The following is a 72089-nucleotide window of genomic DNA, read 5'->3' on the forward strand; positions in this document are numbered from 1 at the left end:
GGGAGCGAGCCGTGCAGAGAGGGCGGGGCCTTAGGTAACAGAGGGAGGTTGGGTCGGGCGGCGCTGGGACTGGGCATGCGGGGTCTCGCGAGAGGACCGGAGCCAAGAGCTGGCCCGATCCTGGCCTCCTAGAAGACCCAGCTCAACGTCCACCTGGAGTCTGCTCTACAGGACACGCTCATCTCAAGCCCAGAACTCAGGCTTTTAGGCCAGAGAGCGAGAGACAGGCTTGCTTTACAAAAAGGGAAACTGAGGTCCAAGGAATAGGATTGCCTGCTGCCCAAAGTCACGTAGTCCCATTCACTCGTTCACCTTGTCATTCAGCAAACATTTGGAAGCACGTATGGTGGGCGTTAGGAGTGAAGTAGGGCCGGGCGCGGTGGCTCGCGCCTGTAATCCCAGCACTTTGTGGGGCCAAGGCAGGTGGATCACTTGAGGCCAGGAGTTCGAAACCAGCCTGGCCAACAAGATGAAACCCCATCTCTGCTAAAAATACAAAAACTTAGCCGATCGTGGTCGCGCGTACCTGTGGTCCCAGCTACTGGGAAGGCTGAGGCAGGAGAATCGTTTGAACCCGGGAGGAGGAGGTTACAGTGAGCTGAGATGGTGCCATTGCATGCGCTCCAGCCTGGGCGACAGAGTGAGACTCTGTCTCCAAAAAAAAATTAATAGATGGGAAGTAGAAGCGAACTTAGGCCTTCCCTGAAGGAGCTCGGCCAAGGAGTACCTGAAATGTCTCTGCATCTCTTTAAGGTCTGATAAAGGAACCAGGAGCGAGCACTAATCACTTCCCTTTCCTGCCTCAGAGCTTTCATGTGTTTGCTGTTCCCCGCCTGAAATGCCAAGTACCGATGGTATTTATTTATTTACAGAAATGGGGTCTCCCTATGTTGCCCAGGCTGGTCTCAAACTCCTGGCCTCAAGCTATCCTCTTGTCTCAGCCTCCCAAAGTGTTGGGATTACAGGCATGAACCACTGTCCCCAGCCCTGATCGTCTTTAAAACCTCTTTCCTCATCTTCTTTGAGCTTCCTGCTTCATGTGCCCCCACACCCTTGGTTTCCCTGTACCTCCATAGCTGCTCCTCTGTGGGTCCCGGGGACCCACCCCCTTCTCTGCCCGACTTGTATATGTCCGGGCTCAGGCCAAATGCCCTTCCATTTGCAGTGGGCACTGCCACAGGAAATCTCATGCCCTTCCGGGCTTCACAAACCATCCACATGGTCTACTGCCTGCCAGAGACATCCATCCCAGTCAGATGCACAGCCCTCACCTTTCCCAAAGCCCCAGCTGGACACAGGGAAGCATCTCAAATTTTCCGCGGGCCAAAACAGTGCTGTATTAGTGCCCTAACCTGCTCATCCACATTCTTGTGATTCTCTGTAAACAGCCCCTTCATCCACCCAGCTGCTCAGGTGAAAGGCCGGGCGCGGTGGCTCAAGCCTGTAATCCCAGCACTTTGGGAGGCCGAGACGGGCGGATCACGAGGTCAGGAGATCGAGACCATCCTGGCTAACACGGTGAAACCCCGTCTCTACTAAAAAATACAGAAAACTAGCCGGGCGAGGTGGCGGGCGCCTGTAGTCCCAGCTACTTGGGAGGCTGAGGCAGGAGAATGGCGTAAACCCGGGAGGCGGAGCTTGCAGTGAGCCGAGATTCGGCCACTGCACTCCAGCCTGGGCGACAGAGCAAAACTCCGTCTCAAAAAAAAAAAAAAAAAGAAAAGAAAAGAAAATCTCAAATCCTCCTCCAGTCCTTCCTCCCCGAACCTCTCATGCAGCCCTCTGCCTTCCTAGGACGCTGAGCACTCCTCACTCCCAGTGCCAGATGGGGTGCTCTCTGAGTGGCTGCCACCCACTTGGCATGAAGTGTGACCTCTTGCCCGGTGTGGTGGCTTACGCCTGTAGTCACAGCACTTTGGGAGGCTGAGGCGGGCAGATCGCTTGAGGCCAGGAGACTGGGACCAGCCTGGCCAATATGGTGAAACTAAAATACAACAATTAGCCAGGCATGGTAATGCGTGCCTATCATCCCAGCTACCCTACCCAGGAGGCTGAGGCAGGAAAATTGCTTGAACCTGGGAGGCAGAGGTTGCAGTGAGCCAAGGTCACACCACTGCACTCCAGCCTGGGCAACAGAGTGAGACTCTGTCGCAAATTAAAAAAAAAAAAAAGAAGAAGGAGAAGAAGGAGAAGAAATGTGACCTCTCTAAGGCAAGGCAGTGTCCCACTCTGATTCACTTCCATGTGTAAAACAGGACCTGCACCCTGAAGGCACTCACTCAGGGAGGCTGCTGGGATGGGTGGATGCACAGTTAAGGTCTTCATGGTGGCTGGGGCTGACCCCATCCCCATCACTCTTCCCACACACACCTGCACACTCATCACTCCCATGCTCGCACCCACCACTGAAAGCCTGGCCCCTAATCTGATTTGCCTAACAAGGTCCCCGGATGAACAACACATGCTTCCCTACGTCTCCCCTGCTAGGGCCCCACCGTATTCTGGGATGTACTCAGGGATCAGGAGAACAAAACCTCAGGGAGTGAAAGGACATTCCAGGGTGCAGGCCTCTGCATCTCCCTCCATGCCCTCACCCCTGCCTGACACGCCCTCACCCCTGCCTGACACACCCTCACCCCTGTACCTGCCCAGCTCCTACCAACCCTTAAAGTCTCACCAAGTTCAGTGGTGGCAGCCACACCCTAAAGTGACTGACCCCCCAATGACCTATGCCCTTATATAGTCTTCCTGACCTTGGGTACGAGCAAAATAGGTGACTGGCTTCTAACCCATAGAGCCTGGCAAAAGCAATGGGATGTCACTGTCACAGTGCATCACCTTCGCACACTAGAGAGAAAGGTTCCGCCTGCAGGTGCTGCAGGAGGGAGATGCTGTGCTGAGAAAGGACCTTTGGAGGGACCCCGTAGGCAAGGAAGCAAAAAGCTTGGCCCTTGCCAAGCGGGTCTTAGGAAATGAATTCTGCCAATAACCTCAGCGGACCTGGAAATGGATTCTGTCCCAGTAGAACCTCAGATGAGGATGCAGCCCAGCTGCTTAGTGTGAGATCCCAAGCAGAGGACCTGCTAAAATGTGCTCAACTCCTAGCTTGCCAAAATTGGCTTAAAGGTGTGTGTTGTTTCAAGCTTCTAAGTTTTTAGTTATTGCCTATGAAAGTGTTAAAATATGAGACAATAACTTAGGTCCCCTCCCCATCATACACATTCTTCTTTCTGGCATTCATCACAATTATGCTCATTGATTTAAAATCTCCCTCTTGACTGGGTGCAGTGGCTCAGGAGTTCCAGACCAGCCTGGCCAACATGGTGAAACCCCATCTCTACTAAAATACAAAAACTAGCTAGACGTGGTGGTGCAATCCTGTAATCCCAGCTACTCGGAAGGTTGAGGCAGGAGAATTGCTTGAATCCAGGAGGCAGAGGTTGCAGTGAGCTGAGATTACACCATTGCACTCCAGCCTGAGTGACAAGAACAAAACTCTGTCTCAAAAAAAAAAAAAAAAAAAAAAAAAAAATTGTCTCTTGCCACTAGCATGAAGGTCCCATGAGAAGAAAAATGGAAACTCTTGCTCATAACAGTGCCCCAAATGCCCAGCACAGTGTAGTTCTAGGGCAGCTGGTCAATGGTGGATGCTGCTGGTTCGAGGGCCCAGCTGGCCCTCCCAACTGCCTTCTCCCTGGTCACGTTCCATTACAGAGAACAGAATAGTTTCTTGCCTTTCCAGAGTCCCTCTTAGTGGGGATTGGCCAAGTGACATTGTCCTGCCCCGGGAGACCTAAGTGGAAGTTAGCTTAAAGGTTTCTAGCCTTGGTGTGCTGCGACGATTTGAACCAGGACATGACAGCTGACCATCCATTGTTCGGGAATTCTGCAAGTTGGTTGTTCAACACCTTCAGTGCTTAAAAGTATTAAATAATATAAGCTCGCAAATTTAATAAATGCATTAGAACAGATGCAGTGGCCCACGTCTAACACATTGGAAGCCTGAGGCAGGAAGATCACTTGAGCCCAGGAGTTCAAGACCAGCTTAGGCAAAAAAGGAAGACCCTGTCTCTACAAAAAATTTTAAAATTAGCTACGCATGGCGGTGTGTGCATGCAATCCTAGTCACTCAGGAGGCTGAGATGGGAGGATCGCTTGAGCCATCTGTTTAAGGCTCCAATGAGCTATGATAGTGCCACTGCGCTCTAGCCAGGGTGACAGAGCCAGACCCTGTCTCAGAAATAAATATATTTTATATATTAATAAATTTATAATAAATGTATATATGCACATTTATGTATTATAATTATATATTTAGACATAAATATATATTTCTTGTTTTATTTATTTATTTACTTATTTTGAGATGGAGTTTAACCCTTGTCTCCCAGGATGGAGTGCAATGACACAATCTGGGCTCACTGCAACCTCCACCTCCTGGGTTCAAGTGATTTTCCTGCCTCAGTCTCCTGAGTAGCTGTGATTACAGGTATGCACCACCACGCCTGGCTAATTTTTGTATCTTTAGTAGAGATGGGGTTTCTCCATGTTGGTCAGGCTAGTCTCGAACTCCTGAGCTCAGGTGATCTGCCCACCTCGGCCTCCCAAATTGCTGGGATTACAGGTGTAAGCCACTGTGCACAGCCTATATGATGTATTTATACATTATAATTATGTATATTAATTTTATATAATTATATATGAATATAAATATAAAAAATTTCCTTGCCTTCTCTTGTTTCTACCTACAGTCAGTCCCAAGACTTCAAATACTATCTACATGTAATAATTTTAAATGTATATTATATATATATATATTTTTTTTTTGAGACATAGTCTCGCCCTGTCACCAGGCTGGAGTGCGATGGTGCAGTCTCAGCTCACTGCAACCTCTGACTCCCGGGTTCAAGCGATTCTCCTGCCTCAGCCTCCCAAGTAGCTGGGCTTATAGACGGCCACCACCACGTCCAGCTGATTTTTGTATTTTTAGTAGAGACAGGGTTTTGCCATGTTGGTTAGGTTGGTTTCGAACTCCTGACTTTAATTGATCGCCCACCTCAGCCTCCTAAAGCGCTGGGAATACAGGTGTGAGCCACCTTGGCCAAAATATTTTTCTGTTTCCAAACACTTTACTCTACTGTAAAAAAAATCTTTGTACCTCTCTTCATCTTTCCTAAGTGTACATATTACTAAAATGTCTTTAGGTTCAGCTCCCCCTTTGAAAACTTTACAGGGTGTTGTGTCCTCAGCCACCCGCTTGTCTTTTCCTAGTCCTGGCATTTTAGAACTGTCTGGGGATGACCCAGAGTACGCACTGTGGCCATGTCTATTGGAGGGTCTAGTGAGTATCAGTCCCGGGGTCATCTCATTGCCAAGGACAGCCTGAGGTAGGGGGTAGAGTCTCTCAGGGGAGCAGCTGGATGCTCTTAGCCTTAGAGGAATCTCCTGGTATAGTTTCATCTAACATGGTGACCCCTTAGGGTTATTAAAATTTTAGGACATTAAAATTAATGGACAATACAACATAATGTCATTAAAGCCAGGTCATTAAAACTGTTCCTCCAGCCGGAGTTTTCATTCCTCGGAGACACATTGACGGTCTGCCAATGGGATGCTGATATTGAGAGGAAAAGGCAGAAATGGTTTCTGTTCTCTAGATTGTCTCAGACTTGTGAAGAGAGAAAAACTGTCCCAAAGGACAAGGAAAACCCAGCCCAGAGAGGATGTGCAAGAACCTGAATATGAAAATGCACTTAAGGCCCACAGGAGGACAAAGAGCAGTGCCAGTGCCTCCTAGGTGGTCACTGAGTACTTTACTGAACAGGATGGGTGTCCCGAGGGATGGAATGGCCTGCCGTGACACTTAGAAAGGTCTGTGTTGGAGCCTGCACTGCCCCTCCCTGAGTTTGTTACCTTGAAAAGGCTTGTCTGCTTATTTGAGTTTCAGTTTTTCATTGACTGTAAGATACATTTTGTCAGTACAGCTTGAAAGATAAAAATATTATTTCCAAAGAGGCAAGGTAAAATGATATATTTTATTTGCTAAAAATTCGTATTTATTTCTTCCCCAGAGTGAGTGTAGTAAGTTTTAAAGGTCTATTCTGTTTATGGGTAATTTCAAATGGAATTGTATTACTTAGCTTTGTAAATGCTACTGGTGAAATAAAAGTGTGATAGATAAATTGATGGTTTACAAAGATTCACCAAAATGTCAGTTCCCCTCTTGTAGCATGGTGAAGAATTTATGACAGTGGACACATTTGTATCCTCTTATCTGGATATCTGAGGGGTTTTTTGTTGTTGTTTTTTTGGAGACGCTGTCTTGCTCTGTAGCCCGGCTGGAGTGCAGTGGCGCCATCTCTGCTTACTGCAACCTCTGCCTCCCGGGTTCAAGTGATTCTCCTGTGTTAGCCTCCGGAGTAACTGGGATTATAGGCACCCACCACCACACCCAGCTAATTTTTGTATTTTTAGTAAACGCAGGGTTTTAGGCCTGGCACGATGGCTCATGTCTGTAATCCCAGCACTTTGGGACGCCAAGGTGGGCGGATCACGAGGTCAGGAGTTCCAGAGCAGCCTGGACAACATGGTGAAACCCTGTCTCTACTAAAAATACAAAAAAATTAGCTGAGCGTGGTGGGAGGCACCTGTAATCCCAGCTACTCGGGAGGCTGAGGCAAGAGAATTGCTTGAACCCGGGAGGTAGAGGTTGCAGTGAGCCAAGATCTTGCCACGGCACCCAAGCCCAAGCGACAATGCGAGACTCCGTCTCAAAAAACAAACAAACAAACAACAAAAAGATGGGGTTTTGCCATGTTGGCCAGGCTGGTCTCAACCTCCTGACCTCAGGTTATCGTCTGCCTCAGCCTCCCAAGGTGCTGGGATTACAGGCATGAGCACCACACCCGCCCGCTCTATTTTCTTTTTATTCCCTAAATTTTAATATGTTTGAGTTTGTCTGTTCCTTTATCACTTTTTTCTTACATAAAAATTCTGCCTAATCCTTCATAAAAAAAAATCTTCCTGTGACTTCTGAAAATGTTCTGGTTTTACCTTTCATGGAATCCTCTCTCTAATAGTGTACTTGACATCTTCATTTGGCTGTCTGACAAGAACTTGAACTAACTTGTCTAAACCAAATTACTCATCTTTCCTTCCATCCCCAAATCTGTTTCTCCTACAGTCTTTTGTTTTGTTAATGAACACTTCAGACTTTCAGATGCTTAGACAAAAAACATAGAGTAAACATTTTCTCTCTTTCACATCTCATCTCAGCAAATTTTAGAGACTGTGTCTTCAAAAACATACATAATCTAATCCTTTGTCATCACTTCTGCCATACTCATCTAAACTTCTCCATTTCTTGCCAGGATAATTGCCATCAACTCCTAATTATTTTTTTCTAGTTCTTCACGTTCCCCTGATGTATTCTCAAGGTAGCAGCCAGAGAGAGCCTGTTAAATGCAAATTTGATCATGCCATTCTTCTGCTCAAGACTTTTCAGCGGCTTCTCAACTCATTAAGAGTAAGCCCAAATCCTTATGAAGTCCTATAATCATTTGTGTGATCTGATTTTGTCTGCCTGTCTGCCCTAAAATGCCTGGCTCATCCCATGCGAGCAACATTGGCCTTTGTGTCACTTGTTGAGTATGCCAAGCATTACCTCAGGGATTTCGTGCTTGTGTTCTTTCTCCTTGGAATGCTCTTTCTCAGATATCAACACTAAACGTTACCACTCCTCAAACATCACTAAATCACTAAGTCATTGAGGTCTCCAACACTGCCTTGTTTAAAGAGAAATCTCATTTCCCTCTGCAGTTCTTAATTTTTTTAGATTTTATTTTAGGTTCAGAGGTGTATGTGCAGGTTTGCTATATAAATAAATTTCATGGCATGGGAACTTGGTGTATAGATTATTTCATCACTCAGGTGATAAGCAGAGTACCTGATAGATAACTTTTTGATCCTCGCCCCCTCCTGCCCTCTGTCTTCATGTAGGCCCTGTTGTCTGTGGTTCCCTTCTTTGTGTCCACATGTATTTAATGTTTAGCTCCCACTTACAAGTGAACATGTGGTACTTGGTTTTCTGTTTCTGTCTCACATTCCCACCAGCAGTATAAACGCACAACCTTGACAGAGTGTGTTTTTTTGATGTTTTTCTTGTTTGTTTGTTTTGTTTTGTTTTTAGTAATAGCCATTCTGAGGGGTGTGAGAGGATATCTCATTGTGGTTTTGATTTGCATTTCTTTAATGATTAGTTCATATTGAGCATCTTTTCATATGCTTGTTGGCTGTGTGTATGTCTTCACGTGAAAATTGTCCATGTCCTTTATTCACTTTTAAATGGGGGTGTTTGTTTTTTGCTTGCAAAATCAAGTTCCTTATAGGACTTTGTCAGATGCATAGTTAGCAAAATATTTTTGCCCATTCTTCAGGTCGTCTGTTTACTCCGTTGATAATTTCTTTTCCTGTGCAGAAGCTCTTTAGTTTAATTAAGTATTCCATTTGTCATTTTCTGTTTTTGTTGCAACTGCTTTTGGCATCTATGTCATGAACTGTTTGCCAGGTCCTATGTCCAGAATGGTATTTCCTAGGTTATTTTTCAGGTGTTTTTTTTTTTTTTTTTCTTTTTACAGTTTTAGGTTTTACACTTTAGTATTTAATCCAGCTTGCTTTGATTTTTGTATATGTATAATGAAGGTGTCCAGTTTCAGTCTTCTGCATGTGACTAGCCAGTTATCTCAGCATTATTTATTGAATAGGGAGTCTCTCCCCATTGCTTGCTTTTCTTAACTTTGTTGAAGATCAGATGGCTATAGGTGGGTGGCATTATTTCTGGGCTCTCTATTCGGTTTCCTTGGTCTATGTGCCTGTTTTTGTAACAGTGCCATGCTGTTTTGGTTACTGTAGCCTTGTAGTATGGTTCAAAGTTAGGTAATGTGCCTCCAGCTTTGTTCTTTTTCCTTGGGATTGCCATGGCTATTTGGGCCCTTTTTAAAATTCCGTATGAACTTTAAAATAGTTTTTTCTACTTTGGTGAAGAGTGTTGTTGGTAGTTTATCAGAAATAGCATTGAATCTATAAATTACTTTGGGCTGTATGGGCATTTTAGCAGTATTGATTCTTTCTATCCATGAGCTCGGAATGTTTTTCCATTTATTTGTGTCGTATTTTATTTCTGTGAGCAATGTTTTGTAATACTCTTTGTAGTGATATTTCACCTCCCTAGTCAGCTGTATTCCTAGATATTGTTTTCCTTTGCAGTTATTATGAAAGGGATTGCTTTCTTTATTTGTCTCTGCCTGGATGTTGTTGATATGTAGGAATGCTACTAATTTTTGTGCATTGACTTTGTTTCCTGAGAATTTGCTGAGTTTGTTTATAAGATCAAGGAGATTTTGGGCAGAGACTGTTGGATTTCTAGGTATTGAATTATATTGTCTGCAAACAGGGATAGTTTGACTTCTTCTCTTCCTATTTAGATGACTTTTATGTCTTTCTCTTGCCTGATTGCTTTGGCCAGGACTTCCAGTACTATTGATTAAGTGTGGTGAGAGAAGATATCCCTGTCTTATTCCTATCTTCCAGGGGAATACTTCCAGTTTTGCTTATTCGATATAATGTGGCCATGTTTGTCATAGGTGGCTCTTATTATTATGAAGTATATACTTTCCATTCCTAGTTTGTTGAGAGTTTTTAATATGAAGAGATGTTGAATTTATTGAAAACCTTTTCTGTGTCTATCAAGATGATAATGTGGTTTTTGTTAATTAGTTCTGCTTATGTGATGAATCACACTTATTGATCTGCATATGCTGAAACAACCTTGTATCTTAGTGATAAAGCCTAGTTGATTATGGTGGATTAGCTTTTTGATGTGCTTCTGGATTCAGTTTGCTAGTATTTTGTTGAGTACTTTTTCATCTATGTTTGTTAAGGATATTGGTCTGAGGTTTTCTTTTTTTTGTTGTGTCTCTGCAAAGTTTTGGTATTAGGGTGCTGCTGGCTTTATAGAATGAGTTAGGGAGGAGTCTCTTTTCCTCAATTTCTTAGAATAGGTTCTGTATAAATCGTACAGTGCTTTGTTATATATTTGGTAGAATTCAGCTGTGAATCTGTCTGGTCCTGGCCTTCGTCTGGTTGGCAGGCTTCACTTGGGTAATGAGGCAGTTTGAAGGCTCAGAGCCCCATGTCTACATTATAAGCAAAATAAAAATTCATGGAACACAATGGTGTACCTGTTGTTGAGATACTGTATTTTATTTATTGGAATGGCATTTTGAGATCCAGTGCTGTTCATTGAATTTCCCTGTAAGGAGAGCTTGTGATTCTCAGGAATATTTACAAAAATGTTGGCTATTTTAATGAAATGTCAAATATTTAGACATTAAATAGACTTGAGGGTAACTGTAACAAAGGTCTAAGCATGAGAGATATGTTCGATATATTTTTATGGACTAAAAACCCTGAGAGAGAAAATAGGACTAATTTCACCAGGATGACCTCCTGGAAATTCATTTTCCATTTTGGAAATTATTTTTAAAATTCATTTCTTCTGGATAGGTGTATGTATGTGTGTGTGCCTGTCTATATGTGCATGTTTTATGAACTTGTTCACAATAATGTCATACAAAAGAACTGGTTAGCAGGAGTAAGATTTTAAAGTGTATTGGCCTTCCCATGGTTCCCAAGAAAACTATCGATGATTTTGATTAAAAAGTTTGGATTCTGTCTATTTAAATCTAGCATAAAAATTGGTCATAATGATGATCCTAGTAATGACTAATTTCCCTTTAAGATTTAGATGTTTACTGTATGAACTATGTGGTACATTTTCCATAACTAACAGGTAAAGTTGCTGAACACAAATTATGGAGATGTGAAACGAGGAAAACATTGCAAAACACTGAAAGAGAATATGTCTTATTTGCATGCCGGCAAATGAAAATTCAAGTTTCACTTCAACTTCAGTATGAATATTTCCAGTCTCTAACAAGAACAGACATTGAATAAATGAGTTAAGTTGAGCTGTTTGAAAATTAAAATGGTTTCCATAAATACATTATCGAACTCATCAATTAGCATAAACTTGTACTTTCTTGTTTGACACTGGTCACAATATTTAAAAGTAAAAAGAATGTTACTGCACATTCAGAAATCAGGTGCACATAAAATTTAAGGTCAGGATATTAAAGGAATCACAGCCAGTGTTGTTAAGCCTTCATTTTTTCTTTTTGTCTGTTCAGACAAGATAACTTTTCTACCCATATTTTCCATTCTAGTAGTGGTTACATTTGTTCTTGGAAATTTTGCTAATGGCTTCATAGCATTGGTAAATTCCATTGAATGGGTCAACAGACAAAAGATCTCCTCTGCTGACCAAATTCTCACTGCTCTGGCAGTCTCCAGAGTTGGTTTGCACTGGGTAATATTATTACTTTGGTATGCAACTGTTCTGAAACCAGATTCATACAGTTTAGCAGTAAGAATTACTAGTACTAATGCCTGGGCAGTAACCAACCATTTCAGCATCTGGGTTGCTACTAGCCTCAGCATATTTTATTTGTTCAAGATTGCCAATTTCTCTAACTTTATTTTTCTTCACCTAAAAAGGAGAATTAAGAGTGTCATTCCAGTGATACTACTCGGGTCTTTGTCATTTTTGGTTTGTCATCTTGTTGTGGTAAACATGGATGGGAGTATGTGGACAAAAGAATATCATGGCAACGTGAGTTGGGAGATCAAATTGAGTGATTCAACACACCTTTCAGATATGACTGTAACCACGCTTGCAAACTTAATACCCTTTATTCTGTCCCTGATATCTTTTCTGCTGTTATTTGTTCTTTGAATAAACATCTCAAGAAGATGCAGCTGCATGGCAAAGGATCTCCAGATCCCAACACCAGGGTCCACATAAAAGCTTTGCAAACTGTGATCTCCTTCCTCTTGTTACTTGCTGTTTACTTTCTGTCCCGAATCACATCAATTTGGAATCTTAGGAGGAGGCTGCAGAAAGAACCTGTCCTCCTGCTCTGCCAAACTCCTGCAATTATATATCCTTCATTTCATTCATTCATCCTAATTTGGGGAAGCAAGAAGCTAAAACAGACCTTTCTTTTGATTTTGTGTCAGAATAGGTGCTGAGTAAAAGACCTGAAACTCTCAAATTTCTAGATTCACAAGTGGGACATCGTGTGTCTCCAAGAGAAAACAAACTGATGCTGTCTGGAACATTTATACTTTCTACTGGTTTTTCTGTATTGTATGTTTTTGAGTAATTTCCAAAAGTATATCTAGGAAAGTCTTTTACCTAAAGTTAGTCTAAAAAGTATCTATATATGCATGTGTATGTATGTGTATATGAAACACTGAAGAGAGAGTGACAATAACATAATCTTTTTTTTTTTTTTTTTTTTTACCCATCAATTCGTCATTTATATCAGGTATAACTCCCAATGCAATCCCTCCCTGGCCCTCCCCATGATAGGCCCCAATGTGTGATGTTCCCCTTCCCGAGTCCAAGTGATCTCATTGTTTAGTTCCCACCTATGAGTGAGAACATGCGGTGTTTGGTTTTCTGTTCTTGTGACAGTTTGCCAAGAATGATGGTTTCCAGCTGCATCCATGTCCCTACAAAGGACGCAAACTCATCCTTTTTTATGGCTGCATAATATTCCATGGTGTATATGTGCCACATTTTCTTAATCCAGTCTGTCACAGATGGACATTTGGGTTGATTCCAAGTCTTTGCTATTGTGAATAGTGCCGCAATAAACATACGTGTGCATGTGTCTTTATAGCAGCATGATTTATAATCCTTTGGGTATATACCCAGTAGTGCGATGGCTGGGTCATATGGTACCAAAAGCAACGGCAGCAAAAGCCAAAATTGACAAATGGGATCTAATTAAACTAAAGAGCTTCTGCACAGCAAAAGAAACTACCATCAGAGTGAACAGGCAGCCTACAGAATGGGAGAAAAATTTTGCAATCTACTCATCTGACAAAGGGCTAATATCCAGAATCTACAAAGAACTCAAACAAATTTACAAGAAAAAAACAAACAACCCCATCAAAAAGTGGGCAAAGGATATGAACAGACATTTCTCAAAAGAAGATATTCATACAGCCAACAGACACATGAAAAAATGCTCATCATCACTGGCCATCAGAGAAATGCAAATCAAAACCACAATGAGATACCATCTCACACCAGTTAGAATGGCAATCATTAAAAAGTCAGGAAACAACAGGTGCTGGAGAGGATGTGGAGAAATAGGAACACTTTTACACTGTTGGTGGGATTGTAAACTAGTTCAACCATTATGGAAAACGGTATGGCGATTCCTCAAGGATCTAGAACTAGACAATAACATAATCTTAATCATTTTTTACAAACTGCCAAATTATAGAAAATATAAGAAATTTTTCAGAATCATGAAGCCATGTGTATTTCACATATACATTTCATATTATCATATTTCATTTGAAAAATTTATAATCTCTATTTTTAATTGTTAAGAACTTGCAGCTTATTTCACAAAATCATTTCTCTTTTCCACTGTTATTTGTACCATACATAGGTACCATAGTGTGCTTAAACACGATTATTTTAACTTCTAGTTTTTTGGATGGTATGAGCATTCTATTGTAAATCAATAATGAGGTTTTATCTTTGGGGTAGTTTTTATTTCATAATGAATTCTAATTTTATGTTCAGTTTAAAGCAAACAATTATTGTTAGAAAACTGTGCACAAAATAAAATTCAAGGATGACAAATATATTCGAAATACATTTTGTATATGTCTACCATAATCAGTACTGAGGAATATTAGATTTTATACAAGTATGTGAACAACTGAGAAAAAAGTCATATCTGTAATAGGGATGAAGAAAGAGACACAATGCTGACCTCTTAAGTGCTGTCATAAGTCTCCATATACAGTCAGAAAAGTCATTTCTTTCAGTTTTTGAGGTAAAGAAAACCTTTTCGGAAATTGAGATCTGATACCAAATATTTCAGTTTTTTTTCCTAAACCACTTCAGAGTTCCTGAATTGCCAATTATCTCCACTGTCTTCCACATTTAACATTCTTTTTAAACATCACATAAATGAACTCAAATCTTTATTACTTGAAAAAATACTTAATGTAAAAATAGTATAGAAATTAGGAAAATCATTTGAATTATACATTCTGCAAATGTTAAAATGACATCTATGAAATCTATGTATTGATGATAGGAAATGACTTAAATATATGTTTTATTATAATGTAGTTGCAAATAATGCAACTATCCTTCGTTTCATTCATTCATCCTAATTCAGGGAAGCAAGAAGCTAAAACAGACCTTTATTTTGATTTTGTGTCAGAGGAGGTGCTGAGTAAAAGACCTGAAACTCTCTCAAATTTCTAGATTCACAAGTGGGACATCGTGTGTCTCCAAGAGAACACAAAGTAAGAGAAAGTGTGTTGACATATTCAGTGATAACAAGTTCTATTATAGGAAAAAATGTATAACATCATTAAACAAGTTAATTCTATAGACTGTGTCAATTCTTGGAGTTATGAAATTTTAACACTGTTATCCAAACCTTGAGATAAATCATCTTATTTAGTTGTTTATTTGTTTATCATATATCTTTCTTGGTACAATAAAAGCACCATAAAAGCAGAGATCATGTAGATCTTGCTTGCTGTTGACTCCCAGGACCTAAAAGATCGCATAAAAAATAGGTAGCCAAAAATATTTTGATGAACAAATAAATTAGTGAATACATGAATAAATTATATATATTGGCGTGGTGAACCAATGAAAATGAAACTCATCACAAAATCTACAGTTGCTTGAATTTTCCTATTCTGGTTTCTGGTTGAGATTACAGGATTATCTAAGAAGAAGCATTTATCAGAGTAAAAGTGTGGCTATTCCATAATTGTAGGGGAAGTATCACTATAATATAACCTTGATGCAGTTATATCAGATGAAAAACATGGAGACAAGGTGGAACATCAAAATCAGATGGCACCTACTACAATACCTACAAAAAAGCATATAATATATTTGTGGATATTTTTATATATTTTCTCAATTGTGAATGATATATCTGTATTGTGATATTTCTAGCTAGTAATTATGTAAAGAAATGGCATTGAAATTTAAAAAATTGAGTTAGTTATGAATTACCTTACTAAAATGTGATTTTTATATAATATTTTAAATATCCTTTCTAAATGAACATTTTAATTGCTATATTATAAAAGTTACAGAAAAGTGAATGAATAATAAATTATACCACTAAATGAATACCTGAGCTTTAGGGGTCTAGAACTAGAGCCAATGTCTGATATTAATGTGATAACATTTCTTTGGAAAGTAAGTCCAGGGCAGCAATGGCAGGGACACATGGAAATTCAGGCAAGAGCACGTGGACATTGAGGCAAGAGCAGATGTGAAACAACGTGTTGGGATGCGTTATAACAATGTGTTGTGTGTATGTGACTGTGTTGTGTCCATTTCACTACAAGGTGAGAGAGACAGCATGGTGGTCATCAGATGCATGCACTTGGATCCCAGTACTTTTCCAGAAAGCTGCAAGAGGAAACCACAGCCGGCATTAGTCCATGGAAGTGAGAGAGGAGGGAGAATGTATCTGTTCAGCTGTCTTTTGTCTTCTATTTCCCATTGGCAAGGGTTTCCCTGAGGCAGAACTACCATCTCTGCTGTTCTGTTTTCCATCATCTGCTCCCTTGGTGGCTGTTATGAAAGACAGACCTCATGCCCACAGTGTGGTGTTCCATTCACGCCCCAATAGGAGGGATGGTAGGATGATCTAGATCAGGCAAGGTGGTGGCCTAGGGAATAAGAGACAGTTAAGGGAATCTGAGGAAACACATGTTTGCGTCCAATACTGTCTACTCCTTGTACCACTCAGATTTGCTTATGTCTTCCAATCATGGCTGGCTTTATGGGCATATGATTTCCACAGTTGCACAGAGTCTTGTGCTTAGAGGTGCTCATGCTTAGAGGGGCGATGGTTAGTCTTCATATTGCCTGCTCTATTAGCAGCATTGAACCTGGTTTATTTGGGGGATGCTGCCCTCTTCTGATTTTATCGTTGTTCACTGGGCACCTCTTCTCAATCTCCTTTGCTGGTTCTTTCGCTTGTCTCTAATCTTCTGCACCTGCTGTTTTGTTTTGGAGACAGAGGGCACTCCTCTGCTGAAGAGGGAATGGTCTTGCACTAATTCCCTCGGGCTTTTCTCTCCCCACTCCTATGGATTTTTCAGAGACTTGGACAGAGTCCTATAACGCCCACTATGCATGCCTCTAGCATGTTTGAATTCTGCTGGATCATCTGGCACAATGGGCAGAGCAGCTTGGGCCAGATCCTATATCTGCTATGGAACCCTTTTTTGTTCTGGGTTCCACTTGAGACCAGTAGCCTTTGGAAGCTCCATTAGTGAGTCACAGCAATATCCTCAAATGAGGAATATGTTGACTCCAAAATCCCAATAGGTCCAAAAAACACTGTGCCTTTTTTTTTAGTGAGAAGAATTATGTATCAGGAAACGAGCCATTTACTTTAAAAAGGATGTTTTGACACAAGGACCAGGAGCATTGGATCTCTAAAAACACCATCTATGTTATAAGTCCCTGAATCTTCTGAGGTTTATGTCTCTCTTCTTCTGGTATTTTACTTCTGTTCAAAGTAATACTATTTTACTATATTTAAGGAACTTGCTACTTCTTCCTTATGAATACCAATTAAAGTAACAGTATTAATATATTGAGTTAACGTGATGTTTTGCAAAATGCCAATTAATCTGAAAACAGAAGTGACGTAGCCCTGACATAAAACAGTGAAGCAGTGCTTTTCTTCTTACCACACCAAACAAATTGTTTTGATTTTCTCTCATAATGCGTGTAGATTAAAAAGCATTCACCAAATCAAAAACCACATACAAAGTGCCAGAAACCACGTTCTGCTCAGTGAAGGTACCACATCCTAGAGAGCGCCTGCAAGTGCGATTTAAGTTTATGCTAACGTGCATTCATCCTATAATCCATCTGATTTCAGCAGAGGCCAGATAGGCTAACTGAATAGGGATACAAAATGTACCAACCCCCTCAGTGTTCATTATCAAGAGGACTTAGACTTCCTTTCAGTCGTTTATCTCTGCTTCTGTGAATTGGCTCAGTCCTGAGAACTGGCTGAGGGTCTTTGATTTGTCACATCAGAGGCTGATCTCAGGACTCAGCTTTTTCAACTCTGCTTTCCTCTTGGTTTATAGTTATTTAGCAAAGTATGAAGCCTCTTCAACTATTGGCCTATCAGCCTATTCCAATGAGTCTGTTGCTGTCACCACTCCATTAAATCTGACATTTGTTAAGATCACCAGTGAGTGCGTGTTGCCAATGGTTAGTCTTCATGTTGCATGCTCTATTAGCAGCATTGAGCATGATTTATTGGGGGGATGCTGCCATCTTCTGATTTTGTCGTTGTTCACTGGGCACCTCTTCTCAATCTCCTTTGCTGGTTCTTTCTCTTGTCTCTAAACTGAAAATGTCACACCGCCCAAGCTCTCAATTCTTCAGGCTTTAATCAATCAGGCTTGTTTTGTTGGTGATCTCATGCCGTCTCCTTACTGATAATGTAGTCAAATGGTTCAATAGAGAGGAATAAGGCTGATTATTCATTTATATATTCATATGTATTATTTATATATAGCAATGCAGATATTGGCAGATTGATACATGGGGGATTTTAATTATATAATGATCTATATATAATCACATAATGATATCAGTGATTTTGGTTATTTATTGTCTTTTGCTAGCTTTGGCATTGGTTTACTCTTGTTTGTTTAGTTTCTCTTGTGAAGTTAGGTTATTAATTTGAGATCATTCTAACTTTTTTATGTGGGTGTTTAGTGCTACAAACTCTCCTCTTAACACTGCCTTATCCATATCCCAGAGATTCTGGTATGTTGTATCTTTGTTCTCATTATGTTCAAAGACTTTATTGATTTCTGCCTTAATTTCAATATGTACCCAAAAGTCATTCGGGGAAGGTTGTTTAATTTCTATGTAATTATATGGTTTTAAGGTATTTTCTTAGTATTTATTTACATTTTTATTGTGCTGTGGTCCAAGAATGTGATTGGTATGATTTTCTCTGTTTCATGTTTGCTAGGAATTGTTTTATGTTAGATCGTGTGGTTGATTTTAGATTATATGTCATGTGCAGATGAGAAGAATGTGTATTCTGTTGTTTTGGGGTGAACTGTTTTGTGCATGTCTATTAGGTTCATTTGGTTAAATGTCTATTTCAGGTCCTGAATACCTTTGTTAGTTTTCTGCATTGATATTCTGTCTAATGCTGTTGGTGGGGTGTTGAAATCTCTTACTAGTATTGTGTAGTTTTCTTAATTTTTTAATAGGTCTGTGAGAATTTGCTTTATGAATCTGGGTTGGGTGCATATACATTTAGAATAGTCATGTCTTCCTGCTGAATTGAGCCTTTTTCAATTATGTAATGCCCTTCTGTTTCTTTCTTGATCTTTCCTGGTTAAAGACAGTTTTGTATGAAATTAGATGATCAAGGTCAGGTGCCATGGCTCAGACTTGTAATACCAGTACTTTAGGAGCTGAGGTGGATGGATCACTTGACCCCAGGAGTTTGAGACCAGCCTGAGCAGGATGGCCAAATCCTGTCTCCATCAAGAAAAAAAATACAAAAATTAGCCAGTCATGGTGGTGCACACCTGTGGTCTCAGGTACTTGCAAGACTGAGTTGGGAGGATTTCTTGAGACCAGGAGGTAGAGGTGGCAGTAGGCTGAGATTGCACCACTGCACTACGGCCTGGGCAACAGAATGAGACCCTGACTCAAAACAAACAAACAATCAAACAAACAAAAAACAAGAAAAAAGAAGAAAAGTTAGAATAGCAACCCTGCTTCTATTTTCCATTTGCTTGGTAGATTTCTCTCAGTCTTTTAAATTTGAGCTTATGGGTATCATTGCATGTAAGTGAGTCTCTTGAAGACACCATACCATTGCATCTTGCCTCTTTATCCAACTTGCCACTCTGTGCCTTTTAATTCAGGGGTTTAACCTGTTTACATTCAAGGTTAGTATTCATATGTGGGAATTTGATCCTTTCATCATGTTGTTAGCTGCTTATCATGACGACTGGTTTCTGTGGTTACTTTATAGGATACTGGTCTATGTCCTTAAGTGTGATTTTGTTGTGGCTGATAATGGTCTTTCCTTTCTATGATTAGCAATCCATTCAGGACCTCTTGTGAGACAGATCTGGTGGTAATGAAATTCCTTAGCATTTGTTTGTCTGAAAAAGATCCTATTTCTACTTCGCTTATGAAGTTTAGATTGGCTGGACATGAAATTCTTGATTGGACATTCTTTTTCAAAACATTTCTGAATATGAGCCCCCATCTCTTCCTGATTATAGAGTTTCTGCTAACAGGTCCCCTGTTAGCTCAATGCTGTCACCTTTGTAGGTGACCTGCCCTTTCTCTCTAGCTGCCTATGGCATTTTTTCTTCCATTTTCACCTTGGAGAATCTGATGCCTAGGTGTCTTGGGTATAGTCTTCTTGTGTAGTATTTCGTAGGGGTTCTTAGCATTTCCTGAATTTGAATGCTGGCCTCTGTAGCAAGGTTGAGGAAAATTTTGTGGAAATAGGTTTTCCAAGTTGTTTGCCTTCTATTATTCCTGTATTTCATGGATGCCAGTGAGTCATGTATTTAGTCTCTTAACAAAATCTTATATTTCTTGGAGATTTGGTGTGTTCTTCTTTACTTTTTTTTATTTTTCCCTGACTAATTTCAGAGAGCTGGCCTTGAGCTCTGAGATTCTTTCCCCAGCTGTGTTGATTCTGTTAACACTTGCATTTGTATTCTGAAATTCTTGAAGTGATGTTTTCAGCTCTATCAGATCAGTTGGATTTTTTTCTTGAAATGACCATTTTGTCTTGTGTCTTCTGTATCATTTTATGGCATTCCTCAGAATCTTTGGATTGTGATTTGACTTTCTCCTGAATCTCATTATCTTTGTTCCTGTCCATGTTCTGAATAATATTTCTGCCTTTTGAGCCTGGGAGGGAACTAGTGTGGTCATTTGGAGGCTTTTTGAATTGCCGCAGTTATTGTGCTGGTTCTTTCTCATCTCTGTGGGCTGATACTCTTCAGTCTTGAAGTTGCCATTCTTTGGAATTTTTTTTTTCTTTCTGTTTTTATCTTATTTGATGCACTTTGGGCTTTCACTGTGGATTCCATCAAATGAGTTTGCTTCTGGTAGATTTTAGGAGGGCCAAAGTTTCTAACTCTAACTCTGGGGTCTAGTTTTGGACCCCGGACTTTGTTCTCTAGACCCTCAACATTGGGAATCTGCTGTGCTGGAAGGGCCATTGTGTTCCTGAATTGCTGGCCACAACATTCTGAAGGGTGGTACCAGCCAAAGCTCTTCATTGAATAGTGACAGTGTAACACAAGTTTGTTAACACATGCCAGCACCAGCAGTGTAGCAAGGTATAGGCTCTTGGACTGGGATGGGGTGCAGGCTGGCCCAAGGCTGCCAGCTTCCATGTGGGCATTGGCAGTAGCCTAAATTCATCTTTATACATGTGGGTATTTAATTTTTCTCAACTAATTAGTTGAGAAAAATGATTAATTCCTGTTGAATTGCAATGGTGTGATTTTAAAAATCAGCTGACCATGAATGTCATTACTAATTTCTGGACTCTCAATTGTGTTTCATTGTTCTTTTGTCTCTCATGACGCAATTACCACAGTGTCTTGATTTAGTCCAGTAAACTTGTAGTAAACTTTGAAATTAGAAACTAGTCCTCCAAATTTGTATTTTAAAAAAATATTTTATTGGCCTAGTCACTTGGCATTTCCAGGCGTATTTTTGGAGTAGTCTTACATTTTCTGCAGAAAAAGTTTTCTGTGATGTAAGGATTGCTTTATAAATTGCTCTTCACACATGAAGACTCTCCTTGTGCTGGATTTCAGTTCAGATGGTCCTTATTGCTTGCAAGCTCTTTGATGAATACACACATAATTTTGGCCTTTTATTTATCTTATCTGAGTTGTTGCAGAAGGACATCTTGCTGTCTTGAACCTACTATATCTATTCAAAAGTGGAAGTTTTCATAGGTAACTTCAACATATCAAGTAACATAGAATCAAATAAAAAACTAGCAATCCTTGTTTCCTGCCTGAACCAGACAGGTGAAATTGAAATTAGTTACACAAATGTGTACTAAGTCTTCATAAAGACTATCCAAAGAGGGTATTATTATCATCTGCATTTAACAGATGGCTATCCTAAGGCTGATAGTTGTTGTAAAATAGATTCTCAGATCATACCTATATGAAGCAGAGAACCTGATTTCCTGTCCTGGCAGTCTGACTCCAAGATCTTTTCTTAGAAACAATTATACTGTAAAAACTGAAAATGAATAAAACCCAACATGGGAGACTGATTTTAACATCTGTTAGTCTTAAACCATTAAATAATAAAAAATAAGTTAAAATGAAAGAAAAATATCCAAATAATCATATACAGAGAAGTCAATATTCTTCAATTGAAAACACTTTTTTTAAGTGCTCAAAGAATATTTGCAGAAGTGCTGAATATTTAATTAATTAATATTTGAATATCAAATTGACTTAAGAGAATGAATTCCTTAAAGGCCTAAGGATGAGAGATCAGTTCAATAAATATTGAAAATGGGCTGAAAATTCTGAGTGGGAAAATAGGGCCATTTCAACCTGCGTGACATCCCTAAAGTTTATTTTTCATTTTGGAAACTGTAGGACAAAAACTATTCCCATTCATGTGGGGTGTGTATATATGTGTATGGGTGTATATGTCTTCCCAAGAAAATCTTGAATGCTTTTGATAGGAAAAATTTAGATTCTGTTTACATGTATCTGGTACTGAGAAAAATAAATTAACAGCAGTCATGATACAAGTTATGATCAAGCTGCCTTCAGAAATTTAGACATCCAATATATGATCTATGTATTGGGTTTAAAAATTTCCATAGCAAGTTATGTTGCTGAACACAAATTATGGCTACACAAGGAAAATATTGCAAAACAATGAAAGAGAATATGTCTTCATTTGCATGCTGGCGAATGAAAAATCAGCTTTTACTTCAAAATTATTATGAAAAAATGTCAGCCTATTGCAAGACGAGACATTGTTTAAATAGTAGTTAATTTGAACTGTTTTGAAAATTACATGTTTTCATCCTGGCTAACACGGTGAAACCCCGTCTCTACTAAAAAAAATACAAAAAGCTAGCCGGGCGAGGTGGCGGGAGCCTGTAGTCCCAGCTACTCGGGAGGCTGAGGCAGGAGAATGGTGTAAACCTGGGAGGTGGAGCTTGCAGTGAGCTGAGATCCGGCCACTGCACTCCAGCCTGGGTGACAGAGCGAGACTCCGTCTCAAAAAAAAAAAAAAGAAAAAAAAAAAAAAAAGAAAAGAAAATTACATGTTTTCCATAAAGACAGCATTGAACTCATCCATTAGTATGCCCCAGTGCTTTCTTGTTCGGCACTGGTCCCAGAATTTAATTTAGAAGAACCAAGAATTTTACTGCACATTCGGAAATCAGGATTGCATAGAGTTTAAGATCAAGACCTTAAAAGGAATCATCACCATTGATATTAGGCCCCCCCCCCTTTTTTTTTTTTTTTGAGGCGGAGTCTCGCTCTGTCGCCCAGGCTGGAGTGCAGTGGCCGGATCTCGGCTCACTGCAAGCTCCGCCTCCCAGGTTTACGCCATTCTCCTGCCTCAGCCTCCCGAGTAGCTGGGACTACAGGTGTCCGCCTGTAGTCCCAACTACAGGCGGCTAGCCTAACCTCGGCCGGCTAGTTTTTTTTTTTTTTTTTTTTTTTTTTTAGTAGAGACGGGGTTTCAACCTGTTAGCCAGGATGGTCTTGATCTCCTGACCTCGTGATCCGCCCGTCTCGGCCTCCCAAAGTGCTGGGATTACAGGCTTGAGCCACCGCGCCCGGCCTAGGCTTGCCCTTTTTTAATGTGTGTTTGCCCAGACATGGGAAGTTAACTACCAATCATTTTTTTCCATACTAGTAATGATAGAATTTGTATTTTCCTATGATGCCCATATTAAATGTACAATCATTTTAATATTTTAACACTTTTTTCATGAGTTCTTTCAAGGGTTGTTAAACAATCTAAACAATCTAATTTTCCCTTATGATATGCTGATAACTAATCATATTTTCACAAAGTCACTTGACACAATGTTTGATTGAAGAAAATATCTCTGGTATAACTCTACTTGCTGATAACAAAAGAGAATTTGAAACTTCAAGAAAAAAGATTAGAAAAGTTAATAATGTAATAGGAATAAGTATATATAATTTATTCTTAAGAAATGTATGTGGGCCGGGCGCGGTAGCTCAAGCCTGTAATCCCAGCACTTTGGGAGGCCGAGGCGGGTGGATCACGAGGTCAGGAGATCAAGACCATCCTGGCTAACATGGTGAAACCCCGTCTCTACTAAAAATACAAAAAACTAGCCAGGCGTGGTGGCGGGCGCCTGTAGTCCCAGCTACTCGGAGGCTGAGGCGGGAGAATGGCGTGAACCCGGGAGGCGGAGCTTGCCGTGAGCCGAGATCGCGCCACTGCACTCCAGCCTGGGCGACACAGCAGGACTCCGTCTCAAAAAAAAAAAAAAAAAGAAAAGAAATGTGTGTGAAATCAGAGTCATAGAATGAAAAAAGAGTAATATGTAATTTTAAAACTAAAGTTGCATTTCAAATGTGAATAAAAAAGTATTGTAAAATGTTGTTCAATAATATTTTATATAAATATAAAAGTTCAAAAATTATTCTGGTTTTTGTTTTTAATTTTGAAAAGGACATGAAGCTCTGAAAATTTTCAGACACTTCTCCTAGGATTATCAATTGAAAGAATTCCTTTGGCTGAGCATGACATTATCTGATTATGATGGAGGATCACCTCACAAGAACCAATATTTGTACTCCTACTGGAATACATATGAAAAAAGTGCATATCACTGTGTTTTAGTAGCTAAAGTTGAAAATTCTCCCAAATGACCATCAGTGATAAAATGATAAATAAATTATGGCATACTTAAACAGTCGAGTTCTGTACGGCAATCAAAAAGCAAACCAGAGTGATATGTTTACAAAGAATTTACATAGCAAAGAAAATGAACAAATTTGAGCTAAATAGGTAATATTCACAGATGTGAGAGGAATTATTAATATCGAAAATACATTCAATTTAAGTCAATTTATATGAAGTTTTCAAAAATATATTTTTAATACATTGTAATTTATTACATTTGTGGTAAAACTCTAAAATGAAATGTATGAGTGATTATCATAACAATTGGAATAGTTGGAAGGAAGAAAACTAAAGGGAAACGATATCAACAAGAAGGTATATATGGGGAGTGTCTGGATTTTTGGCAAATTTTATTTTTTGGCCAAGGTGTGGTAAACATGGGAGATATATTTCAGCAGAATATAGCAATCTGAGGAAAGAATTTCAGAACTTGAAGACTGGTTCTGTGAAATAAGACAGTCAGACAAAAATAAAGAAAAAATAATAAAAAGGAATGAACAAAACCCCTGAGAAGTATGGGATTATGAAAAGAGGTTAAATCTATAAATCATTGGAATCCCTGAAAGGGAGAGCCAGAAAGCCAACAACTTGGAAAGTATATTTCAGAATATCATTCACGAACTATTTCCCAACCTTGCTAGAGAGGCCAACAGACATTCAGGAAATACAGAGAACTCATGCAAGATTCTACACAAGATCATCTCCAAGATACATAATCATCAGATTTTCCAAGATGGAAATAAAAGAAAGAATGTTAAAGGCAGCCAGAGAGAAAGGGCAGGTCACCTACAAAGGGATTTCCATCAGGCTAACAGCAGATCTGTCAGCTGAATTCTTACAAATCAGAAGAGATTGGAGGCCTACATTCAACACTCTTAAAGAAAAAAATCTTCAACCCAGAATTTCATATCCAACCAAATTAAGCTTTTTAAGTTGAGGAAAATGAAGATTTTTTTCAGATAAGCAAATGTTGAGGGACTTTATTACCACCAGATCTGCCTTACAAGAGATCTTGAAAGGGGCACTTAGTATAGAAAAGAAAGACCACTACCAGCTAATAAAAAAAACACCCTTAAACAAAGAGACCAGTGTCACTTTAAGGCAACCACACAAACAAGCAAACACAATAACAAGCTAACAGCACATGACAGGATCAAATCCACACCTATCAATATTAATCTTGAATGTAAATGGGCTAAATGACACAGTTAAATGGCACAGAGTGGCAAGCAGGATTCCCACGACTGGATATCTACCCAGGGGAAAAGAAGTCATTATACAAGAAAGATATTTGCACATGCATGTTTATAGCAGCATAATTCGGAATGCAAAATCATAGAACCAGCCCAAATGCCCATCAGTCAACGAGTGGATAAAGAAACTGATACAGATATAGATATAGGTAGATATAGATAGATATAGATGGATACCAAATATGTAATCCTATATATATGTATATATGTAATGGAATACTACTCAGCGAAATGAATTAACAGCATTTGCACTGACCTGGATGAGATTGGAGACTATTATTCTAAGTGAAGCAACTCAGGAATGGAAAATCAAACATTGTATATTCTCACTGATATGTGGGAGCTAAGATATGAGAATGTAAAGGCATAAGAATGATACAATGGACTTTGGCGACTTGAGGGGAAGTGTGGGAGGGGGACAAGGATGAAAGACTACAAATGGGGTGCGGTGTATACTGTTAGGGTGATGAGTGCTCTCACAAATCAGCACTAAATAACTTACTCATATAACCAAGCACCACGCGATCCCCAGTAACATTTGGAAAAAAAGTTAAAAAATAACGTACTGGTGAGGTTGTGAAGAAAAGAAAACCCTTATACACTGTTGATGGGGGTGTAAATTAGTTCAACCATTTTGGAAAGCAGTATGGCGATTTCTGAAAGAGCTCAAAGCAGAACTACTATTCGACCTAGCAATCCTATTACTGGATATATACCCAGAGAAACATGAAGCATTCTACCATAAAGCTGCACGCATTCGAATATTCATTGCAGCATTGTTCACAATAGCAAAGACATGGAATCAACCTAAATGCCCATCAATGACAGAGTGGATTAAAAAAAGTGGTATGTATACACCATTGAATATTATGCACCCCATAGGAAAGAATGAGATTGTGTCTTTTGTGGGAACATGGATGCAGCTGGAGGCTATCATCCTTATCAAATGAATGCAGAAACAGAAAATCAAATAACACATGTTCTCACTTATAACTGGGAGCTAAATGATAAGAGCTTATGAACACAAAGAAGGAAATAACAGATACTCTGGTCTACTTGATGGAGGAGGGTGGGAAGAGGGAAAGTAGCAGAAAAGATAACTATTGGGTACTGAGCTTAATACCTGTAATAACATGTACAACAAACTCCCGTGACACATGTTTATCTATGTAACAAAGCGTCGCATGTACCCCCAAACCTAAAATCAAATTTTGTATATCTATATGTTGCTAGGCACCTTTTGTTCTTATTTCCAATTTAATTATTTACAATGCACATTTTGAAGTGGCAGAAATTAGTAAATTTCCAACAAACTGTATGACCATAGATATTAAATATATAAAATAATTATCCCTAAATTTATCCCTAAGTAAAATAATTGTACTCATATTGTTACCATTCAAATATCACAATTTGTGATCAATAGGTGCACACGTGTGTTTGACAAAATATTTTTCCGCTGTACATTTCTTGGCTCTCTATTAGAGAAAAAGCAGGGAAAAGTAAATGCTTTAAGGTATAAAACTTGTTTAGTGCAATCTTTGGGTTTTTTTTTTTATTTGTCATGCTACTTTGGCTGCTATAATAAAATAATCCAGATTTAGTCATAGTAGCTGAGAATGTAAAAAAGTATTTGAAAGAATTTGGCTTGCTAATGATGCTATTGATATATGTAATAAAGTTTATGTACTGTATAAATGCAGAGTCTTTGTACATGTTCAAATGAAAATTAAAAAGAAAGAAAGAAAGAAAGAAACCAAACAGAGAGTACTATTTGTTGGAGGTCATGTGTGGCTTGATTTTTAGAATTTAGTAACAGGAAAAATGTAGCAAGTAAATCATTGGAACTTGAGTTGGTTTTAAGTTATTCTTGATGAATTACTATGTGAAGGTATTCTTCCAGTTTGAGCCCTGAGGCTGAGAATAATGTGAGAATTATAAAGCCATGAGGAACAGTGTTCTCCCATCACCCTGACTTCTAGCACATAGAATAATGGACTGAAGTCACCTTTATCAGATAGCATTCTCCCTTGTAGCCCATTATTATCTTCATCTCTATCTATATTTATTCTACTAAATAATTTATTTTTGAAATATTTACATTCATAATTTTGATAATGTTGAAGTAGTTTTTAAAATATCATTATGGGTAAGTTACATCAGTATACAGTCAAATTCAAGTCAAGCTGAATACATCTATATTTAGAAATTAAGTGTAGTCTAGTTTAAAATACATTAAGAAAATAATTGTTTATGGATGACCTTAAACTAATCCAAGGAACACTAAACACTGTAAGATTTAGTGTTTAGTGCAAATATAATTCCGTAGTAAGAGAGATGACTAAGCCATTTCATGATCAATCTCATATTTTTAAACAGAGAAGTTTAGGACTAAACAAATCAAATGTAAATTAGCCCTCACATCTTCAATATCTCATTTGAGTAATGACAAAGATGAAAGGCACAGAGCCCTATTTCTGCAATATAAACATAATAAAAATTAATTCATGGGTTAGAGCAGTGAAGCTGTGCTCGAGGTACTACATTTTATTTATTGGGATGGCATTTGGAGATCCAGTGCTCCTCATCGAATTTTCTTGTGAGGAGAGTTTGTGGTGAGGGCCCATCAACAGACAAGGGGCTATCCAAAAACGCTTCTCACATGAAATCAAGCTCCAGCTTTTTCCAACTTGCAGGAGAATGCCTAGGCCATGCTTTTATTCTATTCTGTGACCAAAGTGTTGGGAAAATTAGAAAATGTTTACAGTGTTAATGTCAAGCATACTAGAAAACAACCACCACCAATAGAAACCCAAAACCCTTTCTTTAAGAACTTGGTGGTAAGAGTAGTTTTTCAGTATTCCCATAGATGATGATTTATGGAAGGAGAATAAAAGATTATTTCTACACCTAAAATATTAAAACTAAAAAAGTGAATAATCAGCACTGAGAATCCGATAGACAGTGTTAACATCAAGTTAGACATGACAGAAGAGACAATTCGTGAACTGGAATATAAGTAGACAGAAAGAAGTCTAAAGTAAAAAGAGACAAAGAGATGGAAAATATAAGACCAGATGGTAAGAGACATTGAAGCTACAGCCAGAACATCTAACGTAATTCTGGAATCCTGGAAGATTAGAAGATAGAAAATGGGACATAAGAAACCTTCTGGAGATTTTTCCAAAAGTGATAAAATGTACCCATCTTTATTTATTTTTATTTTAGTTTTTATTTTGTGCATACATAGTAGTTATATATATTCATGGAGTACATCAGATGTTTAGATACAGGCATGCAATGTGAAATAAACACATCATAGACAATGGGGCTTTCCTCTCCTCAAGCTATTTATCCTTTGAGTTGCAAACAACCTTATATCAAATCTTCTATCAAATTGTAATCCCCATGTATCAAGGGAGTGACCTTGTTGGAGGGGATTGGATCATGGGGGCAGATACAGATTTCCCCCTTTCTGTTCTCATTATAGTGTGTGAGTTCTCACAAGTTCTGGTTGTTTGATAAGTGTCTGGCACTTCTCCCTGGTCACTGCTTCCTGCAGCCTTGTGAAGAAGGTGCCTGCTTTTTTTTTCACCATCCCTGATTCTAAGTTTCCTGAGACCTCCCTAGCCATGTGAGACTGTGAATCAATTAAACCTCTTTTGTTTGTAAAGTACCCACTCTCAAGTAGTATTTTTTTTTCTTTTCTTTTCTTTTCTTTTTTTTTTTTTGGCAGAGTTTTGCTCTTGTTGCCCAGGCTGGAGTGCAAAGGCATGATCTTGGCTCACTGCAACCTCCACCTCCCAGGTTCAAGCGATTATCTTGCCTCAGTTTCCTTCCTGAGTAGCTGGGATTACAGGCACCTGCCACCATGCCCAGCTAATGTTTCCTTTTTGGTTTTGTTTGTTTGTTTGTTTGACAGAGTTTCGCTCTTGTTGCTGAGGCTAGAGTGAAATGGAGCAATCTTGGCTCACCACGACCTCCGCCTCCTGGGTTCAAGTGATTCTCCTGCCTCAGCCTCCTGAGTAGCTGGGATTACAGGCATGCACCACCACACCTGTCTAATTTTGTATTTTTAGTAGAGACAAGGTTTCTCCATGTTGTTCAGGTTAATCTTGAACTCCTAACCTCAGGTGATCTGCCTGTCTTGACCTCCCAAAGTGCTGAGATTACAGGTGTGAGCGACCGTGTCTGGCCAATTTTTTGTATTTTTAGTAGAGACAGAGTTTCACCATATTGGCCAGGCAGGTCTCAAACTCCTGACCTCAGGTGATCTGCCTGCCTCAGCCTCCCAATAGCTATATGTAGACTGGAGGTAAAGATAAAAAGAGTAAATGTAGTTAAATTATATTTTGGACTTTTCTACATCTGTGAAGAGAATTTCAAAGTCATAGTCAAGATCCCTGTGATTCTACATATCCAAAGAAATTGCATCAAATTATATGTGAAAGAATGCTCATAGTAGCATTATCCATAACTGCTTAAACATGAAAACCCCCAGGTAGATATCCGCTAAGGACAGATGAACCATTACAGTAAATTTATGCAATGGGAAATATAGAGAAATAAAAAGATATGGATCATGTACATGCAACTATGTAACTAAATTTCAGAAACAATGTTAGTCCAAGAAGCCATGAACAAGAACATGCAAGACTACATTTACATATGGTTTAAAGTAGGTAAAACTATGTTTAGGAGTTTAGGGTTGCATACCTAGTTGGTAAGGTATAAAGACAATAAAGTAAATGATCACTGTAAATTACAGATATTGCTTACCCCAGGAGATTTGAAGAAATGTTAAGGGGCTTGAAAAGTAGCATGGAGGTGGGCCTAGGCTCTTTGCCTAGGCATGTCTTGCTCGGCATGACAGTTACACGAGTGTTTATGATACTTTGTTGTATTTACCATTTTTGTTTTGGCTCATTTTTAAGTGTGCATTATAATTTTATCTAAAAGTATTAATTAGGAAAATAATTTGGCTTGCCGGCAAGATGGCCAAATAGGAACAGCTCCCGTCTGCAGCTCCCCGCAAGACCAACGTAGGAACCGGGTGATTTCTGTATTTCCAATTGAGGTACCCGATCCATCTCACTGGGATTGGTTGGACAGTGGGTGCAGCCCACAGATGGCTAGCTGAAGCAGGGTGGGGCATTGCTTCATGTGGGAAGCACAAAGGGTTGGAGAATTTTCTCCCCTACCCAAGGGAAGCGGTGAGGAACTGAGCAAGGAGCAAACTTGCACTCCAGGCCGGGCGCGGTGGCTCAAGCCTGTAATCCCAGCACTTTGGGAGGCCGAGGCGGGCGGATCACGAGGTCAGGAAATCGAGACCATCCTGGCTAACACGGTGAAACCCCGTCTCTACTAAAAAATACAAAAAAACTAGCCGGGCGAGGTGGCGGACCCTGTAGTCCCAGCTACTTGGGAGGCCGAGGCAGGAGAATGGCGTAAACCCGGGAGGCGGAGCTTGCAGTGAGCTGAGATCCGGCCACTGCACTCCAGCCTGGGTGACAGAGCGAGACTCCGTCTCAAAAAAAAAAAAAAAAAAAAAAAAAGAAAGAAAGAAAAAAAACAGAAAGAAAACAAAAACAAAAACGACAACAACAACAAAAAGCTTGCCCTCCAGCCCAGATAATGCACTTGTCCCATGGTCTTCACAACCCACTGATCAGGAGATTCCCCTCGGTGCCTACCCCACCAGGGCCTTGAGTTTCAAGCACGAAACTGGACGGCCATTTGGGCAGACACTGAACTAGTTGTAGGAGGTTTTTTTTTTTTTTTTCTCCCATCCCCCAGTGGTGCCTGGAACACCAGTGAGACAGAACCGTTCACTCCCCTGGAAAGGGGTGCTGAAGCCAGGGAGCCAAGTGGTCTGGCTCAGCGGGTCCCACTCCCATGGAGCCCAGCAAACTAAGATCCACTGACTTGAAATTTACAATGCCAGCGCAGCAGCAGCCTGAGATCGACCTGGGATGCTTGAGCTTGGTGGGGAGAGGGGTGTCCGCCGTCACTGAGTCTTGAGTACGTGGTTTTGTATTCATGGTGTAAAGGTAGCTGCCAGGAAGTTCGAGCTGGGTGGAGCCCACTGCAGCTCAGCAAGGCTGCTGTGACCAGACTGCCAGATTTCTCCTCACTGGGCAGGGTATCTGTGAAAAAAAGGCAGCAGCCCCAGTCAGGGACTTATAGATAATATCCCCATCTCCTTGGGACAGAACTCCTGGGGGAAGGGGTGGCTGTGGGCACAGCTTCAGCAGACTTAAACGTCTTGGCCTGATGGCTCTGACCAGAGCAGCGGACCTCCCAGCACAGTGTTTGAGCTCTGCTAAGGGTCAGACTGTCTCCTCAAGTGGATCCCTGATCCTTGTGTATCCTGACTTGGAGACAGCTCCCGGTAGGGACCAACAGACACCTAACACAGGAGAGCTCTGGCTGGCATCTGGCAGGTGCCCCTCTGGTGCAAATCTTCAAGAGGAAAGAATAGGCAGCAATCTTTGCTGTTCTGCAGCCTCTGCTGGTGATACCCAGGCAAACAGGGTAGGGAGTGGACCTCCAGCAAACTCCAGCAGACCTGCAGCAGAGGGGACTGTCAGAAGGAAAACTAACAAACAGAAAGAAATAGCACTTCCACTCAAAGAACCCATCCAAAGGTCACCAATATCAAAGACCAAAAGTGAATAAATCCACAAAGATGGGGAGAAACCACACAAAAAGTCTGGAAATTCCAAAAAACCAGAATGCCTCTTCTCCTCCAAAGCATCACAACTCCTCGCCAGCATGGGAGCAAAACTGGATGCAGAATGAATTTGACGAATCGATAGAGGTAGGCTTTAGAAGGTGGGTAATAACAAACTCCCATGAGTTAAAGGAGCATGTTCTAACCCAAGGCAAGGAAGTTAAGAAACTTGCAAAAAGGTTAGACAAATTGCTAATTAGAATAAACAGTTTAGAGAAGAACATAAATGACCTTATGGAGCTGAAAAACACAGCACAAGAACTTCGTGAAGCATACACGAGTATCAATACCCGAATCGATCAAGCAGAAGAAAGGATATCAGTGACTGAAGATCAACTTAATGCCATAAAGCTAGAATACAAGATTACGGAAAAAAGAATAAAAAGGAACAAACAAAACCTCCAAGAAATATGGGACTATGTGAAAAGACCAAACCTATGATTCATTGGTGTACCTGAAAGTGGTGGGAAGAATGGACCCAAGTTGGAAAACACTCTTCAGGATATTATCCAGAAGAACTTCTCCAACTGAGCAAGACAGGCCAACACTCAAATTCTGGAAATATAGAGGACACCACAAAGATATTCCTCGAAAAGAGCAACACTAAGACACATAATTGTCAGATTCACCAAGGTTGAAATGAATGAAAAAATGTTAAGGGCAGCCAGAGAGAAAGTCAGGTTACCCACAAAGGAAAGCCCATCAGACTAACAGTGGATCTCTCGGCAGAAACCCTCCTAGCCAGAAGAGAGTAGGGGCCAATATTCAACATTCTTAAAGAGAAGGATTTTCAACCCAGAATTTCATATCCAGCCAAACTAAGCTTCATAAGCGAAAGAGAAATAAAATGCTTTACAGACAAGAAAATGCTGAGAGATTTTGTCACCACCAGGCCTTCCTTACAAGAGCTCCTGAAAGAAGCACTAAACATGGAAAGGAACAACCAGTATCAGTCACTGCAAAAACATACCAAATTGTAAAGAACATCGACACTATGAAGAAACTGCATCAACTACGGGGTAAAACAACCAGCTAACATCATTGTGATGGATCAAATTCACACATAACAATATTAACCTTAAATGTAAATGGGCTAAATACCCCAATTAAAAGACACAGACTGGCAAATTGGATAAAGAGTCAAGACCCATCAGTGTGCTATATTCAGGAGACCCATATCATGTGCAAAGACACATCTAAGCTCAAAATAAAGGGATGGAAAAATATTTACCAAGCAAATGGAAAGCAAAAAAAAAAAAAAAAAAAAAAAAAAAAAAGCAGGAGTTGCGATCCTAATCTCTGATAAAACAAAATGTAAACCAACAAAGGTCAAAAGGGAGAAAGAAGGGCATTACATAATAGTAACGGTATCGATGCAGTGATGCAGGAAGAAGAGCTAACTATTAGAAAGAAGACACAATGCACCAGAATCTCTGGAACAATTTTAAGCAGTGAAGCAGTGTGTACACGGAAATTTATAGCACTAAATGCCTACAAGAGAAAACAGGAAAGCTCTATATTGACACCCTAACATCAAAATTAAAATAAGTAGAGAAGTGAGAGCAAACAAGTTCAAAAGCTAGGAGAAGACAAGAAATAACTAAGATCAGAACAGAACTGAAGGAGACAGAGACACGAAAAGCTCTTCAAAAATCAAATAATCCAGGATTGAAAAGACCAACAAAATAGACCGCTAGCCAGACTAATAAAGAAGAAAAGAGAGAAGAATCAAACCGACGCAATAAAAATGATATAGGGAATATCACCACTGATTTCACAGAAATACAAACTACCATCAGAGAATACTATAAACACCTCCACGCAAATCAACTAGAAAATCTAGGAGAAATAGATAAATTCCTGGACACATACACCCTCCCAAGTCTACACCATGAAGAAGGCGAATCCCTGAATAGACCAATAATATGTTCTGAATTTGAGGCAATAATTAATAGCCTACCAACCCAAAAAAGTCCAGGACCAGGCCTTCTTTTCACAGTTGAATTCTACCAGAGGTACAAAGAGGAGCTGGTACCATTCCTTCTAAAACTATTTCAAACAATAGAAAAAGAGGAAATCCTTCCTAACTCATTTTATGAGGCCAGCATCATCCTGATACCCAAACCTGGCAGAGACACAATAAAAAAAGAGAATTTCAGGCCAACATCCTTGATGAACATCATTTCAAAAATCCTCAATAAAATACTGGGAAACCGAATCCAGCAGCACATCAAAAAGCTTATCGACCACGATGAAGTCAGCTTCATACCTGGGATGCAAAGCTAGTTCAACATACGCAGATCAATAAACGCAGTCCATCACATAAACAGAACAAATGACAAAAACCACACGTTTATCTCAATAGATGCGGAAAAAGTTTTCGACAAAATTCAACACCCTTCATTCTAAAAACTCTCAATAAACTAGGTATTGATGGAATGTATCTCAAAATCGTAAGAGCTATTTATGAAAAACCCACAGCCAATATCATAGTGAATGGGCAAAACCTGGAAGCATTTGCTTTGAAAACTGGCATAAGACAAGCATGCCCTCTCTCAGCACTCCTATTCAACATAGCATTGGAAGTTCTGGCCAGGACAATCAGTCAAGAGAAATAAATAAAGGGTATTCAAATAGAAAGAGAGGAAGTCAAATTGTCTCTATTTGCAGATGACATAATTGTATATTTAGAAAACCCTGTCATCTCAGCCATCTCCTGGTCATTAGAGAAATGCACATCAAAACCACAATGAGATATCAACTCATGCCAGTTAGAATGGTGATGATTAAAAAGTCAGGAAACAACAGATGCTGGAGAGGATGTGGAGAAATAGGGACACTTTTACATTGTTGCTAGGGTATAAATTAGTTCAACCATTGTGGAAGACAGTGTGGGGATTCCTCAAGGATCTAGAACTAGAAATACCATTTGACCCAGTAATCTCATTACTGGGTACATACCCCAAGGTTTATAAATCATTCTGCTATGAAGACGCATGCACACGTATGTTTATGGTGGCACTATTCACAATAGCAAAGACTTGGAACCAACCCAAATGTCTATCAATAATAGACTGGAAAAAGAAAATGTGGCACATATACACTGTGGAATACTATGCAGCCATAAAAAAGGATGAGTTTATATCTTTTGCAGAGACATGAATGAAGCTGGAAACCATCATTCTCAGCAACTATCACAAGGACAGAGAACCAAATACTGCATGTTCTCACTCATAAGTGGGAGTTGAACAATGGGAATACATGGGCACAGAGAGGGGAACATTACACACTGGGGCCTGCTCGGGGATCCGTGGCTAGGGTATGGGTAGCATTAGGAGAAATACCTAATGTAGGTGACAGGTTGATGGCTGCAGCAAACCACCATGGCATGTGTATACCTATGTAACAAAGCTGCACGTTCTGCACATGTACCCCAGAAATTAAAGTATAATAAAAAAAGTTTTAAGAATTAATTAGGAGAAATATTCTACACTTGATCTTAGCCAAAAGGCCGAGAAGCGATGGGAGAAATATTCTATAAAAATGGTTAATTACACTGCTCATGATATACCTAGGAAACAATCCACCATTTATGTACATTCACATACAACTCTAAGAGAGCTGAAGTAGGAACTTTATTTTAGCTACAACCTGTGGAAATAAGAGAATGTTTTACCTGAAGTACCAAGATCTTTCCAAAGGTTTTTTACTAGCTTTAGTTACCTACCTCACATGTCAAAACTTTGCCATTCTTCATCTGTTCTTCTTTTGGTTCCTGAATTTCTGACACAACAAGCGTGGATGTATTTCCCACACTCTTCTTGGTTTAACAGAGTACCTATATTAGTTCATTAGTTAGTATTTTTGTTTGTTTGTTTGTTTTGCTAGAGAAATCCCTCCAAAACTACGTTGGATATTGCTATCTCACATGTCTTTTGGGTTCCGTTTTTCTAAGCCGGGTTTGGTAGATGGCTCTGGTGGTTTGATGGGCCGAGTTCTGCATCTTGGAGCTAAAGTTTCGCCAGTTTAGGCTGGATCAGGCAGGGGCAATCTGACTCCATTACTTTCTTTTCTCCTTCTGGGAACAGTGTAGTAGCCAGGCGATGTTGTCTTGATAAATGGAAAAGAGCAAGGTAACGCGACATAGAAACCATCTCAAATCCCTGTGTAAATTCTACCAATATTCTGTTCATTAAAATAAATTATGTGAGTGAACTGAGAATCCAGGGGTATGGTAGTTCCCTTGCCTGTGGTGGGAGGATACTGTAAGACTAAATATCAAAGGGTGTGATACTCAGGAACATTTACAAAATTGATAAATATTTTAATGAAGTAATAAATACTTAAACATCAGATAGACTTGAGAGTAACTTTACTAAGGACCAAAGCATGAGAGATATGTTTGATACATATTTTCGTATGAGGTGAAAATGCTGAGGGGGAAAATAGGACTAACTTCATTCACCAGGATGACCTCCTGGAAACGCATTTTCCGAGAAATTAACTCCTTCCATCCCTGAGGGGTGTAAGAGTGTGTGTTTGTGTGTGTATGTGTGCGTGTGCCTGTGTACATGTGTGTGTGTTTGTGTGTTTATGAGCTTGGTAACAATAAATTCACCCAAAAGTATTGGTTAGCAGCAACCAGATTTTAAGGTATATTGACCTTCCTGTATTTCTCAAGAAACCTTTGGATAATTTTGATTAAAAAAAAGTTTGTATTCTATGGATTTAAATTTTGTATAAAAATCAATCCATTATTGGTGATGATCCTATTTATGAATAAGCTCTTTTTAACAATTTAGACATTTACAGTATGAACTATGTACTGGGTAGTAAAATTTCCCTATTAACAACTGAAGCTGCTGAACGCAAATTATGTATTGTTAAACAAGTAAAACATCGCAAAACAATGAAAGAAGATATGTCTTTATTTGCATGCTGGCAAATGAATATTTAGGTTTCACTTCAACTTTGGTACAAATAATTCCATCCTGTTACAAGAACAGACATGGAATGAATAAGCTAACTTGAGCTGTTTTGAAAATAAGAATGTTTTCCATAAAGACAGCATCAAATTCATCCATTAGCATAAGCTGGTGCTTTTTTGTTTGACATTGGTCACAGTGTTTAAAAGTAAAACGAATGTTGTTGGGCGCGGTGGCTCACGCCCATAATCCGAGCACTTTGGGAGGCTGAGGCGGGTGGATCACAAGGTCAGGAGATCGAGACCATCCTGGCTAACACGGTGAAACCCCATCATTAGGAAAAATACAAAAAATTAGCCGGGCGAGGTGGCGGGCGCCTGTAGTCCCAGCTACTCGGGAGGCTGAGGCAGGAGAATGGCGTGAACCCGGGAGGCGGAGCTTGCAGTGAGCTGAGATCCGGCCACTGCACTCCAGCCTGGGCGACAGAGGAAGACTCCATCTCAAAAAAATAAAATAAAATAAACAAAAAGAATGTTATGGCACATTCAGAAATCAGGTGTATACAACTTTTAAGGTCAAGCTATTGAAGACATCACAACCGGTAATATCAAGCTTGTATTTTTTTCTTTCTTTTCTGTTCAGATACGATAACTTTTCTACACATTGTTGTTTCAATTATTGTAGTGGTCCTATTTGTTATTGGAAATTTTGCCAATGGGTTCATAGCATTGATACATTTTATTGGCTGGGCCAAGAGACAAAAGATCCCCTCAGCTGATAAATTCTCACTGTTCTGTCAGTCTCCAGAGTTGGTTTCCTCTGGACAGTATTGTTACATTGGTATTCAACGGTGTTTAATCCAGCTTCATAGAGTTTAGAATTAAGAATTACTGTTTATAATGTCTGGACAGTAACCAACCATTTCAGCATCTGGCTTGCTAGTAGCCTCAGCATATTTTATTTGCTCAAGATTGCCAATTTCTCCAACCTTAGTTTTCTTCACCTAAAAAGAGACTTAAGAGTGTCATTCCAGTGATAATGCTGGAGCCTTTGCTATTGTTGGTTTGTCATCTTGTACTGGTAAACATGTATATGAATGTGTGGATAAAAGAATATGAAGGAAACGTGACTTGGAAGATCAAACCGAGGAACACGATACACCTTTCAAACTTGACTATATCCATGCTTGCAAACTGAATACCTTTTACCATGTCCCTGATATATTTTCTGCTGTTAATGTCTTCTCTGAGCAAACATCTCAAGAAGATGCAGCTTCATGGCAAAGGAGCTCAAGATCCCAGCACCAAGGTCCACACAAAAGCTTTGCAAACTGTGTTTGTGCAGTTTGCAGACTGTGTTTGCAAAGCTTTTATGTGCAGTTTCCTCTGTTCCTAATCATTTCGGTTTGGAATCCTAGGAGGCTGCACGATAAACCTGTCGTCATGCTCTGCCATGCTATTGGAATCATACATCCTTCATTCCACTCATTCATCCTAATTTGGAGAAGTAAGAAGCTAAAAAAGTCCTTTCCTTTTTTGTTATTATTATTTTTTATTTTTTATTTTGGTCAGATTAAGTGCTGAGTGAAAGATATACTCAACTTCCTAGAAACTCTCAACTTCCTAGATTCACCTTTGGGAAATCCTGTGTTTTCTAGGAGAAAACAAACTGATGGTGTCTGGGACATTTTATACTTTATATCGTTTTTCCATAGAGTATGTGTTTGAGTAATTTCCAAAGACCTAGAAAAGCCTTTTGCCTAAAGTTATCATAAAAAGTATAGTATGTATGTATGTATGTATGTGTGTGTATACGTGTATAAAACACTTAAGAGACAGGTACAATAACATAATGTTAATTAATTTTTTTCAAACTGCCAAATTACACAAAAAATGGTAATAAGTTCCTCAGCATTATGACATCATGTGTATTTCACATATATATTTCATGTCATCATGTTTCATTTGAAAAATTTATGATCTCTAGTCATAATTTTTAAGAACTGATAGCTTATCTCAGGAAGATCATTGCTCCTTTCCATTGTGATTTGTACAATACATATGTACCACAGTGTGCTTGAATATCATTGAACATCTAATTTTTGGATAATAAGAACATGCAATTCTAAATCAATAATGAGGTTTTAATCTTTGAGGTAGTTTGTATTTCATCATGAATTATAATTTTATGTTTAGTTTAAGGTGAACAGAATTGTTGTTAGAAAACGATTCACACCATAAGATTCAAGGGTGACAAATCTATTTAGAATACATTTTGTGTATGTCTAATATAAACAATACTGAGGAAAATGAAATTAGATATAAGTATGTGAATGGTTGAGAAAAAATCATTTATATAATAAGGATGAAGAAACATAATTATGACTTTCTTCAGTGCAGTCATAAATCTGAATATGCAGTTAAATATGTCATTTATTCCAGTTTTTAAATTAAAAAAACATTTTCTGAAGTTGAGACCTGATATTGAATATTTCAGTTTTTATTCTAAACCACTTCAGAGCCTCTGACTTGCCAATGATCTCTTTTATCTTCCACATTTAAAATCCTTTTAAACTTTACGTAAAGGAACTCAAATCTTCCCCACCTTAAAAATTTTTCAGTGTAAACATGGTATACAAATGATGGACATTTTCTGCAAATGTTAAAATGATGTGTATGAAATCTATGTATTGGTGATAGAAAATGTCTTAAATAAGTATTTTATTATAATCTTGTTTTAGGTGATAAAATGAGAGAAAGTGTGTTGACATATTCAGTGACAGCAACTTCTATTATAGGAAGGAAATGTATAACCTTGTTCAACAAATAAATTCTACATGACTGTATTAATTCTTGGTGCTATTAAATTTTTATAATGTTATCTAAACTTTGAGATAAATCATCTCTACATGTGATTTAGTTATTTGTTTATCACACACTTTTCCTGGTTCAAAAAAACCAGAGATCATACAGATCTTGCTTACTGTTGACTCCCTGGACCTAAAAGACAGCACATAGAATAAGCGGTCAAAACTGACATTCTGATGAACAAATAAACTCGTGAATCTATGCATAAATTAAGTATATTGTGATGGTGAACCAATGAAAATGAAAGTCATCACAAAATCTATAGTAGCATGAATTTTCCTGTTCTGTTTTCAGGTTACGATTGTAGGCTTATCCAAGAAGAAGCATTTCTTAGACCCAAAGTGTGGCTATTCCACAATTTTAGGGGAAATATCACCATAATATAGACTTGATGAAGCTATATCAGATGTATGACGTGGAGCCAAGGTAGGACATGAAAATCAGATGGCACCTATTACAGTACTTTTTAAAAAGCATATTAAAGATTTTTGTACATATGCATATATTTTTATTGTGAATGATATGTGTGTATTATGATATTTTCTAGCTGGTTATTGTATAAACAGTAGTGATGTTTGATTTTAGAAAATTCAATTACCAAACACCTTACTACAATGTTATTTGCATATAGTTTTAGTATCCTTTCTAAATGAATACTTTAGTTGCCATATTATAAACTCACAAAAATGTGAATGAATTATAATTATAGAACTGAATGAATATCTTAACCTCAGGTTTCTAGAACTAGAACCAATGTCTGATATTAAAGTGATGATATTTAATTGGAAGGTAAGTCCAGGACAGCAATGGCAAGGACATGTGGAAATTGAGGCAAGAGCAGATGTGAAACTATGTGTGGTGATGTATGATATGAGACTGCTGGTGTCCACTTCACAGTGAGGTGAGAGAGACAGCATGGTGGTCATCAGATGCGTGCACTTGGCTCCCAGCACTTTCCAGAAGGGCTGCAAGGGGAAACTACAGCCAGCATTATTCCATGGAGGAGAAAGAGTAGGGAGAATGCATCTGCTCAGCTGTCATCTGTCTTCTATTTCCCCTTGGCCAGGGTTTCCCTAAGGCACAACTACCATCTCTGCTGTTCTGCCTTCCATCATCCAGTCCCTAGGTGGAGGTTATGAAAGTCAGACCTCATGCCTACAGTGTGGTGATCCATTCCAGTCCCAAATGGAAGGATGCTCTGGGTCAAGAAAGGTGCTGACCAGGGTAATGGAAGACGGTTCACCTTCACTCCTTGTTCCACTCAGATGTGCTCATGTCCTCCCATCATGGCTGGCTTTATAATCATATGGCACGTGCAGTTGCACAAGGTCTTATGCTTAGAGGGGCTTGTACTTAGAGGGACTGTATGCTTGGATTAATGTTCTGCACCTGCTGTTTTTGTTTTAGAGACAGAGGACACTGCTCTGCTGAAGAGAGGATGGTCTTACTCTCATTCCCTAGGAGTTTGCTCTCCTCTCTTCTATGGGCTTAACAGAGATATGTACAGAGTCCTATGATGCCCACTATGCATACCTCTAGCAGCTTTGAATTCTGCTGATTCATCTGGCACAATGGGCAAAGGAGCTTGGGCCGGAGCCTATATCTGTTGTAGAGCCCTCTTTTGTTCTGGGTTTCATTTGAGACCAGTAGCCCTTAAGAAAATTCTGTCAGGCCGGGCGCCGTGGCTCAAGCCTGTAATCCCAGCACTTTGGGAGGCCGAGACGGGCGGATCACGAGGTCAGGAGATCGAGACCATCCTGGCTAATACGGTGAAACCCCGTCTCTAATAGAAAATACAAAAAACTAGCCGGGCGACGAGGCAGGCGCCTGTAGTCCCAGCTACTCGGGAGGCTGAGACAGGAGAATGGCGTGAACCCGGGAGGCGGAGCTTGCAGTGAGCTGAGATCTGGCCACTGCACTCCAGCCTGGGCGGCAGAGCGAGACTCCGTCTCAAAAAAAAAAAAAAAAAAAGAAAGAAAATTCTGTCAGTACATCAGAGCAATATCCTCAAATGTGGTCTATGTTGCTTCCCAAATCCAAATAGGCCCCCAAAATACTGTCCCTCTTCTTTATTGATAAGTATATATAGAGAAACATTCCATTTACTTAGAAATGATGTCTTGACATGTGGACCAGGACCACTGTACCCCTAAAAGCATCACCGGTGTTTTAGGTTTCTGCATCTGCTGAGGTTTATCTCTCTTCTTCCGGTATTTTATGTATGTTCATTGTTACAGTATTTTACTATATTTAAGGAACTTCCTACTTTCTGCTAATGGGTACTACTTAATGTAATATAATTAATATATTGAACTAGCATGACGTTTTGCAAAATATCAATTAAACTAAAAGTAGATGTGACATAGCCCTGACATAAAACAGTGACGCAGTGGTATTGTTCTTACTGTATTTACCAGCAGCTATACTCTGGTCAGTTAATGTTTATATATATATAAAATAGACATATATTTTAATCTTAAGTTCTGGGATACATGTGCAGAAGGTGCAGGTTTGTTACATAGGTATACATGTGCCAATGGTCATTTGCGGCACCTATCAACCTATCCACTAGGTAGTAAGCCTCGCATGCTTTAGCTTTGTATCCTGATGTTCTCCCCCGACTACCGACTGGTCCCGGTGTACGTACGTTGTTCCCCTCCCTGTGTTCAGGAGTTCTCATTGTTCAGCTCCCACTTATGAGTGAGAACATGCGGTCTTTGGTTTTCTGTTCCTATGTTATTTTGCTGAGGATGATGGCTTCCAGCTTCATCCATGTCCCTGCAAAGGACGTGATCTTATTCCTTTTTATGGCTGTATAGTATTCTACGGTGTATATGTACCACATTTTCTTTATCCAGTCTATCATTGATGGGCAGTTGGGTTGATTCCATGTCTCTGATATTGTGAATAGTGTTGCGATAAACATACATGTGCATGTATCTTTATAACAGAATGATTTCTATTTCTTTGGGTATATACACAGTAATGGGTTTGATGGGTCAAATTGTATTTCTGGTTCTAGATCCTTGGGGAATCCCCACACTGTCTTCCATAATGGTAGAACTAATTTACATTCCCACCAACAGTGTAAAAGCATTCCTATTTCTCCACAGCCTCGCCAGCATCTGTTGTATCTTGACTTTTTAATACTTGCCATTCTGACTGGTGTGAGATGATATCGCATTGTATGCTAGTCAGATTGGTGATTATATGTATATTTTTATTCATTTATATATATTGACATAGATCACATTATGTAAAGTTTTTTTTTCTTGAGTAGTCAAAGTTACATTTAAAAGGAATACTACCGGTCGGGCGCGGTGGCTCACGCCTGTAATCCCAGCACTTTGAGAGGCTGAGGCGGGTGGATCACGAGGTCAGAAGATCGAGGTCATCCTGGCTAACACGGTGAAATCCGTCTCTACTAAAAATACAAAAAAATTAGCCGCCATGATGGCCGGCGCGTATAGTCCCAGCTACTCGGGAGGCTGAGGCAGGAGAACGGCGTGAATCCAGGAGGCGGAGCTTGCAGTGAGCAGAGATCGCGCCACTGCACTCCAGCCTGGGTGACAGAGCGAGACTCCGTCTCAAAAAAAAAAAAAAAAAAAAAAAAAAAAAAAAAAAAAAACAGGAATACTACCAAAAAGCTACGGAGATGAAGGAAGTTTCAGTATTTTTACTTTAATCTCTGCTAAATGAGAGTTACAGTGACCCGGCACCTAAAATTTAAAAGCAATATAGGCCAGGAAGGATAAGGGGGAAGGGTATGAGGAGAAACTGATTAAGGGGTACAAATGGAAAGTTTAATAAAAGACATAAGACCTAGTGTTTGGTAGATCTGTAGGGTGACTGCAGTTTACAGTAATGTATTTAAAAATAGCTGGAAGAGAATGATTCAAATGTTTGTAATGTAAAGGAGAGAGAAATGTTTCAGAAAAAGGGTATCTGAATTGCATGGATTTGGTATTTATGAATTTTGTTAATATACAAGTTTGGTGCAAAAGTAATTGCAGTTTTTGCCATTTAAAAGTAATAAATTATCTCATGCACTCCCAAAATAAATTTAAAAATAAAAAATAAAGTGAGAAGAAAAATCAGCAATATAGGTGTTGATTGACACATGGGGAATTTTCATTATAGATAAAATAATCTCAGTAGAGAAATATATAGACAGGATGATGGTTGTTCAACCAAGTTTCTACTCTGCATTTGATACAGTTAGCACATAAATTTTGATGCATAAAAAAGTTAAAATGAAACACATCAATCGGTTCTGTATACACCTAAATGTAACTTTGACACTGAAATGGATTAAGACACTGCTCTTCTCTGAGGAACTGACTTATTCTAATTTCTGGATGTAGTGTGTCAGAATTATTATTTTTGCCACTCTTTTTCTGAACAAGATTGCCTTTCCTTAAGAGCTGTTGTTCCAATGAAAACCTAGTGTTTTCAACCCAGCATGAATGATGCAAGTGCTGAGGGCCTTTGGGCGAGACCCTCTGGGATTCTTGTAGCTGTCACTGGAGACTTGAGCTCTGCTCTCTTTTCAAAGTATCCATGAAGTCTCAACAGAACCCACCACACAACCCCCACCCACCATGGTAGTTTGTCTTTCTCTTTGTCTTTTTTCCCAACCTCATCTTTATTACCTGGATATGGCAAGGCTAGGGTAACCTTCTTATCTCTACATGGATAGTATGTTTGTACTTCTAGCCTTGGGATTTTTCCTTTATATTTGTCCATGATAGCTGAGTTTGCCTTTTCAATAGCGCTCTTGACTAAATACACAGTAGTTTTCAAGATATTTTGGTTTTATTTTATTTTATTTTTGCTCAGCATTGCTTCAGGGGACTGAAGGTGAGGGATCAGTTCTTCACAGTGGAACACCTTACTTCTTTCTCTGTCATCTTTGACGTTTATGAGGCATATTTTTCTACTTCGGTAGCTGTTGCTGAATTTGTTTCATTGGTGCTTTGCTCATTTTACTTTTCTAGCTATTGAAGAAGAATGACTGTATCAGGTTGCTGATTTCTCCATCTTGGCTAGACAGTATGTCATCCTTTATCTACATTGGTCCCTGTAGTGAGGATCATGGAGCAAGCTTGCTGGGAGAGTGAGTACATGTGAAAAAAATCTGAAGGTATTAGGTGCTGATGAAGCAATGTGCCCTACTGGGCAGGGGAGAGGCACAGAATAAGGATTCTTGCTATGTGGGTGAACTCATTCAAACACAGTGACTGCTTTATGAGACAACAGGCAGATTTCCACCCCTTCCCACATGTACAGAAAAAATATTTCCAAAGTCTCCAGAATATTTACGTTTAATACTATTTAATATAAACTTGCAAGTCTTTTTAAATGTGTTTAAAACTATCACAGTACTGCCGGGCGCGGTGGCTCAAGCCTGTAATCCTAGCACTTTGGGAGGCCGAGACGGGCGGATCACGAGGTCAGGAGATCGAGATCATCCTGGCTAACACGGTGAAAAACGTCTCTACTAAAAAATACAAAAAAAAAAAAAAAAAAAAAACAAAACTAGCCGGGCGAGGTGGCGGGCGCCTGTAGTCCCAGCTGCTTGGGAGGCTGAGGCAGGAGAATGGCGTACACCCGGGAGGCGGAGCTTGCAGTGAGCTGAGATCTGGCCACTGCACTCCAGCCTGGGGGACAGAGCGAGACTCCGTCTCAAAAAAAAAAAAAAAAAAAAAAAAAAAAAAACCAAAACTATCACAGTACTAAACATGAACTAGATGCATAAGAAATGCTGAAAATAAAAAGCCTGAATTATTAAAGTGAAGAGAGAAAAAGATTTAGATCCCAAATAAATGTGTGTGTGTGTGTGTGTGCACGCACGCGCGCATGTGTGCGCACATGTTTGGTGTTCATGTACTTGTAAAAAGTAAAATAATAGAAAAGTATTATTCTTGGTACCCAGCATTCTAGGAATAATATCTTCAACAAGATTATTAGAAAACTCTGCCACTTTGTAGGAGGAGCTTTGGATGACTATGAATAAGTCTCTTTACAGACTTAACTTTAAAAAGCCATCTGATTTTTCTTTCTTTATTTTTATAGTAAATTGACATATTTTACTTGCATACATTTATGAGGTATCAGGTGTTGTTATGATTTATGAATACTATGTGGAATAATTAAATAAAACTAGTTAACATATTCAAATGATAATATATTAACATAACAAGTGTCAGGTAACTTTTTTTTATGGTGACAAAACATTTGAAAGTTACTTTTTCAGCAATTTTGTAATGTACAATACACTAATATTAACCATACTCACAATGCTGTTCAATAGATCTCAAAAAAGCAAAACAAAACTTATTCCTTTGGTCTAATTGAGGCTCTGTACACTTTAACCATCATCTCCCCATTTTTATCCACCCAAACTCTGATGTAAAAATCCTCAGTGCTTAGAAAGTTTCATATACCAATTTTTGTAAAGATACTTCCGCAGAACTCAATTTGACAGACTGAAGTACGTAGATAAGACAAAAAAAAAAAAAAAAAAAAACCACAAACCAATGAAAATAAGTATGTCTTTATTTGCATGTTTGCAAATGAGAATTCAGTGTTTCCTTTCTCACCAGCTACAAAAGACTTCAGCCTACTGTGTGTAAGGCACACGGCATCTGGATGAAGCTCAGCTGAGTTGTCTTGGGAAATACAGAGATTTTTATGACGAGAGCTTTAAACCCAGCCATTAGCAAATCTGGATGTTTGCTGGTTTAACATTCCCTTTTTAAAGGGAATATATTATTGAATTTTCAAGAATCAGATATACATAGCATTTTAGATGAATGCATTAAGAAGTCTTCAGCAGTGATATTAGACATTGGGGCATTCTCTTACAGGCAATGGATGGTGTCATAAAGAGCATATTTACATTCATTTTAATTGTGGAATTTATCATTGGAAATGCAGGAAATAGTTTCATAGTTCTGGTGAACTGTATTGACTGGGTCAAAAGAAGAACGATCTCTTTAGTTGATCAGATTCTCATTGCTTTGGCAATCTCTAGAATTAGTCTGGTTTGGTTAATATTTGGAAGCTGGTGTGTATCTGTGTTTTTCCCAGCTTTATTTGCCACTGAAAAAATGTTAAGAATGCTTACTAATATCTGGACAGTGACCAATCATTTTAGTGTCTGGTTAGCTGCAAGTCTAGGTACTTTTTATTTTCTCAAGATAGCCAATTTTTCTAACTCTATTTTTCTCTACCTAAAGTGGAGAGTTAAAAAGGTGGTTTTAGTGCTGCTTCTTGTGACTTTGGTCCTCTTGTTTTTAAATATTTTACTGATAAACATTCATATAAATGCCAGTATCAATGGATACAGAGGAAACATGACTTGCAGTTCTGCTTCATGTAACTTTACACGATTTTCCAGTGTTATTGCATTAACCAGCACTGTGTTCATTTTAATTCCCTTTATTTTGTCCCTGGCAACTTTTCTTCTGCTCACCTTCTCCCTGTGGAAACATCACAAGAAGATGCAGCACACTGTCAAAGGATCCAGAGACGCCAGCACCGAGGCCCACAGTGGAGTTATGAAAACTGTGATCACTTTCCTCCTACTCTATTCCATTTTCTTTCTGACTTTTTTCATGTCAGTTTGGATCTCTGAACGGTTGGAGGAAAATCTAATTATTATTCTTTCTGAGATGATGGGAATGGCTTATCCTTCAGGTCACTCATGTTTTCTGATTCTTGGAAACAAGAAGCTGAGACAGGCCTCTCTGTCAGTGCTATGGTGGCTGAGGTACAGGTTTAAAGATGGGGAGCCCTCAGGTCACAGAGAATTTAGGGAATCATCTTGAATATGTTAGAGAAAAATAATTCATAAGAAATTCTTGTATGTTATATAAATTTATACTTCCTCAAGATTCTTTCATTGTGTATAACTTTGTGAATTTTACAAAGGTGTGTTTGGAATCAACACCATCCAAACATATCACAAATTAGGCTATATGAAAGTATGTATATTACCATACAGAGAAGAATGTGAATACTATAAAGAGTTCTTATACAAGCAGATAATATAGATTTTGTATCAATCATTAACTTTTTTGAGATTTTTAAATGAGAAACTTATAATGTATGAGATACATGTGTATGTATGTATGTGACACAGTTACTAAAAAATAGACTGCTTAGCCTTACATCTCAGTCTGGTAGATAAAGTACATAAAAGAATATGGAAGTTTAGTACCTATATTAAATATTTTTAGTTTTTGTATAATATTTAGTACCTGATTAACATGTATGCAAAAAAGTAATTTGCTTTGTTTGTTGAATTAGAAGTCAGCTGCCTTACTAAATGATCACATTTGCTTTGCTCATTCTCTTGTCTTTGCAGATAGAAAATTATATCATCTGCATATAGTGATTTATAATGATTATTTTACTTTTCCATTTCACTACTTGTAATTCTTTTTTTTGGGATCAGTTGTATAATGAAGTGGTTTGAACATTCAAAGTGTTAAGTAATTGTGATCGTAACTGCTGTCTTTGCAAATGGAGTGTTTTCTAGTGTTTTAACACTAAATATAATACTGACTCTAGCTTTGAGATAAATTCTTTTAAAAATAATCTTCAGGGAGAATATTTGTTTCCTACATTCCTGTGTGTAGTAGTATAATAAAATCTCTGTTAAAAACTATCAATTATTTTTGCTGTTTATTAAGATGATCATACTTTCACTCTCCTCTGACCAATTAAAATAATACTTGTTAATGGTGGTACACAAAACAATGATATGTCTTCTAGTCTATGCATTCTAGATTTAACAAAATACAATATATGTATTCATACACACACACACACACACATACACACACAGAGAGAGAGAGAGAGAGAGAGAGAGAGAGAGAGAGAGAGAGAGAGAGAGAGAGACAGAGAGAGAGAGAAAATTACAACCTTAGAGGCAAATTGGAATTCAGAAAGTAGCTGCAAGGTAATGAGAGGTAATCTCCAAAAGGGGAAAATAATCCCAGTTTGAATAACATGAAAAATTGTGTCAAAGAATTGTATGCCAGAAGATAATTGATTCATTTTTTCAAGGGCTAAGAAATGTAACTATAATCCTGAATTCTTTGCTAAAAATTTGTTCTGGGATTTGAATTAAATAATAACATTCCCCTCTCCCCTTAAAAAAAGACGAGGGCTGTTTACTAAGCATACCTCTCTACTGAAAATGCTACTAACCAATCTGCTTCAGAAAGAGTGCTATGGACTGACTTGTTTGTCTCCAAAATCCATGTGTTGAAGCCCACATCTCAGCGTGACTATATTTGGATGTAGGACTTTTAAGTAGGTAGTTAAGGTTAAATTAGGCCATACAGTGAGGCCCTAATACAATAGGACAGGTGTCTTTATGAGGATATGAAGAAACAGGCATCTGTGGGCACAGAGAAGACACAATGATGTATGATTCCATTTATACACCATTCTAGAATATGGAAATTAATCTATAGCGACAGAAAGCAGATCCATGGTTGCCTGGTAACTGGAGGTTTGATAAAGAATGGGCAGTGGTAAGTTGGCGGAATAACACAGGAACATAAAGGAAACTTTTGGGGGTAATATATACGTTTGTTACCTGATTATGGTGAAGGTTTCACACGTGATGAGTATCACATGGTGAGACACTTATGAAATTTTACACTTTATATCTGTACAACTTATTTCATGTCAAGTATACCTCAAGTGGCATATTAGAAACAATTCAGGAGGAAAACTGCACGCAAATATGCATTCTTAAAAACCTCTTTGCAACTTTAGAAGAATCAAATATTATTTCCTATTCTTATTTTTTTATCTTAGCCTGGGCCTTATGTTTGCTGGAATAAAATATGTAGGAATTCTTGTTGTCTTATCCACCTTACTGGTTTGTCTTCCCCAATAGTAAGTTTTTAATGGAAGAATGCTGCAGGGGTGTGTGTATGTGTACGTGTGTGTGTGTAGGAGGGGGATGGGGATAGGAGAGCAACAGCAGAGATCTCCTCTGAAGTGAGTTCTAGCTTTCCTAGGGCCTAGGTTCTGTTTCATCATTGAATGTCTCATGAAAATTCAGTTTCAGAGCCTGCTCCATGACCCCATTTTCATTCTTGCAGGAATTGGTGTGTTCCTCAAATTCAGCTCAATATCCTGGAAGATGCCAAGCCTGTAATGTCCATCCTACCTCTGCCTGGGTCGTGTATTGGGGCTCCTATCCTTGAAAGTTTTTTCTTGAAATTTCCCATTTTTGTCTCCTTAACTCCTCGATCTGGATCCCTACAAATTCGAGGATAATATAGACAACTTGACAGGTCTTTGCTGATGTAGTTTACTGCTCCCAATTGCTTTAAAATTTTTCTTGAAGAAATAAGAATACATTGGGATTTAACTCCACTGTGTTGTTTAGGAAACCTGTACATACTTACTTTGGAGTAAGATTTAACAGCCAGAGAACAGATGTTGCTCAGCAGAGGTGTGGGGAAGCTGAATAAAACCCAACCTTTGGTAACTCTAGGGGAGTGGGTATTACTGAGTAGTGGAGAAGTGCAAAATGAGGACAATTCATGTTCTGCAGATGTTCCTCTGCTTTCTCAATATTGTCTGTATCTGACCAACAAAGAGGCTGCTGTGTGGGATTAATATGGAAGTTCTATCAGTTTCCATAAGCCCTATAAACGGTTCTTAATATGGAGTTCTATCAGTTTCCATAAGCCCTATAAACGGTTCTGAAATGTTCCTGGATATTTTCAGTTAAGTATTAGAGAATGTCAAGGGTAATTACGTTTTTAAAATATTTTGATATCTAATATTTTTAATGTCAGGAGAAGCTTAATAAATATTAATGAAGGAAGAAAGAATTAATTATTAGAAAATCAAAGGTTTTGAATCCATATGATTTCCTGAGTCCTATATTCTTATTGCCAAAAAGACAGCAGTCATTCCTGGACAATAATCCTATAAGGTTGTTCTGCAAAGTGTGTGTATATGGGAACTTGCAAACAACTAATTGATAAATAAATGTAAATTATCAGCACTCAGCATTCAGGAGTTATGGCTTCTCTGGATTCATTCAGTAAATTTCAATGCTTTGAATTATAAGAGCTTTGGATAAACTATGAAAATATCCCTTCAGTCTTCCCTCAGCATTCCTCAGTGGAGATGATTTTAGTGCTCAATATACTCCATCTACTAATTTACATATTTGCTATATGTTATACTTCTATGCATTGAATTTTAATGTGATTGATAACAATTAAAATTCATGAGCAAATTGTGAAGAGATTAGATAAAGCAAACATGCACAATGATGCAGAGAAGTGTCTTTATTTGTCTATTAATAATGAGAATTCAGTTTTTTCTTTCATCATGAAGTATGAGAAATTTCACTTTATGTTAAGAACATACAGTATCTGGACCAGAATGCACATAACTGTCTGAGGCAAAATAAGCTTTTTAGGAAAAAAGCTATGTGCCCATTCATTAGTACACCTTAGTGCTTTCTACTTTCATATTGAGCCTATAGTTTTTTTAAAGGAAGAAATTAACTGCGCATCTGATAATAAGTATGCATGCCATGCACATGTGATAGATGAAGAAATTGTCAGCATTGAAGTTAGACATTGGAGCTCTCTCTTTGCAGCCATGCTAACTGCCTTGCATAGTATCCTCACTATAATAATAAATATAGAATTCCTAATTGGAATTTTGGGGAATGGATTCATAACACTGGTGAATGGAATTAACTGGATCAAGATGTGACAGAGATCTTCGAATCCTCACTGCTTTAACTATCTCCAGAATTTGTCTGATTTTGGTAATGACAGTGAGATGGTTTATAGAGGAGCTGTAGTTATCTTTACAGATGAGCAGAAAGAAAGTTATACTTGCTATTGCTGGGAATGTGGCTTATTTTTTAAGCATCTGGTTTGCCACAAGCCTCACCCTCTTTTATTTTCTCAAGATACTCAATTTTTCAAATTAGCCTATCTTCACTTGAAGCACAGAGTTGAATTGGTAATTTTGGTCATGTTGTTAAGTCTATTTGTCTCATTGCCCTTTAATCTTTTTTTTTTTTTTTTTTTTTTAATTTTACTTTAAGTTCTAGGGTACATGTGCACAACATGCAGGTTTGTTACACATGTATACATGCGCCATGTTGGTATGTTACACCCATTAACTCGTCATTTACATTAGGTATATCTCCTCATGCAGTCCCTCCTCCCTCCCCCTTCCCCACAATAGGACCCGGTATGTGACATTCCCCTTCCTGTGTCCAAGTTATCTCATTGTTCAATTCCCACCTATGAGTGAGAACATGCAGTATTTGGTTTTCTGTTCTTGCGATAATTTGCCCTCTAATCTTAGCATGGCAAACACGTTTCTAAATATCCGGGTACATCCATGTGAAAGAAATGTCACCTCAAGTTCCAAAAGCAGTGACAGTGTAAACTTCATAAAACTGATTATATTTACTCTTTTCTCTATCCCTAAATGTTTTCCTCCTGTTAATCTCACTATGGAAATATCTCAAACATATGAAGCTCAATGCAATGGAATTCAGAGATCCTACAGTCAAGGCCAATATAAGAGCCATGATATCTGTGATGCTTTTCCTCTAATTATTTGCTATTTACTTTCTGTCTTTCCTTGTAGTGGTTTTCCATTCTGAGATGATACAGAAGAAACTGGCCCTTATGCTTAACCAGGCTACTGCAATTGTTTATCCTTCAGGCCCCTCATTTATCCTGATTCTGGGACACAGTAAGCTACAAAAGGTATCTCTGTTTCGGTGCTGTGGCAGCTGAGGTGTGGGTCAAGGCTGGGAAATCCTCACATTCATAGACCATTCTGGTGACCATCTCATATAATCTAGAAAAAAATGTTAAAAATTCTTGTGTAGCATTTTGTCTTTCTTTTAGGGTTATTCTACAATGTCCGATATTGAATAATTTTCAAATATTTATCATAAAAATGCTCTTACGTACAGTTATGAAATGTTAGTTGCATGTATATGTTTAAAATATTTATACAAATGAAAAATCACAAGAATTATCTAATTATACAAGAATTTTGCCAGCAACAAATAATATAAATACTGCTTCAGTTTTTACTTATTTGGAAAATGTTAATATGGGTATGAAAAATACGCATAGTGGACATACACAGTTGACCCTTCAAAAAGGTGGGTTTGCACTGCATGGGTCCACTTACACACAGATTTTCTTCTGCCTCTGCCACCCCGAGACAGCAAGACCAACCTCTTCTTTTCCTCCTCCTCTTCAGCCTTGTACTCAACCTGAAGACAACCAGGATGAAGACCTTTATGATGATCCACTTATACTTAATGAATTGTAAATATATTTTCTCTTCCTAATGATTTTCTTAATAATATTTTATTTTCTCTAGCTTTTTTACTACAAGAATACAGTATGCAATACAGGTAACACACAAAATATGTGCTAATCTGTTTTTGTTATTGGTAAGGTATCCAGTAAACAGAATGTTACTAGTCAGGTTTAAAAGTCAAAAGTAGTAATGGAGTTTTGACTTCGCAAGGGGTCAGGGCCTCTATCCTTCATGTTTTTGAGAGTCAACTGTATTTACTAAAATGTAAAAGTAATAATTTTTATGCCTAACACTCTTCAAATTATAAGAATCAATTTACAAATAGTTGTTAGACATTTCTCAGAATCAAAAAACAACCTGTATTTTGCTCACTCTTTCCACCTTACTACCTTTTCATTCAGTGGTTCATTATATATCTGTAACATATATTATAAGATGTTTATAAAATATATAATATATAATCATTTTATAAATATATAAAATTAGGAAACTGCGAATTTTCCTGGGAATTCATTAATATTTCTCATTATAATTGCAAGATATGTACACAATTCAGATTTTAAAGTATGAATCTCCTAACATTTATCTTACTTTGTGAAGATGTTTTTAAATGTATATTTTATTTGATCATGCACCTCTGGGTGATTGGTAAGTCCAAAAACGAATGACATTAAGAAAAGAATTAGTGAGAAAAATTTATGAAAAAAATGTGAACTTCAGATACATGTAACTCATACCAGGACTGATTTGATACTGGAAAGGAAGGAATTGGAAGTTAATCCAAGTATTGTATGCCAAAACTCATCTAAAATCAAGTTCAAGTAGAGAGATAAATGATCATAATGACCAAAGGTCAATGTTACTAAATTTTGAATACAATGAAATGCTGTTTCATTACGTTCTGTGTCTAGAGTAGAATGTATGATTTATCAGAACAGCAAAATTGTTAGTCTTTTCCATTTTTGTAGCCTGATGACCTAAAAGAAAGCCTGGACACAGAGTAGTTGAATAAATATTTAATAAATTAACAGTTGAGTAAACGATTGAATGAATTACATAGAAGAGGATGACAAGAGCAAACTTAATCCACTGAAACATGAAGCTTGCATATCACAGCTATTTTCCAGACCTGGCTTATCAATTTATATGTACACTCTCTGAGTTCAGGAATTTCCAGCAGCCAGAGCTGCAAACTCCTCTGGTGCAGAGAATACATCATTAGGGGTAGCCATCACTGGGAAAGAAGCTGTTCTTATAATTGGAGGTGGAAATAAATTAGAATAAAACAATCAGATGGTTGCCGTCACAATGGCATTAAAAAGTTGAAGATTATGCCTTTTGGTTTCTTCGTGATCACGTTCTTCTAATATTTACTAGCTGGTTATTGTGTAATCACGAGGTCAGGAGATCGAGACCATCCTGGCTAACACAGTGAAACCCCGTCCCTACTAAAAATTCAAAAAAATTAGTTGGGCGTGGTGGCGGGCACCTGTAGTCCCAGCTACTTGGAAGGCTGAGGCAGGAGAATGGCGTGAACCTAGGAGGCGGAGCTTGCAGTGAGCCGAGATCGCACCACCGCACTCCAGCCTGGGCGACAGGGCAAGACTCTGTCTCAAAAAAAAAAAAAAAAAAAAAAATTGGCCGGGCGTGGTGGCGGGCGCCTATAGTCCCAGCTACTGGGGAGGTTGAGGCAGGAGAATGGCCTGAACCCGGGAGGCGGAGGTTACAGTGACCAGAGATCGCGCCCCTGCACTCCAGCCTGGGTGACAGAGTAAGACTCTGTCAAAAAAACAAAAAGGAGCTAATATTTACCCAATGCTTATTTTGTACATGGTACTGTTCTAGGTGCTTTATGTGTGCTATTTGTTTTATATTTAATCCTTAAAACATTCTCATTCCCTTTGGTTTACAAGGAATCAGAGGCATGGCAGGGCGCGGTGGCATATACCTGTAATCCCAGAACGTTGGGAGGTCACGGTAGGTAGATGCTTGAAATCAGGAGTTCGAGACCAGCCAGGGTAATATGGTGAGACCCCCCCCCACCCCCCACAAATAATACAAAAATAGATAGATAGATAGATAGATAGATAGATAGATAGATAGATAGATACCAATAAATATTTCAAAGAGGAGGTTCCAAAGGGTACACAGTGATGGTTTGGAAAAGGGGAGAGAGGAGGAACTATGAGTTATGCTATTACTATTTAGCTCCATACACTTCTGTTCAGTAAGATTTTTTTTGTTAGTTTAATTATGTACTAATTTAAAAGTAAGTATTTAAAAATGATACACCATTCAACAGCTGAAAGTCCAATGACCATTTAGCAGGAATACTGGACTTGAGAAGCTGTTGGGAGGCACAACTCAGCAAACAGTGAGGTGAAAACTTTACATGGGGAGTCTTAGTGTGTGGACAGAAGGCAAAGCACCAAGGAAAGAACACGGTTCCATGTCCTCATTGCCAAACCAATTTAAGAGAGGTGATTCGAAGACAGTGATTCTCAAAATCATAATTACCTTCACAAGTTTGTGAAAAGTACAGTATCTTGCCACCCTGCCCCAGAGTATCTGAATACAAATTAGAAATGGGTTCCTGGACAAGGCAGTATCAAGGGGTTTTCAGTTGATTCATTGGCAAAATAAAGCTGGAGACCTGTAGTAGTTGGAGTCTTTGATGGAGAACAAACTGGAATACCTGACATTGAATCCTAGATTACTGGGGAGGCTGTCCCTGGGGAGGGCTTGGTGGTCTGGCCCTTTGGGAAGATGGAGGTGGTCCCTGGGGATTTCCAGGAGGAGGTGGGGGAGGGCAATGGGGATGGTATCCTGGTTGAGATGCTCCTTGTGCCTTTTCTGGAAGAGATAGAGGACCATGGTGGTGGCTGCCTGCTTGTGGGGATGGTCTTCACTGGTTTTCAGGGGAAGGTGGGGATCCAAGGTGGTGACTGCCTCCTTGTGGGGGGTGGTCCCTGCTGAAGATCATCATCCTGGTTTTCATCATCAGCGGGGGTTCAGGTGGGAGTCCTCCAAAAGGTAGTGTCTGAGGTTCCTCATCTGGACTCTGGTTAGTCTCCCTCATCTGTGTGAGCTGACACCAGAAGAGCTGAGCTCAGTGCTGGAAGATCTTCCTGTTTTCATGCCTCTCTGTCCTTATCACACAGTCCCTCTCTCCCAGAACCTGCCTCTCAGATTCCTGATCAGAACTCCTCTTGATCCTTATAAGGATGATGAAAAGTCACATTCTTTGGTCACGTTCCCCAGAATCAAGTTTGCATGATGATTGCCTATATCTCTAGGGGCACTATCATTAGTCAACTCCTGAGAAGAAAATGATGATAAGAAGACACTGGAGAACTGATCAAATCCACAAGAAAAAAAGAGAGAAAAAGTTCATTGAGAATAAATTGGAATTCACCTGATATTGTGGAGGGAATGTCATCCTTGATGACATCTAGAAAAGATGCCTATGATGAAGAGAAAAGTTATTTCGTGAATCTTTCAGGGCTCACTGTTGTTCTACAGAGAAAGGGGTCTTCTTACCACACCGTGTGCATCCCCTAAGGTACCTCATCAGCCACCGTCTGTGAAGCTGCTGGAAGAGGAGGAAGATGTCTGGGGAAGCAGGGTTGTTACTACACTGAGCATCAACTATGAACTCAACATAGAAGAGCACCTTTGTGTCCTCCCTGATGCCTCAAGCTTTAATGCTAATTTAGTTAAACTGCTTTGAGTATTTGAACGTCATATTTGGGATTCTCTGCCCTCTTCCTTCTGTAAACACATTGCTTACATTCACATATTTTCTCAATAGATTCAACCAGGAATAAGCACTTGGATACAATCTTACACATACACCTCACAGCACATTGAAATATGACATGTGGGGGAGGGAAAAACAAAAATATTTCACTTTGATTATTCTATATCACTATGTAGACAGACACGAGTGTTTTATCCAGTTTTCTGTCTCTGCAGTAGCTCTGATGTGTGTTTATCTCCTTCATTGATGCTGATCCACTGTACAGCAAGACCACCATCATCCCTGTCTACTGAGATCAGTATAGGATCTTCACAGCTGCACTTCCTTGAATCTGCCTTGCATTCTCCACTGCATCCTTCAAAGCACAGTCCCAAGTCTCTATAAATGCAAATCTTACTCTGTCATTCCTCTGGTAGAAACTCTTTATTAGGTGTTATCTGTGTATTAAATAAATTATAAGACCTTGGTGTGAAATGCAGGCACAACAGGTCTTCTGATCCTAGGCATGAGAACTCTGCATTCCCATCTGTTTTCTCACCCTTCCCTCTTCCCTCCACTATCCCCCTCTGTAGTGTGAGGCTCCTAAGCCCCAAGCAGAGTCATGGCATCATCTCCCAATTTTTCTTATCTTCATTTAAGCTCTGAGCTGAGCTCAAGGCCAGCAGGGCCACTGAGAGCAGAATCAGCAGCATCTTGCAGGAGGTTGTGGAGTTGCTCCCAATTTTGTGCTAGGAGAAACATGGACGTTCCCTTTATACAGACAAGCAGAACAATGGCACCTTTGAGCTCCCTACTGGGTGGACATCAGCATTTAATAGACTGGGTTCTGCTTTGCTCACTGCAGGTCCAGTGTATCCCTTATTTCTCTTCAAGCCTTTAGCACAGCAGGAAGCATTGGGTAGGATGTTGTTTGTGTCTCATTTCTAAAAGGTAAAACTATGACTTGAACAAAGGTTTTGAAGGACCTGGGTGCAAGCAATCAGCTCAGTGTCAGAAATGAACTTTAGACATTATTTGATTTTCAGTTTGTTTAGTAAGACTGTTCTTTGATTTTCCACCATGCTTTTCATTTCTGTGTACGTGTGTGTGGGCAGTAATCCTACAGCCAACAGTGCACATGGTCAAGATCTCTGGATCTGATTATAGCCTGCTTCTACTTCTTATGATGTGTGTTTACAGATAGTTTCACATTTAGTAAAAATTTTGATGTGATAGAGGTCAGTCTCTGCTTATCTGTGAGATGTGTGAAGGCAGCACACTCCAGGGCACACATAGATGACAGAAAGCTGCCCTGCAGCCTGCTCAGGCTAACAAAATTATCCAAGCTTCTGTGGATCTCACTCCATTCAGGGAAGGCTTGGAGTTGTGCAACACAGGAAGGCTAAAATTTTGTATTTGTATAAAAAATGTATTTTTTAAAAAATTTGTATTTGTATAAAAGTATGTTTAGGGGTTATTAAAGCAAAACTGAACACAGAAACCACTGGACAAACTGAATACACCTCAACAAACTGAATACACAGCTCCTCGAGTGAGCCATGCAATCTCACGTCACTAAGACTTCCTTCATGCTCTCCCCTTTCTCTGGAATGTTCTATAAAATTCAAATTCCACTTTATTTCTTCTAGGAAATACTTTGACTCTCTTCCACTCCTAATTAAGTGGCCACAATTATACATAGCAGTAAGATAATGACATACTCCCAACAAATGGTCTCTTTCATTGCATTGGTCTTCTGGTTTTTAGCCAATATTTATGTTGCCCGTTTTCTCAGGTTGTTCTTCCACATAGAGGATTTTTTTTTTTTCTACAACATTCTGATACCCATTCCTCCTCACTCTCTTTCTGGTACTTGATATTTCATAGGCTGAGTCAACCTCAATATGTGTATTTTTCTTCTTATATCTGTTTCTCCCCCCCGCCCCCCGCCCAGTGAATTTTGGAAGATGTCCTTTATTTTACCTTCTAAGGAATGATGTATGGTACTCCTCATGACATTTGTTTCATTTGAGTCTGTATAATTTTATCATAAAGTGTTGTGTTTCCAAAAAATCATCAGGGTCCTACATTGATCCCTCTTTTTTTCAGCCACTGATTCTTCTGTTAAACCTAATAATTCCCTCGCCATCAATTCTTGAAAGATACAGGTTAGTCAGTATCACCAGGTGCCACTTACCATTTCAGACCTTGTGTAGGTTTTCTGTCATTGTTCAGTTTTGTGCACAGTTAGGGATAATTTCAGGATAGCTTGCTTGCAAGCATAGCTGGGGGCCCATGTGACCTGAATTCCTAAAGACAGGCCCCATGACAGGTGTGGACAGGTGGATCCTGGGCTATGCATATGAGGGTCTGGTCTGGCCTTTCTGAAAGGTTGCAGACAGTAGTACAGGAAGGTTTCCTAATACAATAGACTTTGCTACAGATAAGTATGTCCTTCCAAGGGGATCGGGCAGATTTGTATTTTTCCTGGCATAATTAGAGACATATTTGAAGAGGGAATATATTATTAATTGGCAATTCTTCTCTGGCTCTGTGGGAAGTGGGTCAGTTCTAATTGGGCTTTATGAGTTTTATCTCAGGTGGAGAGTAGTTGCTTGAACCTAGCAGGTCCCACTGTGGTACCGGAATTATGGCCTCTGGTTTCACCAGACATTGCTTTACGTAAGAACTGAAGATGAGCAGTCCTGCCTAGGAAGCTTGAAGTAGACCATCAGGTATAAGAAGAAGGTCAGCAAAGAACAAAGGGAAGTGCTAGGGAAACATTGCCTCATATTCTCTGCAACTGAGGAAGCTGAAGTTCTGGTGCAAGACAGACTGCACCTTGGCTGGAGAGTATAGAAAGAGAAAAGGTGATGCCTCCGATTATCACTCAGCTCAGGCCTTTTCCCTGACCTTCTTCAAAATCGACAATGAGTAAAAGTGACCAGAGTATCAGGAAAGAGTAAATATCAGCTACGCATTCACCAGGCATAACAAAAACAGAGGTGATGGAAGAGCCAAAAGGGACACTGTCTGAGAGTGAGGGTGGCTTAAAGAGAGAGACAAGATCACAGCAGGATCTTGGGCACCTGCAGGTAAGTAGAGGCCCACAGCAATCCACTTGCCTTCTAATACAGATGTTCATATTTTGAGATCCTGATGGTTCAATTTTCATACAAAATTTGTCAGAAACAAAATTCAGCCCATAACACTTCCCAATCTGCTCTTAGTCACTGGCAGGTGTTCACCCAGTCGTTCAAAAATCCTCACTCCTTCCAGGCACTGCCCATTAGTGGGTCAATTGCCTTCACTTTCGAAATGCATACCAAATATGACCATTTGCATAATCTTTACTAGAAGGCAACTATTCAGCCCAGATCGCTCTCTTCTGATGGACTTTAACAGCCCCCTCGCTGGTTTGGTAACGTTCTTTTCCTGGCACATTCCATATCAGTTTTTCTCTCAACAGTCAAAGTGATCTTTTAAAAGTAGAAATTAGATCATAATACCCTTTTGCTTTAAATGCTCTTGTGTCTTCCTTTTGCACTTGTGATAAGATATAAATTTCATGCCTCCGCCCTCTCATACCCACGTGTCTCTGTCTTTCTTCAAGACTAGGAAGCTCTCTGAATAAGACAGAAGGCAGAATCTTCAACTTTACCATGTACCAGTTTGCCTGGAACACTAAAGACTGACTTCTGCGGAAAGATGAAAATGACAGCAGATAAACTGCTACTTTGAAAGAGTGAGTTGCATTTAGTCCTTGTGGTCTGGGAGGAGTTCATGTGAATAGGAAGAATTATTGTATTCAAATTGCATCAACTAACCATTCTAATAATACAGTTAGCAAATCAACAAGCTTGTTTTTGAGAATTCAACTTTGCTTTGACTTGTCTAAATATTTTGGTTACACTATTATGATGATGATTATATTTTATTTTGATATTGATGCTTCATAAATAAATACAATTATTTTAATGTATTTATATTCTTTCCACCTACATAGCCAAATTGGTTATAATAGGGAATATTTATTAAGCATTTACTATAGGCCATTTAACCTTCAGAACCATTTTATGGAAACATGATTATTATTATTTTCTTAATTTTCTAGATGAGATGAGTTAGGTGCACGCTTAGAGTTCGTATAAAGGTAGCAAGTGGACTGGGAGGCCGTCAGTCCTCAGAGCTGAGTTCTTGCTTACTGTGCTCCACTGGTGACTTGCTCTTCACTAGAAAGTGAGATGGAATGAGGTCCAGAGGACAAACACAAGTTTCAATTAGAAGATTTGTAAGGTTATATTGTCCTAAGACTTTCACAGGTGAGATGAGAAAAAATTTTTTTTCTGAATGAATAGGTTCGTTTTAAATCATAAACACACAAAGTTTCTAGTATTGTGCTCTCCCCATTGCTTTCATATAAAGATACTCATACAGATTAATCCCTTTTCGTTCTAATTTCTGAAACCCTGTCAGTGTAGATCCTGCATGTGTTTTCTTAATGCATACTATGTGCCTTTTTCTGCGGGGGCATATTGGCATTGGCAAAATTTGTGGATGCCCTTTTAATTGGACTTATCTTGGATTCTTCTAATCACAGGGAACGTCAAATTTTAGAAATCCAAGAGGAAGACTGGTCACAGAGTTGTCTATAAAAGGATTAATTTGTATACCACTTGCACAGCTTTCAGTCTTTTGCATGAGAATGTCTCCTGTGTCCTGGCCCCAGAGCTGGTGTTCCTTCCTCAGTGGTTGGGGCTGTAGAAGGAGGCAGCACTAATCAGCCTAAAATCAAGTGTCCATAGCCCCAGCTTGCTTCAGCTCAACAATGTCAAGGGGTGTCCTGAATCTTTCAGTTACACTTCCTTTCAGTTCATAGAGAAATATAATCACAATCATATAAACACAAAGCAATATCTATGTCCCCCACATTTTAATGAAGATTTACAAAGAAAGTAAGCTGATATATTTAAAAGGAAGATTTTGTTACAGTGATTAATCAATGACTCGCTTTTTAAAAAACACCATTCTGTACATTTTCTCTAACAAAGCAATGTTTCCCCTCCTGCTTAAGAACCATAAATTGGCCGGGCGCGGTGGCTCACGCCTGTAATCCCAGCACTTTGGGAGGCCGAGACGGGCGGATCACGAGGTCAGGAAATCAAGATCATCCTGGCCAACACGGTGAAACCCCGTCTCTATTAAAAAGTCGAAAAAAAATAGCTGGGCGTGGTGGCAGAAGCCTGTAGTCCCAGCTGCTCAGGAGGCTGAAGCAGAAGAATGGCGTGAACCCGGGAGGTGGAGCTTGCAGTGAGCCAAGATTGCGCCTCACTGCCCTGCAGCCTGGGTCACTGCACTCCAGCCTGGGCGACAGAGCGAAATTGTCCGTCCAGAAAAAAAGAAAGAAAGAAAAGAAAAGAAGCATAAATCATTACCATATTTTTTGATTTCAAAATAAACATTTGTGCATATTTAGCATTGTGGAAATTGGGAGGTGTGGCACATTGCATTTTCCAAGGATAGTCAAACAGTATCCTTCATTTAACGTTTTCTTCCTACAGTGGGACTTTGACATCCTCTCTTGAAGGGGTGAGGTGTGACTTCACCGGATTGAACCCCTGCCATGACCAATAGCGTATGTCAGAAGTGATGCTTTGTGACTTTTGAGTCTATATCATAAAAATGCCATGCAACTCCAACTCGTTCTTTATAGAATCTGCCGCAGGCTTTGAGGAAGCCCATGCTGTGAAACAGAGATCTAAAATCTGTTTTTAAAATGATTGCATACCTAATTGTCCCCCCAAAATTTGGAAAAACCAAGTTTTTTTCAGTGATTGAATCACTATCTGTATCATATTATTTCTTTACATGCATAACTACATATGAAAAAATTCATTTATCATTCTTTTCTACTGATCATGGCAATATTTCAGATGCCTTAGTCCTTTTAGTCCTTACAATAGTTTTGAGGAGTTTTTTGCATTGATGATAACTTTTCAGAGGAAAAAATAGTATCTTAATATGATTGGGTGACTTTCACGAGGCCGTACATTTTATAGGTATCAGCATAGTTACGAAATTCGAAGGAGGTGGGAGGTGGGGGAGAGTAAAAGAGAGCGAGCGAGAATTACCTTATTTATTAAAACGGTTTAAATTCCTAGCATCAAATAACAAGAACTGCACAGGATTCAGTTGAAGAATGATCAAACTTTGATGCAGATTATACACTGCATCACAGTTTAATTTGTCAATCTGAATACATGTAAATTTCCAGATAGGAAAATACAGCATTAAAATAGAGCCAATTTTCCAGGTATTCCCGTGTACATTGATTGCACCACTGTTCTCTCTTCCTGTCTGGGTTTGGTTTTGCTGATTCATAAACTCTGTTAATTTTCAATTCATCATTCCAATTCCACAATTTTATCTAAATTTGTAGTTTAATGTAATTTCTCTTTCATTTTCCTTGTTCTTGGGTATTAATTTCTTTTTTGCTTCTTCATCGCAAGTTTATTGGGACATTGGGAAGAGCAGAAATCAGTCCATGTGTTCAATGCACTGTGCATTTCAACACCCTAAGGATAAAGAAACACACTCCTACCACAGTTTAAAACAGAGTCTACAAATAGACCTTTTGTTTATTTGTTTTCTCTTTCATTTTACATTTATTTAAGTTACTTTGCAGGGCAGATTGTTATTATCTACGTTCCTAATTTCAACAGAAGCATTTGCTATCTTTTCTTCATTGGCTGCATAAAAATAACCTGACCATGAGTTCTTAATCAAATGGCTATTTCCACAAGTTTATTGAGTAAACTGAACCTGTCTTTGCAACCCTAGAAACAATTTTAATTGACAAATAATATTTTATATTTTAATAAGCTGACAAATATAGTTTTCTATAACAAATGTACATGGTTTCAAGTCTATTACTTATCCATCTTTAGAACCACCAAAACAAATCTCTCTGTATTGTAAGAAAATCGTGGTGGGGCTTGGTGCCTCATGCCTGTAATCTCAGCAACTTAGGAGGTTGAGGCGGGCGGATCACTTGAGGTCAGGAGTTCGAGGCCAGCCTGGCTAACATGGCGAAACCTCATCTCTACTAAAAATACAAAAACTAGCTGTATGTTGTGGTGCATGCCTGTAATCCCAGCTACTTGGGAGACTGAGGTAGGAGAATGGCTTGAACCAAAGAGGGAGAGTTTGCAGTGAGCCAACACTGCTCCACTGCACTCCAGCCTTGGAAAAAGAGCAACACTCCTTCTAAAAACAAACAAACAAACAAACAAACAACAACTTTTATGCTTTTTAGTCAGCAGACATAGAAACACAGTATTATAATAAAATACATAAAGAGTTTGAATGTATCTTTCATTTTTCTCTAACTTTATTTTTTAGCTAAAGCTAATCTATACTCAGGTTTCCCTGATTATCTGAAACACGTCTTTCTTACATTTTGTTGAACAGTTGAAGGCTTATTTAAACGAGCATCCAATCAAGATTGACATGTTGCTTTTTGTCAGATGTAAATGGTCCATGAAACAAATAAAGCTTGAACTCTGAGGTCCTCCTTCTGCATAGACCCCTTCCAAGACTCTATTTATTCTAAACACAAGAAAAAGGTATTAACAAGTTTCATGAACTAGCATTGGCCCTATTTCTACCCACTTTTTAAACTTAAGCCTTTATTTTTTTTTCTGTCTTCCACTTTCCCAAATGGTCATCCCCCAACACAAACTTCAGTAGTTTGGGGGATATCTGAGATTTTTTCTGAAAAGAAGACTTGGAAATTCCTACAGAAGTCAGTTTCTAAATAATCTGATTCTTATATCTACAGATAAGAGCTAACTATATTCCAGCACTGGTCTAAATGCACGGTGGGATTGCAGGTTGTATAATAGATGGGAGAATCCAGAAATTATTCTGTATTGATGTTCAAAGGTCCTATTAAAGTGAGGCTGCTTGTATGACTTTAAATTTTTGCTAATCCACTAGTTTTTACTTGGCAGAGCATACTCCCTTTGAAATGCTACCCTACATCAGTATCTGTAGGATTCTCACTTCTCAGTATAGAATAGATATTAAATGTTAGCTTATGTCTTTTTTCCTTTATAATCCACGGGGTCGTTAGAGAAATTCTCATGTTTGAATAAACAAAAAAGCAGCAGCTTCATGGCCCAAATTAATCTGGTCCTTTTTGCTAGTGTCCTGGCCCCACCTGTTTTCACACCTTCCTTTTTAGAGATGATGCTGACTGTGACACATATCAACACAGGGAGGTTCTTTGATTTTTAAAGTGAAGAGCAATTTCCTAGGAGGTTTTACCCTTTAAAAAAGAAATTTATTCTCTGACTTCTCATACATGTCACTACTGTTTATTCTGAAGAGCCCATGACTGGAATACCGGGTACAACCAGTTATTTTTGTAGGTTTCTTTATCCTTGGTCTTTTGGTTTGTCTTGGGAGACATTCCAGGACAGATTTAATAAGTAGAACTCTGAAATTCTGCCCCCATTTTGTACCCTTCTTACCCAGTCATCATGTTCACATAGCTGAGTCCACACTTGGGGAGAAGAGAGAATATGGTACTAACTTATGAGGACAGGTCCAGTTCACCTGCTACTCTTAGGAAGTTCTGACTGTGAGCAGACCAAGCCTTTAACCAAATCCTTCTCAGAGAGTGTATCTGCACTCCATTTCCATTGGCAGGATATCAGCCATGGCAGAACACCTTGGTAGTTAAGAAAAGGAGGAATTTATTTTCACAGACTCAGGGGAATTCTGCATTTACTAATCCTACTGGAGATAGATAGCAGAATGCTTAGACACAGGGTGAATGAATCTTACTGCAAGTGAATCAAACTGTTTCTTAATTGCCGATCAACCCAGCTACTCCACAGGCAACAGAGTCCATTTCAGCACCTGTTTGTGATTTTCATCCTTTTCAACCCTCATACGTTACTAGAGATTTCACACCATTTTCAATGTGAATTTTAATCCTTCAAAAAAGAATTCAAAACTTCAATCTCACCAGATGTTAATATCAGCTATAAAATCGAATATAGATGTTAAAGACAATCTTTTTTCTCCCTGTTGCTGTTCTTGTTGTTAAGAAGGTGAAGCAACTATTCTTAATTTAATTTTATTTTAAGTTTCACTGTACATGTGCAGCATGTGCCAGTTTGTTACATAGGTAAACCTGTGTCATGGTGGTTTGCTGCACCTGTCAGCCCATCACCAAGGTATCAAGCTCTGCATGCATTAGCTATTCATCCTGGTGCTGTCCATACCCCTACACTCCCCCAGAGACCCCAGTGTGTGTTGTTCCCTTCTCTGTGTCCATGTGTTCTCACTGAAGCAACTATTTTACTAGCCATGAGTATCTGCCTTGTATCCATCACTTTCTAAGAAGGAAGTGAGAATCCTACAGATACTGATGTAGGGTAGCATTTCAAAAGTTTGATTCCATTTTATTTGAGCTTTGGAACAAGGCCACCACATGAGCACAGGACATAGTGAAGAACGAAATATATGCAAAATAATTTAATTAAGAAATAAAACAAAGCCACCACTAAACTCTAGGAGATTGAGGAATTGTAGAAATGTAGAGAAGCACCGGATGTGCCTAGCTGAGGCATTGATCCTGGCTGAGTGGAGGGAATTGAAAAAGCATTGGGGAGAAACATTTTTTAGCTGTTCCCCATTTAATAGGGACTCAATAATTGTTCATTGGAATTGAATTTTGAGAGTTGTTTTTATTTTGTCAGGGAATATGTCACTTAGCTGCCTTGTGTTAATAAGCATGATAATTTTATTGGTCCCTGATACTTTACGAACTCTCATTAACACTTTACAGGGCCATCAAAAACATGAAATGAGTCTGTGGAAAGTTTATTAGTTTTCCTATGCTGCAATAACACGTTACCACAAAGTAAGTGACTTTGTAACTTAAAATTCAGAAGTGAGTCACACTGTCTTACAACCATATGGAAAAGCTAAGTTTCATGCTAGAGTTTCTAGGGAAGAATAAAATACCTCTTTCTTCCACATTTAAGGACCATGTGACTACATTGGGTCCACCTAGGTAATCCAGGAAAATCTCTCGACATTCAGGTCAACTGATTAGCAAATGTAATCCCCCTTTGTCATGTAAATTAACATATTCACTGGTTCTGGGAATGAGGAAGTGTGTGTCTCTGGGAGGTCATTATCCTTCATAGCACACACTGGATGGGCATCTTACTCTCCTAGACCTGGTTTGGTTCAGTGCAGGGTGGAGAGAGTTACCCAGGCTTCTTCCAGATAGTCACATGAGGGTGCAAATGAATTCATATAAAATTAGATGTAATGCAAATATTTATACCTCAAAGTATATATCTATGCAGTAGTATAAGATCTGATAAGTAGTATCAGAAACTGAAACGGCAGAAATCTACTTTTAATAACCATTTCCATTTAATGTAATTGTTGGTATTTCTAAGCCATTTGTGTTTTTTCATATTTATACTACTTTTGATGGTTTTCTTTTTCCCAATCTCCTATGGATGCCTTAAAATGTTTTTGATTCCATTTTACTTGATCTGTAAATTTTTTGCATGACTCTCTATATAGCATTGTTAGTGGTTGCTCTGTGTTATGTAGCCATGAAAACATAGTTTTTCACAATCTAGTGGTGTGCGCATTTTACCCTATTAGGTGAAATATGGAAAAGTTGCTTCTTTGTCTTCTTAACCACTCCTGTTTGTAATAGAATCATATTAAACATAGCTCTACATGCATTTAACCTCACAGTAAGTGTTGTCATTTTTGCTTTGACATAATTTATTGTCTTCCAATTTTGCAGCTGAGAAATCTGAACTGGGTCTCAATGGGTTAAATCCATGTCTCAAGGTTGAGTTCCTTTCTGCAGGCTCCAGAGAAAAATCTTGCCACATTCCGTAGTCCTCTTCCATCTTTAATGCTAGAAAGCTAGCAATGGCCATTTTAGCCATTTGAAACTCATGCAGAAAACTCAAGAAGGATAGAAAGATATTTTGTATTTACCTACTTTATATTACCAGTTTTTATTTTTGGTTTATTGTCATTGTTGTGGTTATTCATTACTGACGTTCCAAAATGTTCTCTTCTATCTTTTCTTTTATGATTAGTGACCTTCATAGAACCATTTTATGTGATAGGTTTGTTGGAAAGAAATTCTCTTAGACTTTTTTTCTTTTCTGTCTTCCAAGAATGCCTGGATTTTCTTTTTATTATTGATAAGTAGTTTTATTGGACATAAATATCTGGTTGATACTTTTTTTCTTTCAGCACTTTAAATATTTCAGTTACATTCTTCTGGTTATTCTGCTCTCTGGTAATAACACCATTGTTATTCATATTGTGTATTCTTCTAGCTATGGTGTCATTTTGTTGTGCCCGAAGTTGCGAGACCCCAGTAAGTGACCACCAGAGTCCAGAGTCAAAGCCAAATAGCCGGGGTCGCTTTATTACGAGTTCAAACCTGGACCTCTCCGCTTTATACAATGGCAGGTAAAGAGAGAGGCCCCGGCTGCTGTTTTAGGGTTTCTTTTATAGCGAGGTACAAACAAGTCACAGAGAAACAGTAGTTACAAGCTTATTATTGGTTAACATTTAAAGTTGAACATTCGGCAGTTTCTGGCTGGTTCCCGCCTTTTTCGCAACCTCAAACGGCTGGGGGTTTTCCAGATAAGTTGTTTGTGTAAGCCCGGGGGGGTGGTCACATGCATGTATGTTGCAACCTCAAAGGGCTAGGGGTTTTCTAGATAAGTTGTTTGTGTAAGCCCGGGGGGTGGTCACATGCATGTATGTTGCAACCTCAAAGGGCTAGGGGTTTTCTAGATAAGTTGTTTGTGTAAGCCCGGGGGGGTGGTCACATGCATGTATGTTTAGAATTTTTCCCTTAGGGGCTTTCTATCTCAATTTCTTTCTTGCTGCTTTCAAAACATTTGTTTTAGTTTTCAGAAATTTGACTACAGTCTCTCTTGCATGGATTTTCTTAGGTATATTCTGGTTTGCAATTGCCCAGCTTTTTGTATCTGTAGGTTTATGCCCATTGCAGTTTTGGAGAATTTTCAGCTATTATATCTTTGAGTTCTCTTTCAGTAACATTCTCATTGTTCTTCCCTTCTGAAGCTCAGACTTCATCATTACCACATTATTTGCTATAGCCTTTCATGTTTGTAATAGTATGTAAATTTCACCCTGTGTTTATCAGAGTATATCATTGCTATTAATCAAGCCTGAAGAATATTGACCCTTTCCTCCATCATTTCTGTTACTGATCACACCCAATAACATTTTATTTAATTTTATATGTTACATACCCCAGTATCAAAATTTCTATGTCATTATACTATACAGTTCCTTTTACCTGCTGGGAATGTTTTTTTCCATTTATTTTGAGAGTGTACACACTGACCTAAAATGGAAGGCTATAACAACTGCTTCAATGTGATTGAAAGTCTCATCATTTCAATATCCAAATCTTTTCAAGGTTGTCATATATTGATGGTTTAACTCCTTGGAAATTGGTCGATTGTTTCTGATTTTGTAAAGCGTGTTGAATAATTTTCTATTTTACCCCACACACAGTATTTTCTCTGTTTAAAATACACAAAAATTTCAACGAGGCAAATTTTGGATATCGGAGGGTAGAGGCACTCATGCTTCATTGAGATCCACCCGCTGGTTCAGATGGCAGGGCAGTTTGTACCACTTACATTTTTCTACTTGGAGCTTCTGCCTGCATGATTCTCTATGACTCGTAATGAGATAAAGCTGTAGGTATATTTAACATCAAACCATACATAGTGTGTACTGCATGGGTCCCCAGCATCCTCTTCACAAAATCTTTATTTTTCTTTTGTGCACCCTATCCACTAAATCTTTTTTTCTCTTTTGTGCCCATTTGCTCAACCCTTGACTGAACTTGAGCATTTCTTTATCCTTTTTTCCCTACAAAAACACCAGAGTTTAACACCGGCTTAATTAGAGTCTATTATAGTATCCAGGTATGCCTGCTGTCTTCTGATGGGAGATGTACAGAGTGCAGGATAATGAGGTTGGGGTAAAAACTATGACTACAGGCCCGGTGCAATGGCTCGCACCTGTAATCCCACTACTTTGGAAGGCAGACATGGGAGGATTCCTTGACACCAGGAATTAGAGATCAGTTTGGGCAACAGAGTGAGTCCCAGTCTTTACAAAAAATTACAAAAGGATCCTGGCTTTGTGGTTTGTGCCTGTAGTCCCAGTGTATTGGGAGGATGAGCTGGGACGATTGCTTGAACCTGGGAAATTGAGGCTAAAGTGAGCCATGATTGTGTCTCTGTACTCCAGCCTAATAGAAAGAATAAGCCAAAGTCAAAAAAAAAAAAAAAAAAAAAAAGACTAGAACAACAAAAAAGATTTTCTTTTTACTTGACTTCATGCTCCAGGGTTTCCCTTTCTACAGTGCATCTCCCAGTGTCGAGGGAGTCTAAAGCCTTGCAGTCTCTTACTTTTCTTCCACTCACCTATCACAGTGGCTCCATGCTATATCCCCCAGCGCTCCTTCCCCAATTCCCACAGAGCCAAGTAGAATAGCGATTTGAGCACATATAAGCAATTTTAATCTCTACCATCCTTGATGGTTTACAATATTTTTGGGAAGGGTTTGTAAGACCTTTTGTCTCACTTGACCCAGGGATAACTCAGGCCTTGTTCAAATCCTTAAAGGAACTGAGATCAGAGGAGAGGAAAGGAAGTGATAGAGAGATATGGAATAAGTGTCTTCATGCAAGTAAGCAAGACACATTTAATTTTATATTCAAGCAGTGCAGACATTGTTCAAAAGTCAGTTGAATAAATATTTGAATTTTAGTTCTCCCCAAAGATCTACAACAGGGATGGGAGATCTTTAATCCTTCTACCTCCTGTTATCTGTGGAATAAAGCAAACATAAAAGTGTCATTTGGTAAGTTTGTTTCAATTCTACCATCAAATACTCAGTTTTCAACCATTTCTCTATTCTACACATTAATTAACAGCTTAAAGGAAATTGTCATACATTTTGTTCAACATACCAGCTATTGATATGCCTTTTTTACATTATTAACTGAAAAATAATAAGCGTCCTTACAGATGTTATAAGATTACAAAACAAAAAGCATCCAAAGGATCTAAATTAGGATGCAATGTGGATGTCTAATGATTTGCTATCAGAACTCTCACCAATTGCCCTGTTTGATGACAAAAATGAACGGGAGCACTGTCATGGTGAAGTACTCTACAGAAGCTTTCCCAGGCATTTGTCTACTAAAGTTTTGGCTCTCTCAAAATAGTCTCAGAATAAGCAGATGTTGTCATTCTTTGGCCCTCCAGAAAGTCAACAAGCAAAATGCCTTGAGCTTCCCAATAAACTCTTGCCATTACCTTTGCACTTTCCTCACCCGCTCTTCCTTTGACTGGACCACTTCCACTGTTTGATCGCCATTGCTTTGATTGTGCTTTGTTTCAGGATTGTACTGATAAAGCCATGTTATATCTACTGCCACAGATCTTTGAAGAAATGCTTCAGGATCTTTATCCCCCTTATTTAAATTTTCAGGGAAACCTCTGCTCTTTTCTGTAGCTGGTCTTGTTGCCACAGTTCGGGCATCCACAGAGTGAAAAATTTGCTCAACATTAATTTTTCAGTTAGAATCATGTAAGCTGAACCAATTAAAAAGCCTGAAGGAGGAGGAGGAGGAGGGGGAGGAGGAGAAGGAGGAGGAGGAGGAGGAGGAGGACAACGAGACAACAACAAGGAAGACCAGTGTGGCCATGTGGCCATAGCTGGATCAATTAGGTACAGAGCAGTAAATTAGTTCAGAGACTGGTAGGGCTCCACCCAAAGGAACTTGGCCACATTCAAAATTAGGATTTTGTTCTTATGGTGTAAGAGAGGGGGCCAGGCGCAGTGGCTTATGCCTATAATGCCAGCACTTTGGGAGGCCGAGGTGGTTGTATCACCTGAGTTTAGGTGTTCAAGACCAGCCTGACTAATACGGTGA

General features: G+C 38.9%; 2 protein-coding genes and 3 pseudogenes across 2 annotated transcripts; 4 read left to right on the forward strand and 1 right to left on the reverse strand.

Annotated features, from left to right (window-relative positions):
- The window catches only part of LOC115900058, a 937-nt pseudogene extending 805 nt beyond the window's left edge, over positions 1–132 (forward strand).
- Positions 133–5322: 5190 nt separating this feature from the next.
- Positions 5323–12147, forward strand: LOC115900059 (taste receptor type 2 member 19-like). The gene is given in 3 exon segments (XM_030939714.1): positions 5323–5341; positions 11247–11837; positions 11840–12147. Coding segments are annotated over 3 exon segments (918 nt in total).
- A 15411-nt stretch (positions 12148–27558) lies between these two features.
- On the forward strand, positions 27559–38466 carry LOC115900060 (annotated as a pseudogene).
- Positions 35495–35669, reverse strand: LOC115900237 (annotated as a pseudogene).
- An 8294-nt stretch (positions 38467–46760) lies between the features above and the next one.
- TAS2R14 (taste 2 receptor member 14) lies at positions 46761–48616 on the forward strand. Its single transcript, XM_010359438.2, has one exon. The coding sequence runs from the start codon at positions 46811–46813 to the stop codon at positions 47768–47770; it is 960 nt and encodes a 319-aa protein (XP_010357740.1). The 5' UTR covers positions 46761–46810; the 3' UTR covers positions 47771–48616.
- The last annotated feature ends 23473 nt before the right edge of the window (positions 48617–72089 follow it).

The sequence above is a fragment of the Rhinopithecus roxellana genome, chromosome 10 (assembly GCF_007565055.1).
Source record: "Rhinopithecus roxellana isolate Shanxi Qingling chromosome 10, ASM756505v1, whole genome shotgun sequence".
NCBI lineage: Eukaryota > Metazoa > Chordata > Mammalia > Primates > Cercopithecidae > Rhinopithecus > Rhinopithecus roxellana.

What these genes read in the sequence shown, in the direction of transcription:
- TAS2R14 (XM_010359438.2), top strand. Translation starts at nt 46,811, where the DNA reads ATGGATGGTGTCATAAAGAGCATATTTACATTCATTTTAATTGTGGAA.